Raw genomic sequence first — 72,089 nt, 5'->3', positions numbered from 1 at the left:
TCCGTCTCTGGTCCAAGATAATGTTCTGTCTCTGGTCCACGATAATGTTCCGTTTCTGGTCCACGATAAAGTTCTGTTTCGGTTTCACGGTAATGTTCCGTTTCTGGTCCACGATAATGTTGTGTTTCTGGTCCACGATAATGTTCCGTTTCTGGTCCACGATAATGTTCTTTTTAGGTTTCACGGTAATGTTCTGTCTCTGGTCCACGATAATGTTCTGTCTCTGGTCCACGATAATGTTCCGTCTCTGGTCCACGATAATGTTCCGTCTCTGGTCCACGATAATGTTGTGTCTCTGGTCCACGATAATGTTCCGTTTCTGGTCCACGATAATGTTCTGTTTCTGTTTCACGGTAATGTTCCGTTTCTGGTCCACGGTAATTTTCTGTTTCATTGTAATGTTCTGTCTCTGGTCCACGGTAACGTTCGGTTTCAAGGTAAAGTTCGGTCTCTGGTCCACAGTAATGTTCTGTCTCTGGTCCACGGTAATGTTCTGTCTCTGGTCCACGGTAATGTTCTGTCTCTGGTCCACGGTAATGTTCCGTTTCTGGTCCATGATAATGTTCTGTTTCGGTTTCACGGTAATGTTCTGTCTCTGGTCCACGGTAATGTTCTGTGTCTGGTCCAAGATAATGTTCGGTTTCACGATAATGTTCGATCTCTGGTCCACGATAATGTTCGGTTTCAGGGTAATGTTCCGTTTCTGGTCCACGATAATGTTCTGTTTCGGTTTCATGGTAATGTTCTGTCTCTGGTCCACGGTAGTGTTCTGTGTCCGGTCCACGATAATATTCGGTTTCACGGTAATGTTCCGTCTCTGGTCCACGATAATGTTCCGTCTTTGGTCCACGATAATGTTCTGTCTCTGGTCCATGATAATGTTCCGTTTCTGGTCCACGATAATGTTCTGTTTCGGTTTCACGGTAATGTTCTGTTTCCGTTTCACGGTAATGTTCCGTCTCTGGTCCACGGTAATGTTGTGTTTCTTTTTCACGGTAATGTTCTGTCTCTGATTCACGGTAATGTTCTGTCTCTGGTCCACGCTAATGTTCTGTTTCTGTTTCACGGTAATGTTCCGTTTCTGGTCCACGATAATGTTGTGTTTCTGTTTCACGGTAATGTTTTGTCTGTGGTCCACGCTAATGTTCTGTTTCTGGTCCACGGTAATGTTCCGTTTCTGGTCCACGGTAGCGTTCGGTTTCAAGGTAAAGTTCGGTCTCTGGTCCACAGTAATGTTCTGTCTCTGGTCCACGGTAATGTTCTGTCTCTGGTCCACGGTAATGTTCTGTCTCTGGTCCACGGTAATGTTCTGTCTCTGGTCCACGGTAATGTTCCGTTTCTGGTCCACGATAATGTTCTGTTTCGGTTTCACGGTAATGTTCTGTCTCTGGTCCACGGTAATGTTCCGTTTCGGGTCCACGATAATGTTCTTTTTCGGTTTCACGGTAATGTTCCATTTCTAGTCCACGATAATGTTCTGTTTCTGTTTCACGGTAATGTTCCGTTTCTGGTCCATGATAATGTTCTGTTTCACGGTAATGTTCTGTCTCTGGTCCACGGTAATGTTCGGTTTCAAGGTAGAGTTCGGTCTCTGGTCCACAGTAATGTTCTGTCTCTGGTCCACGGTAATGTTCTGTCTCTGGTCCACGGTAATGTTCTGTCTCTGGTCCACGGTAATGTTCTATCTCTGGTCCACGGTAATGTTCTGTTTCTGGTCCACGGTAATGTTCGATCTCTAGTCCACGATAATGTTCGGTTTCACGGTAATGTTCCGTCTCTGGTCCACGATAATGTTCTGTTTCGGTTTCACGGTAATGTTCCGTCTCTGGTCCACGATAATGTTCGGTTTCACGGTAATGTTCCGTCTCTGGTCCACGATAATGTTCTGTTTCGGTTTCACGGTAATGTTCCGTCTCTGGTCCACGGTAATGTTCCGTCTCTGGTCCACGAAAATGTTGTGTTTCTGTTTCACGGTAATGTTCCCTTTCTGGTCCATGATAATGTTCTTTTTCACGGTAATGTTCTGTCTCTGGTCCATGGTAATGTTCGGTCTCTGGTCCACGGTAATGTTCGGTTTCAAGGTAAAGTTCGGTCTCTGGTCCACAGTAATGTTCTTTCTCTGGTCCACGGTAATGTTCTGTCTCTGGTCCACGGTAATGTTCTGTCTCTGGTCAACGGTAATGTTCCATCTCTGGTCCACGGTAATGTTCTGTCTCTGGTCCACGGTAATGTTCGATCTCTGGTCCACGATAATGTTCTGTTTCGGTTTCACGGTAATGTTCCGTTTCTAGTCCACGATAATGTTCTGTTTCTGTTTCACGGTAATGTTCCGTTTCTGGTCCATGATAATGTTCTGTTTCACGGTAATGTTCTGTCCCTGGTCCATGGTAATGTTCTGTCTCTGGTCCACGGTAATGTTCGGTTTCAAGGTAAAGTTCGGTCTCTGGTCCACAGTAATGTTCTGTCTCTGGTCCAAGGTAATGTTCTGTCTCTGGTCCACGGTAATGTTCTGTCTCTGGTCCACGGTAATGTTCTATCTCTGGTCCATGGTAATGTTCTGTCTCTGGTCCACGGTATGGTTCGATCTCTGGTCCATGATAATGTTCGGTTTCACGGTAATGTTTTGTTTCTGGTCCACGATAATGTTCCGTTTCTGGTCCACGATAATGTTCTGTTTAGGTTTCACGGTAATGTTCTGTCTCTGGTCCACGATAATGTTCCGTCTCTGGTCGACGATAATGTTCCGTCTCTGGTCCACGATAATGTTCTGTCTCTGGTCCACGATAATGTTCCGTTTCTGGTCCACGATAATGTTCTGTTTCGGTATCACGGTAATGTTCCGTTTCTGGTCCACGATTATGTTGTGCTTCTGGTCCACGATAATGTTCCGTTTCTGGTCCACGATAATGTTCTGTTTAGGTTTCACGGTAATGTTCTGTCTCTGGTCCACGGTAATGTTCTGTCTCTGGTCCACGGTAATGTTCTGTCTCTGGTCCACGGTAATGTTCCGTTTCTGGTCCACGATAATGTTCTGTTTCGGTTACACGTTAATGTTCTGTCTCTGGTCCACGGTAATGTTCCGTTTCTGGTCCACGATAATGTTCTTTTTCGGTTTCACGGTAATGTTCCATTTCTAGTCCACGGTAATGTTCTGTCTCTGGTCCACGGTAATGTTCGATCTCTGGTCCACGATAATGTTCTGTTTCGGTTTCACGGTAATGTTCCGTTTCTAGTCCACGATAATATTCTGTTTCTGTTTCACGGTAATGTTCCGTTTCTGGTCCATGATAATGTTCTGTTTCACGGTAATGTTCCGTTTCTGGTCCATTATAATGTTCTGTTTCACGGTAATGTTCTGTCCCTGGTCCATGGTAATGTTCTGTCTCTGGTCCACGGTAATGTTCTGTCTCTGGTCCACGGTAATGTTCTGTCTCTGGTCCACGGTAATGTTCTGTCTCTGGTCCACGGTAATGTTCGATCTCTGGTCCACGATAATGTTCTGTTTCGGTTTCACAGTAATGATCCGTTTCTGGTCCACGATAATGTTCCGTTTCTGGTCCACGATAATGTTCTGTTTAGGTTTCACGGTAATATTCTGTCTCTGGTCCACGATAATGTTCCGTCTCTGGTCCACGATAATGTTCCGTGTCTGGTCCACGATAATGTTCTGTCTCTGGTCCACGATAATGTTCCGTTTCTGGTCCACGATAATGTTCTGTTTCTGTTTCACGGTAATGTTCCGTTTCTGGTTCACGGTAATGTTCTGTTTCATGGTAATGTTCTGTCTCTGGTCCATGGTAATGTCCAGTCTCTGGTCCACGGTAACGTTCGGTTTCAAGGTAAAGTTCGGTCTCTGGTCCACAGTAATGTTCTGTCTCTGGTCCACGGTAATGTTCTGTCTCTGGTCCACGGTAATGTTCTGTCTCTGGTCCACGGTAATGTTCCGTTTCTGGTCCACGATAATGTTCTGTTTCGGTTTCACGGTAATGTTCTGTCTCTGGTCCACGGTAATGTTCTGTGTCTGGTCCACGATAATGTGCGGTTTCACGATAATGTTCGATCTCTGGTCCACGATAATGTTCGGTTTCACGGTAATGTTCTGTTTCCGTTTCACGGTAATGTTCTGTCTCTGGTCCACGGTAATGTTGTGTTTCTTTTTCCAGATAATGTTCTGTCTCTGGTCCACGGTAATGTTCTGTCTCTGGTCCACGCTAATGTTCTGTTTCTGTTTCACGGTAATGTTCCGTTTCTGGTCCACGATAATGTTGTGTTTCTGTTTCACGGTAATGTTCTGTCTCTGGTCCACGCTAATGTTCTGTTTCTGGTCCACGGTAATGTTCCGTTTCTGGTCCACGGTAGCGTTCGGTTTCATGGTAAAGTTCGGTCTCTGGTCCACAGTAATGTTCTGTCTCTGGTCCACGGTAATGTTCTGTCTCTGGTCCACGGTAATGTTCTGTCTCTGGTCCACGGTAATGTTCTGTCTCTGGTCCACGGTAATGTTCCGTTTCTTGTCCACGATAATGTTCTGTTTCGGTTTTACGGTAATGTTCTGTCTCTGGTCCACGGTAATGTTCCGTTTCTGGTCCACGATAATGTTCTTTTTCGGTTTCACGGTAATGTTCCATTTCTAGTCCACGATAATGTTCTGTTTCAGTTTCACGGTAATGTTCCGTTTCTGGTCCATGATAATGTTCTGTTTCACGGTAATGTTCTGTCCCTGGTCCATGGTAATGTTCTGTCTCTGGTCCACGGTAATGTTCGGTTTCAAGGTAAAGTTCGGTCTCTGGTCCACAGTAATGTTCTGTCTCTGGTCCACGGTAATGTTCTGTCTCTGGTCCACGGTAATGTTCTGTCTCTGGTCCACGGTAATGTTCTATCTCTGGTCCACGGTAATGTTCTGTCTCTGGTCCACGGTAATGTTCGATCTCTGGTCCACGATAATGTTCGGTTTCACGGTAATGTTCCGTCTCTGGTCCACGATAATGTTCTGTTTCGGTTTCACGGTAATGTTCCGTCTCTGGTCCACGATAATGTTCGGTTTCACGGTAATGTTCCTTCTCTGGTCCACGATAATGTTCTGTTTCGGTTTCACGGTAATGTTCCGTCTCTGATCCACGGTAATGTTCCGTCTCTGGTCCACGAAAATGATGTGTTTCTGTTTCACGGTAATGTTCCGTTTCTGGTCCACGATAATGTTCTGTTTAGGTTTCACGGTAATGTTCTGTCTCTGGTCCACGATAATGTTCCGTCTCTGGTCCACGATAATGTTCCGTCTCTGGTCCACGATAATGTTCTGTCTCTGGTCCACGATAATGTTTTGTTTCTGGTCCACGATAATGTTCTGTTTCGGTTTCACGGTAATGTTCCGTTTCTGGTCCACGATTATATTGTGCTTCTGGTCCACGATAATGTTCCGTTTCTGGTCCACGATAATGTTCTGTTTAGGTTTCACGGTAATGTTCTGTCTCTGGTCCACGATAATGTTCCGTCTCAGGTCCACGATAATGTTCCGTCTCTGGTCCACGATAATTTTCTGTCTCTGGTCCACGATAATGTTCCGTTTCTGGTCCACGATAATGTTCTTTTTCTGTTTCACGGTAATGTTCCGTTTCTGGTCCACAGTAATGTTCTGTTTCATGGTAATGTTGTGTCTCTGGTCCATGGTAATGTACAGTCTCTGGTCCACGGTAACGTTCGGTTTCATGGTAAAGTTCGGTCTCTGGTCCACAGTAATGTTCTGTCTCTGGTCCACGGTAATGTTCTGTCTCTGGTCCACGGTAATGTTCTGTCTCTGGTCCACGGTAATGTTCCGTTTCTGGTCCACTATAATGTTCTGTTTCGGTTTCACGGTAATGTTCTGTCTCTGGTCCACGGTAATGTTCTGTGTCTGGTCCACGATAATGTCCGGTTTCACGATAATGTTCGATCTCTGGTCCACGATAATGTTCGGTTTCACGGTAATGTTCCGTTTCTGGTCCACGATAATGTTCTGTTTCGGTTTCATGGTAATGTTCTGTCTCTGGTCCACGGTAATGTTCTGTGTCCGGTCCACGATAATGTTCGGTTTCTGTTTCACGGTAATGTTCCGTTTCTGGTCCACGATAATGTTCTGTTTCGGTTTCACGGTAATGTTCCGTCTCTGGTCCACGGTAATGTTCCTTCTCTGGTCCACGATAATGTTGTGTTTCTTTTTCACGGTAATGTTCCGTTTTTGGTCCATGATAATGTTCTGTTTCATGGTAATGTTCTGTCTCTGGTCCACGGTAATGTTCTGTCTCTGGTCCACGGTAATGTTCCGTTTCTGGTCCATGATAATGTTCTGTTTCGGTTTCACGGTAATGTTCTGTCTCTGGTCCACGGTAATGTTCTGTGTCTGGTCCAAGATAATGTTCGGTTTCACGATAATGTTCGATCTCTGGTCCACGATAATGTTCGGTTTCAGGGTAATGTTCCGTTTCTGGTCCACGATAATGTTCTGTTTCGGTTTCATGGTAATGTTCTGTCTCTGGTCCACGGTAGTGTTCTGTGTCCGGTCCACGATAATATTCGGTTTCACGGTAATGTTCCGTCTCTGGTCCACGATAATGTTCCGTCTTTGGTCCACGATAATGTTCTGTCTCTGGTCCATGATAATGTTCCGTTTCTGGTCCACGATAATGTTCTGTTTCGGTTTCACGGTAATGTTCTGTTTCCGTTTCACGGTAATGTTCCGTCTCTGGTCCACGGTAATGTTGTGTTTCTTTTTCACGGTAATGTTCTGTCTCTGATTCACGGTAATGTTCTGTCTCTGGCCCACGCTAATGTTCTGTTTCTGTTTCACGGTAATGTTCCGTTTCTGGTCCACGATAATGTTGTGTTTCTGTTTCACGGTAATGTTTTGTCTGTGGTCCACGCTAATGTTCTGTTTCTGGTCCACGGTAATGTTCCGTTTCTGGTCCACGGTAGCGTTCGGTTTCAAGGTAAAGTTCGGTCTCTGGTCCACAGTAATGTTCTGTCTCTGGTCCACGGTAATGTTCTGTCTCTGGTCCACGGTAATGTTCTGTCTCTGGTCCACGGTAATGTTCTGTCTCTGGTCCACGGTAATGTTCCGTTTCTGGTCCACGATAATGTTCTGTTTCGGTTTCACGGTAATGTTCTGTCTCTGGTCCACGGTAATGTTCCGTTTCTGGTCCACGATAATGTTCTTTTTCGGTTTCACGGTAATGTTCCATTTCTAGTCCACGATAATGTTCTGTTTCTGTTTCACGGTAATGTTCCGTTTCTGGTCCATGATAATGTTCTGTTTCACGGTAATGTTCTGTCTCTGGTCCACGGTAATGTTCGGTTTCAAGGTAGAGTTCGGTCTCTGGTCCACAGTAATGTTCTGTCTCTGGTCCACGGTAATGTTCTGTCTCTGGTCCACGGTAATGTTCTGTCTCTGGTCCACGGTAATGTTCTATCTCTGGTCCACGGTAATGTTCTGTTTCTGGTCCACGGTAATGTTCGATCTCTAGTCCACGATAATGTTCGGTTTCACGGTAATGTTCCGTCTCTGGTCCACGATAATGTTCTGTTTCGGTTTCACGGTAATGTTCCGTCTCTGGTCCACGATAATGTTCGGTTTCACGGTAATGTTCCGTCTCTGGTCCACGATAATGTTCTGTTTCGGTTTCACGGTAATGTTCCGTCTCTGGTCCACGGTAATGTTCCGTCTCTGGTCCACGAAAATGTTGTGTTTCTGTTTCACGGTAATGTTCCCTTTCTGGTCCATGATAATGTTCTTTTTCACGGTAATGTTCTGTCTCTGGTCCATGGTAATGTTCGGTCTCTGGTCCACGGTAATGTTCGGTTTCAAGGTAAAGTTCGGTCTCTGGTCCACAGTAATGTTCTTTCTCTGGTCCACGGTAATGTTCTGTCTCTGGTCCACGGTAATGTTCTGTCTCTGGTCAGCGGTAATGTTCCATCTCTGGTCCACGGTAATGTTCTGTCTCTGGTCCACGGTAATGTTCGATCTCTGGTCCACGATAATGTTCTGTTTCGGTTTCACGGTAATGTTCCGTTTCTAGTCCACGATAATGTTCTGTTTCTGTTTCACGGTAATGTTCCGTTTCTGGTCCATGATAATGTTCTGTTTCACGGTAATGTTCTGTCCCTGGTCCATGGTAATGTTCTGTCTCTGGTCCACGGTAATGTTCGGTTTCAAGGTAAAGTTCGGTCTCTGGTCCACAGTAATGTTCTGTCTCTGGTCCACGGTAATGTTCTGTCTCTGGTCCACGGTAATGTTCTGTCTCTGGTCCACGGTAATGTTCTATCTCTGGTCCATGGTAATGTTCTGTCTCTGGTCCACGGTATGGTTCGATCTCTGGTCCATGATAATGTTCGGTTTCACGGTAATGTTTTGTTTCTGGTCCACGATAATGTTACGTTTCTGGTCCACGATAATGTTCTGTTTAGGTTTCACGGTAATGTTCTGTCTCTGGTCCACGATAATGTTCCGTCTCTGGTCGACGATAATGTTCCGTCTCTGGTCCACGATAATGTTCTGTCTCTGGTCCACGATAATGTTCCGTTTCTGGTCCACGATAATGTTCTGTTTCGGTATCACGGTAATGTTCCGTTTCTGGTCCACGATTATGTTGTGCTTCTGGTCCACGATAATGTTCCGTTTCTGGTCCACGATAATGTTCTGTTTAGGTTTCACGGTAATGTTCTGTCTCTGGTCCACGGTAATGTTCTGTCTCTGGTCCACGGTAATGTTCTGTCTCTGGTCCACGGTAATGTTCCGTTTCTGGTCCACGATAATGTTCTGTTTCGGTTACACGGTAATGTTCTGTCTCTGGTCCACGGTAATGTTCTGTCTCTGGTCCACGATAATGTTCTTTTTCGGTTTCACGGTAATGTTCCATTTCTAGTCCACGGTAATGTTCTGTCTCTGGTCCAAGGTAATGTTCGATCTCTGGTCCACGATAATGTTCTGTTTCGGTTTCACGGTAATGTTCCGTTTCTAGTCCACGATAATATTCTGTTTCTGTTTCACGGTAATGTTCCGTTTCTGGTCCATGATAATGTTCTGTTTCACGGTAATGTTCCGTTTCTGGTCCATTATAATGTTCTGTTTCACGGTAATGTTCTGTCCCTGGTCCATGGTAATGTTCTGTCTCTGGTCCACGGTAATGTTCTGTCTCTGGTCCACGGTAATGTTCTGTCTCTGGTCCACGGTAATGTTCTGTCTCTGGTCCACGGTAATGTTCGATCTCTGGTCCACGATAATGTTCTGTTTCGGTTTCACAGTAATGATCCGTTTCTAGTCCACGATAATGTTCTGTTTCTGTTTCACGGTAATGTTCCGTTTCTGGTCCATGATAATGTTCTGTTTCACGGTAATGTTCTGTCCCTGGTCCATGGTAATGTTCTGTCTCTGGTCCACGGTAATGTTCGGTTTCAAGGTAAAGTTCGGTCTCTGGTCCACAGTAATGTTCTGTCTCTGGTCCACGGTAATGTTCTGTCTCTGGTCCACGGTAATGTTCTGTCTCTGGTCCACGGTAATGTTCTATCTCTGGTCCATGGTAATGTTCTGTCTCTGGTCCACGGTAATGTTCGATCTCTGGTCCACGATAATGTTCGGTTTCACGGTAATGTTTTGTTTCTGGTTCACGATAATGTTCCGTTTCTGGTCCACGATAATGTTCTGTTTAGGTTTCACGGTAATGTTCTGTCTCTGGTCCACGATAATGTTCCGTCTCTGGTCCACGATAATGTTCCGTCTCTGGTCCACGATAATGTTCTGTCTCTGGTCCACGATAATGTTCCGTTTCTGGTCCACGATAATGTTCTGTTTCGGTTTCACGGTAATGTTCCCTTTCTGGTCCACGATAATGTTGTGTTTCTGGTCCACGATAATGTTCCGTTTCTGGTCCACGATAATGTTCTGTTTAGGTTTCACGGTAATATTCTGTCTCTGGTCCACGATAATGTTCCGTCTCTGGTCCACGATAATGTTCCGTGTCTGGTCCACGATAATGTTCTGTCTCTGGTCCACGATAATGTTCCGTTTCTGGTCCACGATAATGTTCTGTTTCTGTTTCACGGTAATGTTCCGTTTCTGGTTCACGGTAATGTTCTGTTTCATGGTAATGTTCTGTCTCTGGTCCATGGTAATGTCCAGTCTCTGGTCCACGGTAACGTTCGGTTTCAAGGTAAAGTTCGGTCTCTGGTCCACAGTAATGTTCTGTCTCTGGTCCACGGTAATGTTCTGTCTCTGGTCCACGGTAATGTTCTGTCTCTGGTCCACGGTAATGTTCCGTTTCTGGTCCACGATAATGTTCTGTTTCGGTTTCACGGTAATGTTCTGTCTCTGGTCCACGGTAATGTTCTGTGTCTGGTCCACGATAATGTGCGGTTTCACGATAATGTTCGATCTCTGGTCCACGATAATGTTCGGTTTCACGGTAATGTTCTGTTTCCGTTTCACGGTAATGTTCTGTCTCTGGTCCACGGTAATGTTGTGTTTCTTTTTCCAGATAATGTTCTGTCTCTGGTCCACGGTAATGTTCTGTCTCTGGTCCACGCTAATGTTCTGTTTCTGTTTCACGGTAATGTTCCGTTTCTGGTCCACGATAATGTTGTGTTTCTGTTTCACGGTAATGTTCTGTCTCTGGTCCACGCTAATGTTCTGTTTCTGGTCCACGGTAATGTTCCGTTTCTGGTCCACGGTAGCGTTCGGTTTCATGGTAAAGTTCGGTCTCTGGTCCACAGTAATGTTCTGTCTCTGGTCCACGGTAATGTTCTGTCTCTGGTCCACGGTAATGTTCTGTCTCTGGTCCACGGTAATGTTCTGTCTCTGGTCCACGGTAATGTTCCGTTTCTTGTCCACGATAATGTTCTGTTTCGGTTTCACGGTAATGTTCTGTCTCTGGTCCACGGTAATGTTCCGTATCTGGTCCACGATAATGTTCTTTTTCGGTTTCACGGTAATGTTCCATTTCTAGTCCACGATAATGTTCTGTTTCAGTTTCACGGTAATGTTCCGTTTCTGGTCCATGATAATGTTCTGTTTCACGGTAATGTTCTGTCCCTGGTCCATGGTAATGTTCTGTCTCTGGTCCACGGTAATGTTCGGTTTCAAGGTAAAGTTCGGTCTCTGGTCCACAGTAATGTTCTGTCTCTGGTCCACGGTAATGTTCTGTCTCTGGTCCACGGTAATGTTCTGTCTCTGGTCCACGGTAATGTTCTATCTCTGGTCCACGGTAATGTTCTGTCTCTGGTCCACGGTAATGTTCGATCTCTGGTCCACGATAATGTTCGGTTTCACGGTAATGTTCCGTCTCTGGTCCACGATAATGTTCTGTTTCGGTTTCACGGTAATGTTCCGTCTCTGGTCCACGATAATGTTCGGTTTCACGGTAATGTTCCGTCTCTGGTCCACGATAATGTTCTGTTTCGGTTTCACGGTAATGTTCCGTCTCTGATCCACGGTAATGTTCCGTCTCTGGTCCACGAAAATGATGTGTTTCTGTTTCACGGTAATGTTCCGTTTCTGGTCCACGATAATGTTCTGTTTAGGTTTCACGGTAATGTTCTGTCTCTGGTCCACGATAATGTTCCGTCTCTGGTCCACGATAATGTTCCGTCTCTGGTCCACGATAATGTTCTGTCTCTGGTCCACGATAATGTTTTGTTTCTGGTCCACGATAATGTTCTGTTTCGGTTTCACGGTAATGTTCCGTTTCTGGTCCACGATTATGTTGTGCTTCTGGTCCACGATAATGTTCCGTTTCTGGTCCACGATAATGTTCTGTTTAGGTTTCACGGTAATGTTCTGTCTCTGGTCCACGATAATGTTCCGTCTCAGGTCCACGATAATGTTCGGTTTCATGGTAATGTTCCGTCTCTGGTCCACGGTAATGTTCTGTTTCGGTTTCACGGTAATGTTCCGTTTCTGGTCCACGGTAATGTTCTGTCTCTGGTCCACGGTAATGTTCTTTCTCTGGTCCACGGTAATGTTCTGTCTCTGGTCCACGGTAATGTTCGATCTCTGGTCCACGATAATGTTCGGTTTCACGGTAATGTTCCGTCTCTGGTCCATTATAATGTTCTGTTTCGGTTTCACGGTAATGTTCCGTTTCTGGTCCACGGTAATGTTCGTTTTCAAGGTAAAGTTCGGTCTCTGGTCGACAGCAATGTTCTGTCTCTGGTCCACGGTAATGTTCTGTCTCTGGTCCATGATAATGTTCTGTTTCACGGTAATGTTCTGTCCCTGGTCCATGGTAATGTTCTGTCTCTGGTCCACAGTAATGTTCTGTCTCTGGTCCACGGTAAAGTTCTCTCTCTGGTCCATGATAATGTTCTGTTTCACGGTAATGTTCTGTCCCTGGTCCATGGTAATGTTCTGTCTCTGGTCCACAGTAATGTTCTGTCTCTGGTCCACGGTAATGTTCTGTCTCTGGTCCACGATAATGTTCCGTTTCTGGTCCACGATAATGTTCTGTTTCTGTTTCACGGTAATGTTCCGTTTCTGGTCCACGGTAATTTTCTGTTTCATTGTAATGTTCTGTCTCTGGTCCACGGTAACGTTCGGTTTCAAGGTAAAGTTCGGTCTCTGGTCCACAGTAATGTTCTGTCTCTGGTCCACGGTAATGTTCTGTCTCTGGTCCACGGTAATGTTCTGTCTCTGGTCCACGGTAATGTTCCGGTTCTGGTCCATGATAATGTTCTGTTTCGGTTTCACGGTAATGTTCTGTCTCTGGTCCACGGTAATGTTCTGTGTCTGGTCCACGATAATGTTCGGTTTCACGATAATGTTCGATCTCTTGTCCACGATAATGTTCGGTTTCACGGTAATGTTCCGTTTCTGGTCCACGATAATGTTCTGTTTCGGTTTCATGGTAATGTTCTGTCTCTGGTCCACGGTAATGTTCTGTGTCCGGTCCACGATAATGTTCGGTTTCACGGTAATGTTCCGTCTCTGGTCCACGATAATGTTCCGTCTTTGGTCCACGATGATGTTCTGTCTCTGGTCCATGATAATGTTCCGTTTCTGGTCCACGATAATGTTCTGTTTCGGTTTCACGGTAATGTTCTGTTTCCGTTTCACGGTAATGTTCTGTCTCTGGTCCACGGTAATGTTGTGTTTCTTTTTCACGGTAATGTTCTGTCTCTGATTCACGGTAATGTTCTGTCTCTGGTCCACGCTAATGTTCTGTTTCTGTTTCACGGTAATGTTCCGTTTCTGGTCCACGATAATGTTGTGTTTCTGTTTCACGGTAATGTTCTGTCTCTGGTCCACGCTAATGTTCTGTTTCTGGTCCACGGTAATGTTCCGTTTCTGGTCCACGGTAGCGTTCGATTTCAAGGTAAAGTTCGGTCTCTGGTCCACAGTAATGTTCTGTCTCTGGTCCACGGTAATGTTCTGTCTCTGGTCCACGGTAATGTTCTGTCTCTGGTCCACGGTAATGTTCTGTCTCTGGTCCACGGTAATGTTCCGTTTCTGGTCCACGATAATGTTCTGTTTCGGTTTCACGGTAATGTTCTGTCTCTGGTCCACGGTAATGTTCCGTTTCTGGTCCACGATAATGTTCTTTTTCGGTTTCACGGTAATGTTCCATTTCTAGTCCACGATAATGTTCTGTTTCAGTTTCACGGTAATGTTCCGTTTCTGGTCAATGATAATGTTCTGTTTCACGGTAATGTTCTGTCCCTGGTCCATGGTAATGTTCTGTCTCTGGTCCACGGTAATGTTCGGTTTCAAGGTAAAGTTCGGTCTCTGGTCCACAGTAATGTTCTGTCTCTGGTCCATGGTAATGTTCTATCTCTGGTCCACGGTAATGTTCTGTCTCTGGTCCACGGTAATGTTCTATCTCTGGTCCACGGTAATGTTCTGTCTCTGGTCCACGGTAATGTTCGATCTCTGGTCCACGATAATGTTCGGTTTCACGGTAATGTTCCGTCTCTGGTCCACGATAATGTTCTGTTTCGGTTTCACGGTAATGTTCCGTCTCTGGTCCACGATAATGTTCGGTTTCACGGTAATGTTCCGTCTCTGGTCCACGATAATGTTCTGTTTCGGTTTCACGGTAATGTTCCGTCTCTGATCCACGGTAATGTTCCGTCTCTGGTCCACGAAAATGTTGTGTTTCTGTTTCACGGTAATGTTCCGTTTCTGGTCCATGATAAAGTTCTTTTTCACGGTAATGTTCTGTCTCTGGTCCATGGTAATGTTCGGTCTCTGGTCCACGGTAATGTTCGGTTTCAAGGTAAAGTTCGGTCTCTGGTCCACAGTAATGTTCTGTCTCTGGTCCACGGTAATGTTCTGTCTCTGGTCCACGGTAATGTTCTGTCTCTGGTCCACGGTAATGTTCTGTCTCTGGTCCACGGTAATGTTCTGTCTCTGGTCCACGGTAATGTTCGATCTCTGGTACACGATAATGTTCTGTTTCGGTTTCACGGTAATGTTCCGTTTCTAGTCCACGATAATGTTCTGTTTCTGTTTCACGGTAATGTTCCGTTTCTGGTCCATGATAATGTTCTGTTTCACGGTAATGTTCTGTCCCTGGTCCATGGTAATGTTCTGTCTCTGGTCCACGGTAATGTTCGGTTTCAAGGTAAAGTTCGGTCTCTGGTCCACAGTAATGTTCTGTCTCTGGTCCACGGTAATGTTCTGTCTCTGGTCCACGGTGATGTTCTGTCTCTGGTCCACGGTAATGTTCTATCTCTGGTCCATGGTAATGTTCTGTCTCTGGTCCACGGTATGGTTCGATCCCTGGTCCACGATAATGTTCGGTTTCACGGTAATGTTTTGTTTCTGGTCCACGATAATGTTCCGTTTCTGGTCCACGATAATGTTCTGTTTAGGTTTCACGGTAATGTTCTGTCTCTGGTCCACGATAATGTTCCGTCTCTGGTCCACGATAATGTTCCGTCTCTGGTCAACGATAATGTTCTGTCTCTGGTCCACGATAATGTTCCGTTTCTGGTCCACGATAATGTTCTGTTTCGGTTTCACGGTAATGTTCCGTTTCTGGTCCACGATTATGTTGTCCTTCTGGTCCACGATAATGTTCCGTTTCTGGTCCACGATAATGTTCTGTTTAGGTTTCACGGTAATGTTCTGTCTCTGGTCCACGATAATGTTCCGTCTCTGGTCCACGATAATGTTCCGTCTCTGGTCCACGATAATGTTCTGTCTCTGGTCCACGATAATGTTCCGTTTCTGGTCCACGATAATGTTCTGTTTCTGTTTCACGGTAATGTTCCGTTTCTGGTCCACAGTAATGTTCTGTTTCATGGTAATGTTCTGTCTCTGGTCCATGGTAATGTCCAGTCTCTTGTCCACGGTAACGTTCGGTTTCATGGTAAAGTTCGGTCTCTGGTCCACAGTAATGTTCTGTCTCTGGTCCACGGTAATGTTCTGTCTCTGGTCCACGGTAATGTTCTGTCTCTGGTCCACGGTAATGTTCCGGTTCTGGTCCATGATAATGTTCTGTTTCGGTTTCACGGTAATGTTCTGTCTCTGGTCCACGGTAATGTTCTGTGTCTGGTCCACGATAATGTTCGGTTTCACGATAATGTTCGATCTCTTGTCCACGATAATGTTCGGTTTCACGGTAATGTTCCGTTTCTGGTCCACGATAATGTTCTGTTTCAGTTTCATGGTAATGTTCTGTCTCTGGTCCACGGTAATGTTCTGTGTCCGGTCCACGATAATGTTCGGTTTCACGGTAATGTTCCGTCTCTGGTCCACGATAATGTTCCGTCTTTGGTCCACGATGATGTTCTGTCTCTGGTCCATGATAATGTTCCGTTTCTGGTCCACGATAATGTTCTGTTTCGGTTTCACGGTAATGTTCTGTTTCCGTTTCACGGTAATGTTCTGTCTCTGGTCCACGGTAATGTTGTGTTTCTTTTTCACGGTAATGTTCTGTCTCTGATTCACGGTAATGTTCTGTCTCTGGTCCACGCTAATGTTCTGTTTCTGTTTCACGGTAATGTTCCGTTTCTGGTCCACGATAATGTTGTGTTTCTGTTTCACGGTAATGTTCTGTCTCTGGTCCACGCTAATGTTCTGTTTCTGGTCCACGGTAATGTTCCGTTTCTGGTCCACGGTAGCGTTCGATTTCAAGGTAAAGTTCGGTCTCTGGTCCACAGTAATGTTCTGTCTCTGGTCCACGGTAATGTTCTGTCTCTGGTCCACGGTAATGTTCTGTCTCTGGTCCACGGTAATGTTCTGTCTCTGGTCCACGGTAATGTTCCGTTTCTGGTCCACGATAATGTTCTGTTTCGGTTTCACGGTAATGTTCTGTCTCTGGTCCACGGTAATGTTCCGTTTCTGGTCCACGATAATGTTCTTTTTCGGTTTCACGGTAATGTTCCATTTCTAGTCCACGATAATGTTCTGTTTCAGTTTCACGGTAATGTTCCGTTTCTGGTCAATGATAATGTTCTGTTTCACGGTAATGTTCTGTCCCTGGTCCATGGTAATGTTCTGTCTCTGGTCCACGGTAATGTTCGGTTTCAAGGTAAAGTTCGGTCTCTGGTCCACAGTAATGTTCTGTCTCTGGTCCATGGTAATGTTCTATCTCTGGTCCACGGTAATGTTCTGTCTCTGGTCCACGGTAATGTTCTATCTCTGGTCCACGGTAATGTTCTGTCTCTGGTCCACGGTAATGTTCGATCTCTGGTCCACGATAATGTTCGGTTTCACGGTAATGTTCCGTCTCTGGTCCACGATAATGTTCTGTTTCGGTTTCACGGTAATGTTCCGTCTCTGGTCCACGATAATGTTCGGTTTCACGGTAATGTTCCGTCTCTGGTCCACGATAATGTTCTGTTTCGGTTTCACGGTAATGTTCCGTCTCTGATCCACGGTAATGTTCCGTCTCTGGTCCACGAAAATGTTGTGTTTCTGTTTCACGGTAATGTTCCGTTTCTGGTCCATGATAAAGTTCTTTTTCACGGTAATGTTCTGTCTCTGGTCCATGGTAATGTTCGGTCTCTGGTCCACGGTAATGTTCGGTTTCAAGGTAAAGTTCGGTCTCTGGTCCACAGTAATGTTCTGTCTCTGGTCCACGGTAATGTTCTGTCTCTGGTCCACGGTAATGTTCTGTCTCTGGTCCACGGTAATGTTCTGTCTCTGGTCCACGGTAATGTTCTGTCTCTGGTCCACGGTAATGTTCGATCTCTGGTACACGATAATGTTCTGTTTCGGTTTCACGGTAATGTTCCGTTTCTAGTCCACGATAATGTTCTGTTTCTGTTTCACGGTAATGTTCCGTTTCTGGTCCATGATAATGTTCTGTTTCACGGTAATGTTCTGTCCCTGGTCCATGGTAATGTTCTGTCTCTGGTCCACGGTAATGTTCGGTTTCAAGGTAAAGTTCGGTCTCTGGTCCACAGTAATGTTCTGTCTCTGGTCCACGGTAATGTTCTGTCTCTGGTCCACGGTGATGTTCTGTCTCTGGTCCACGGTAATGTTCTATCTCTGGTCCATGGTAATGTTCTGTCTCTGGTCCACGGTATGGTTCGATCCCTGGTCCACGATAATGTTCGGTTTCACGGTAATGTTTTGTTTCTGGTCCACGATAATGTTCCGTTTCTGGTCCACGATAATGTTCTGTTTAGGTTTCACGGTAATGTTCTGTCTCTGGTCCACGATAATGTTCCGTCTCTGGTCCACGATAATGTTCCGTCTCTGGTCAACGATAATGTTCTGTCTCTGGTCCACGATAATGTTCCGTTTCTGGTCCACGATAATGTTCTCTTTCGGTTTCACGGTAATGTTCCGTTTCTGGTCCACGATTATGTTGTCCTTCTGGTCCACGATAATGTTCCGTTTCTGGTCCACGATAATGTTCTGTTTAGGTTTCACGGTAATGTTCTGTCTCTGGTCCACGATAATGTTCCGTCTCTGGTCCACGATAATGTTCCGTCTCTGGTCCACGATAATGTTCTGTCTCTGGTCCACGATAATGTTCCGTTTCTGGTCCACGATAATGTTCTGTTTCTGTTTCACGGTAATGTTCCGTTTCTGGTCCACAGTAATGTTCTGTTTCATGGTAATGTTCTGTCTCTGGTCCATGGTAATGTCCAGTCTCTTGTCCACGGTAACGTTCGGTTTCATGGTAAAGTTCGGTCTCTGGTCCACAGTAATGTTCTGTCTCTGGTCCACGGTAATGTTCTGTCTCTGGTCCACGGTAATGTTCTGTCTCTGGTCCACGGTAATGTTCCGTTTCTGGTCCACTATAATGTTCTGTTTCGGTTTCACGGTAATGTTCTGTCTCTGGTCCACGGTAATGTTCTGTGTCTGGTCCACGATAATGTCCGGTTTCACGATAATGTTCGATCTCTGGTCCACGATAATGTTCGGTTTCACGGTAATGTTCCGTTTCTGGTCCACGATAATGTTCTGTTTCGGTTTCATGGTAATGTTCTGTCTCTGTATCCACGGTAACATTCGGTTTCTGGTCCACGGTAATGTTCGATCTCTGGTCCACGATAGTGTTCGGTTTCACGGTAATGTTCCGTCTCTGGTCCACGATAATGTTCTGTTTCGGGTTCACGGTAATGTTCCGTTTCTAGTCCACGATAATGTTCTGTTTCTGTTTCACGGTAATGTTCCGTTTCTGGTCCATGATAATGTTCTGTTTCACGGTAATTTTCTGTCCCTGGTCCATGGTAATGTTCTGTCTCTGGTCCACAGTAATGTTCTGTCTCTGGTCCACGGTAATGTTCTGTCTCTGGTCCACGGTAATGTTCTGTCTCTGGTCCACGGTAATGTTCTATCTCTGGTCCAGGGTAATGTTCTGTCTCTGGTCCACGGTAATGTTCGATCTCTGGTCCACGATAATGTTCGGTTTCACGGTAATGTTTTGTTTCTGTTCCACGATAATGTTCCGTTTCTGGTCCACGATAATGTTCTGTTTAGGTTTCACGGTAATGTTCTGTCTCTGGTCCATGATAATGTTCCGTCTCTGGTCCACGATAATGTTCCGTCTCTGGTCCACGATAATGTTCTGTCTTTGGTCCACGATAATGTTCCGTTTCTGGTCCATGATAATGTTCTTTTTCACGGTAATGTTCTGTCTCTGGTCCATGGTAATGTTCTGTCTCTGGTCCACGGTAATGTTGGGTTTTAAGGTAAAGTTCGGTCTCTGGTCCACAGTAATGTTCTGTCTCTGGTCCACGGTAATGTTCTGTCTCTTGTCCACGGTAATGTTCTGTCTCTGGTCCACGATAATGTTCTGTTTCATGGTAATGTTCTGTCTCTGGTCCACGGTAACGTTCGGTTCCAAGGTAAAGTTCGGTCTCTGGTCCACAGTAATGTTCTGTCTCTGGTCCACTGTAATGTTCTGTCTCTGGTCCACGGTAATGTTCTGTCTCTGGTCCACGGTAATGTTCTGTCTCTGGTCCACGGTAATGTTCGATCTCTGGTCCACGATAATGTTCGGTTTCACGGTAATGTTCCGTCTCTGGTCCACGATAATGTTCTGTTTCGGTTTCACGGTAATGTTCCGTTTCTGGTCCACGGTAATGTTCGGTTTCAAGGTAAAGTTCGGTCTCTGGTCCACGGTAATGTTCTGTCTCTGGTCCACGGTAATGTTCTGTCTCTGGTCCACGGTAATGTTCGATCTCTGGTCCACGATAATGTTCGGTTTCACGGTAATGTTCCGTCTCTGGTCCACGGTAATGTTCTGTTTCGGTTTCACGGTAATGTTCCGTTTCTGGTCCACGGTAATGTTCTGTCTCTGGTCCACGGTAAAGTTCTTTCTCTGGTCCACGGTAATGTTCTGTCTCTGGTCCACGGTAATGTTTGATCTCTGGTCCACGATAATGTTCGGTTTCACGGTAATGTTCCGTCTCTGGTCCATGATAATGTTCTGTTTCGGTTTCACGGTAATGTTCCGTTTCTGGTCCACGGTAATGTTCGTTTTCAAGGTAAAGTTCGTTCTCTGGTCGACAGTAATGTTCTGTCTCTGGTCCACGGTAATGTTCTGTCTCTGGTCCACGGTAATGTTCTGTCTCTGGTCCACGGTAATGTTCTGTCTCTGGTCCACGGTAATGTTCGATCTCTGGTCCACGATAATGTTCGGTTTCACGGTAATTTTCCGTCTCTGGTCCACGATAATGTTCTGTTTCTGTTTCACGGTAATGTTCCGTTTCTGGTCCACGGTAATGTTCTGTCTCTGGTCCACGGTAATGTTCTTTCTCTGGTCCACGGTAATGTTCTGTCTCTGGTGCACGGTAATGTTCGATCTCTGGTCCACGATAATGTTCGGTTTCACGGTAATGTTCCGTCTCTGGTCCACGATAATGTTCTGTTTTGGTTTCACGGTAATGTTCCGTTTCTGGTCCACGATAATGTTCTGTTTCGGTTTCACGGTAATGTTCCGTCTCTGGTCCACGGTAATGTTCCGTCTCTGGTCCACGATAATGTTGTGTTTCTGTTTCACGGTATTGTTCTGTCTCTGGTCCACGGTAATGTTCCGTTTCTTGTCCACGATAATTTTGTGTTTCTGTTTCACGGTAATGTTCCGTTTCTGGTCCACGATAATGTTCGGTTTCAAGGTAAAGTTCGGTCTCTGGTCTACGGTAATGTTCTCTCTCTGGTCCACGGTAATGTTCTCTCTCTGGTCCACGGTAATGTTCTGTCTCTGGTCCACGGTAATGTTCTGTCTCTGGTCCACGGTAATGTTCTGTCTCTGGTCCACGGTAATGTTCGATCTCTGGTCCACGATAATGTTCGGTTTCACGGTAATGTTCCGTTTCTGGTCCACGATAATGTTCGGTTTCACGGTAATGTTCTGTCTCTGGTCCATGGTAATGTTCTGTGTCTGGTCCACGATAATGTTCGGTTTCACGGTAATGTTCCGTCTCTGGTCCACAATAATGGAGCGTCTTTTGTCCACGATAATGTTATGTTTCTGTTTCACGGTAATGTTCCGTTTCTGGTCCACGATAATTTTGTGTTTCTGTTTCATGGTAATGTTCCGTTTCTGGTCCACGATAATGTTCTGTTTCGGTTTCACGGTAATGTTCTGTCTCTGGTCCATGATAATGTTCCGTTTCTGGTCCACGATAATGTTCTGTTTCAGTTTCACGGTAATGTTCCGTTTCTGGTCCACGATAATGTTCTGTTTCTGTTTCACGGTAATGTTCCGTTTCTGGTCCATGATAATGTTCTGTTTCACGGTAATGTTCTGTCTCTGGTCCATGGTAATGTTCTGTCTCTGGTCCACGGTAATGTATGGTTTCAAGGTAAAGTTCGGTCTCTGGTCCACAGTAATGTTCTGTCTCTGGTCCGCGGTAATGTTCTGTCTCTGGTCCACGGTAATGTTCGATCTCTGGTCCACGATAATGTTCGGTTTCACGGTAATGTTCCGTCTCTGGTCCACGATAATGTTCTGTTTCTGTTTCACGGTAATGTTCGATCTCTGGTCCACGATAATGTTCGGTTTTACGGTAATGTTTTGTTTCTGGTCCACAATAATGTTCCGTTTCTGGTTCACGATAATGTTCTGTTTAGGTTTCACGGTAATGTTCTGTCTCTGGTCCACGATAATGTTCCGTCTCTGGTACACGATAATGTTCCGTCTCTGGTCCACGATAATGTTCTGTCTCTGGTCCACGATAATGTTCCGTTTCTGGTCCACGATAATGTTCTGTTAAGGTTTCACAGTAATGTTCCGTCTCTGGTCCAAGGTAATGTTCCGTCTCTGTTCCACGATAATGTTGTGTCTCTGGTCCACGGTAATGTTCGATCTCTGGTCCACGATAATGTTCGGTTTCACGGTAATGTTCCGTCTCTGGTCCACGATAATGTTCTTTTTCTGTATCACGGTAATGTTCCGTTTCTGGTCCACGATAATTTTGTGTTTCTGTTTCACGGTAATGTTCCGTTTCTGGTCCACGATTATGTTCGGTTTCAAGGTAAAGTTCGGTCTCTGGTCCACGGTAATGTTCGGTTTCAAGGTAAAGTTCGGTCTCTGGTCCACAGTAATGTTCTGTCTCTGGTCCGCGGTAATGTTCTGTCTCTGGTCCACGGTAATGTTCGATCTCTGGTCCACGATAATGTTTGGTTTCACGGTAATGTTCCGTCTCTGGTCCACGATAATGTTCTGTTTCGGTTTCACGGTAATGTTCCGTTTCTGGACCACGATAATGTTCTGTTTCGGTTTCACGGTGATGAACCATCTCTGGTCCACGGTAATGTTCCGTCTCTGGTCCACGATAATGTTGTGTTTCTGTTTCACGGTAATGTTCTGTCTCTGGTCCACGGTAATGTTCGATCTCTGGTCCACGATAATGTTCGGTTTCACGGTAATGTTCCGTCTCTGGTCCACGATAATGTTCTGTTTCTGTATCACGGTAATGTTCCGTTTCTGGTCCACGATAATTTTTTTTTCTGTTTCACGGTAATGTTCCGTTTCTTGTCCACGATAATGTTCGGTTTCACGGTAATGTTCTGTCTCTGGTCCACGGTAATGTTCTGTGTCTGGTCCACGATAATGTTCGGTTTCACGGTAATGTTCCGTCTCTGGTCCACGATAATGTTCCGTCTTTGGTCCACGATAATTTTTTTTTCTGTTTCACGGTAATGTTCCGTTTCTGGTCCACGATAATGTTCGGTTTCACGGTAATGTTCTGTCTCTGGTCCACGGTAATGTTCTGTGTCTGGTCCACGATAATGTCCGGTTTCACGATAATGTTCGATCTCTGGTCCACGATAATGTTCGGTTTCACGGTATTGTTCCGTTTCTGGTCCACGATAATGTTCTGTTTCGGTTTCATGGTAATGTTCTGTCTCTGTATCCACGGTAACATTCGGTTTCTGGTCCACGGTAATGTTCGATCTCTGGTCCACGATAGTGTTCGGTTTCACGGTAATGTTCCGTCTCTGGTCCACGATAATGTTCTGTTTCGGGTTCACGGTAATGTTCCGTTTCTAGTCCACGATAATGTTCTGTTTCTGTTTCACGATAATGTTCTTTCCCTGGTCCATGGTAATGTTCTGTCTCTGGTCCACGGTAATGTTCTGTCTCTGGTCCACGGTAATGTTCTGTCTCTGGTCCACGGTAATGTTCTGTCTCTGGTCCACGGTAATGTTCTATCTCTGGTCCAGGGTAATGTTCTGTCTCTGGTCCACGGTAATGTTCGATCTCTGGTCCACGATAATGTTCGGTTTCACGGTAATGTTTTGTTTCTGTTCCACGATAATGTTCCGTCTCTGGTCCACGATAATGTTCCGTCTCTGGTCCACGATAATGTTCTGTCTTTGGTCCACGATAATGTTCCGTTTCTGGTCCATGATAATGTTCTTTTTCACGGTAATGTTCTGTCTCTGGTCCATGGTAATGTTCTGTCTCTGGTCCACGGTAATGTTGGGTTTTAAGGTAAAGTTCGGTCTCTGGTCCACAGTAATGTTCTGTCTCTGGTCCACGGTAATGTTCTGTCTCTTGTCCACGGTAATGTTCTGTCTCTGGTCCACGATAATGTTCTGTTTCATGGTAATGTTCTGTCTCTGGTCCACGGTAACGTTCGGTTTCAAGGTAAAGTTCGGTCTCTGGTCCACAGTAATGTTCTGTCTCTGGTCCACTGTAATGTTCTGTCTCTGGTCCACGGTAATGTTCTGTCTCTGGTCCACGGTAATGTTGGGTTTTAAGGTAAAGTTCGGTCTCTGGTCCACAGTAATGTTCTGTCTCTGGTCCACGGTAATGTTCTGTCTCTTGTCCACGGTAATGTTCTGTCTCTGGTCCACGATAATGTTCTGTTTCATGGTAATGTTCTGTCTCTGGTCCACGGTAACGTTCGGTTTCAAGGTAAAGTTCGGTCTCTGGTCCACAGTAATGTTCTGTCTCTGGTCCACTGTAATGTTCTGTCTCTGGTCCACGGTAATGTTCTGTCTCTGGTCCACGGTAATGTTCTGTCTCTGGTCCACGGTAATGTTCGATCTCTGGTCCACGATAATGTTCGGTTTCACGGTAATGTTCCGTCTCTGGTCCACGATAATGTTCTGTTTCGGTTTCACGGTAATGTTCCGTTTCTGGTCCACGGTAATGTTCAGTTTCAAGGTAAAGTTCGGTTTCAAGGTAAAGTTCGGTCTCTGGTCCACGGTAATGTTCTGTCTCTGGTCCACGGTAATGTTCTGTCTCTGGTCCACGGTAATGTTCGATCTCTGGTCCACGATAATGTTCGGTTTCACGGTAATGTTCCGTCTCTGGTCCACGGTAATGTTCTGTTTCGGTTTCACGGTAATGTTCCGTTTCTGGTCCACGGTAATGTTCTGTCTCTGGTCCACGGTAATGTTCTTTCTCTGGTCCACGGTAATGTTCTGTCTCTGGTCCACGGTAATGTTTGATCTCTGGTCCACGATAATGTTCGGTTTCACGGTAATGTTCCGTCTCTGGTCCATGATAATGTTCTGTTTCGGTTTCACGGTAATGTTCCGTTTCTGGTCCACGATTATGTTCGGTTTCAAGGTAAAGTTCGGTCTCTGGTCCACGGTAATGTTCGGTTTCAAGGTAAAGTTCGGTCTCTGGTCCACAGTAATGTTCTGTCTCTGGTCCGCGGTAATGTTCTGTCTCTGGTCCACGGTAATGTTCGATCTCTGGTCCACGATAATGTTTGGTTTCACGGTAATGTTCCGTCTCTGGTCCACGATAATGTTCTGTTTCGGTTTCACGGTAATGTTCCGTTTCTGGACCACGATAATGTTCTGTTTCGGTTTCACGGTGATGAACCATCTCTGGTCCACGGTAATGTTCCGTCTCTGGTCCACGATAATGTTGTGTTTCTGTTTCACGGTAATGTTCTGTCTCTGGTCCACGGTAATGTTCGATCTCTGGTCCACGATAATGTTCGGTTTCACGGTAATGTTCCGTCTCTGGTCCACGATAATGTTCTGTTTCTGTATCACGGTAATGTTCCGTTTCTGGTCCACGATAATTTTTTTTTCTGTTTCACGGTAATGTTCCGTTTCTTGTCCACGATAATGTTCGGTTTCACGGTAATGTTCTGTCTCTGGTCCACGGTAATGTTCTGTGTCTGGTCCACGATAATGTTCGGTTTCACGGTAATGTTCCGTCTCTGGTCCACGATAATGTTCCGTCTTTGGTCCACGATAATTTTTTTTTCTGTTTCACGGTAATGTTCCGTTTCTGGTCCACGATAATGTTCGGTTTCACGGTAATGTTCTGTCTCTGGTCCACGGTAATGTTCTGTGTCTGGTCCACGATAATGTCCGGTTTCACGATAATGTTCGATCTCTGGTCCACGATAATGTTCGGTTTCACGGTATTGTTCCGTTTCTGGTCCACGATAATGTTCTGTTTCGGTTTCATGGTAATGTTCTGTCTCTGTATCCACGGTAACATTCGGTTTCTGGTCCACGGTAATGTTCGATCTCTGGTCCACGATAGTGTTCGGTTTCACGGTAATGTTCCGTCTCTGGTCCACGATAATGTTCTGTTTCGGGTTCACGGTAATGTTCCGTTTCTAGTCCACGATAATGTTCTGTTTCTGTTTCACGATAATGTTCTTTCCCTGGTCCATGGTAATGTTCTGTCTCTGGTCCACGGTAATGTTCTGTCTCTGGTCCACGGTAATGTTCTGTCTCTGGTCCACGGTAATGTTCTGTCTCTGGTCCACGGTAATGTTCTATCTCTGGTCCAGGGTAATGTTCTGTCTCTGGTCCACGGTAATGTTCGATCTCTGGTCCACGATAATGTTCGGTTTCACGGTAATGTTTTGTTTCTGTTCCACGATAATGTTCCGTCTCTGGTCCACGATAATGTTCCGTCTCTGGTCCACGATAATGTTCTGTCTTTGGTCCACGATAATGTTCCGTTTCTGGTCCATGATAATGTTCTTTTTCACGGTAATGTTCTGTCTCTGGTCCATGGTAATGTTCTGTCTCTGGTCCACGGTAATGTTGGGTTTTAAGGTAAAGTTCGGTCTCTGGTCCACAGTAATGTTCTGTCTCTGGTCCACGGTAATGTTCTGTCTCTTGTCCACGGTAATGTTCTGTCTCTGGTCCACGATAATGTTCTGTTTCATGGTAATGTTCTGTCTCTGGTCCACGGTAACGTTCGGTTTCAAGGTAAAGTTCGGTCTCTGGTCCACAGTAATGTTCTGTCTCTGGTCCACTGTAATGTTCTGTCTCTGGTCCACGGTAATGTTCTGTCTCTGGTCCACGGTAATGTTGGGTTTTAAGGTAAAGTTCGGTCTCTGGTCCACAGTAATGTTCTGTCTCTGGTCCACGGTAATGTTCTGTCTCTTGTCCACGGTAATGTTCTGTCTCTGGTCCACGATAATGTTCTGTTTCATGGTAATGTTCTGTCTCTGGTCCACGGTAACGTTCGGTTTCAAGGTAAAGTTCGGTCTCTGGTCCACAGTAATGTTCTGTCTCTGGTCCACTGTAATGTTCTGTCTCTGGTCCACGGTAATGTTCTGTCTCTGGTCCACGGTAATGTTCTGTCTCTGGTCCACGGTAATGTTCGATCTCTGGTCCACGATAATGTTCGGTTTCACGGTAATGTTCCGTCTCTGGTCCACGATAATGTTCTGTTTCGGTTTCACGGTAATGTTCCGTTTCTGGTCCACGGTAATGTTCAGTTTCAAGGTAAAGTTCGGTTTCAAGGTAAAGTTCGGTCTCTGGTCCACGGTAATGTTCTGTCTCTGGTCCACGGTAATGTTCTGTCTCTGGTCCACGGTAATGTTCGATCTCTGGTCCACGATAATGTTCGGTTTCACGGTAATGTTCCGTCTCTGGTCCACGGTAATGTTCTGTTTCGGTTTCACGGTAATGTTCCGTTTCTGGTCCACGGTAATGTTCTGTCTCTGGTCCACGGTAATGTTCTTTCTCTGGTCCACGGTAATGTTCTGTCTCTGGTCCACGGTAATGTTTGATCTCTGGTCCACGATAATGTTCGGTTTCACGGTAATGTTCCGTCTCTGGTCCATGATAATGTTCTGTTTCGGTTTCACGGTAATGTTCCGTTTCTGGTCCACGGTAATGTTCGTTTTCAAGGTAAAGTTCGTTCTCTGGTCGACAGTAATGTTCTGTCTCTGGTCCACGGTAATGTTCTGTCTCTGGTCCACGGTAATGTTCTGTCTCTGGTCCATGGTAATGTTCTGTCTCTGGTCCACGGTAATGTTCGATCTCTGGTCCACGATAATGTTCGGTTTCACGGTAATTTTCCGTCTCTGGTCCACGATAATGTTCTGTTTCTGTTTCACGGTAATGTTCCGTTTCTGGTCCACGGTAATGTTCTGTCTCTGGTCCACGGTAATGTTCTTTCTCTGGTCCACGGTAATGTTCTGTCTCTGGTGCACGGTAATGTTCGATCTCTGGTCCACGATAATGTTCGGTTTCACGGTAATGTTCCGTCTCTGGTCCACGATAATGTTCTGTTTTGGTTTCACGGTAATGTTCCGTTTCTGGTCCACGATAATGTTCTGTTTCGGTTTCACGGTAATGTTCCGTCTCTGGTCCACGGAAATGTTCCGTCTCTGGTCCACGATAATGTTGTGTTTCTGTTTCACGGTAATGTTCTGTCTCTGGTCCACGGTAATGTTCCGTTTCTTGTCCACGATAATTTTTTGTTTCTGTTTCACGGTAATGTTCCGTTTCTGGTCCACGATAATGTTCGGTTTCAAGGTAAAGTTCGGTCTCTGGTCTACGGTAATGTTCTCTCTCTGGTCCACGGTAATGTTCTGTCTCTGGTCCACGGTAATGTTCTGTCTCTGGTCCACGGTAATGTTCTGTCTCTGGTCCATGGTAATGTTCGATCTCTGGTCCACGATAATGTTCGGTTTCACGGTAATGTTCCGTTTCTGGTCCACGATAATGTTCGGTTTCACGGTAATGTTCTGTCTCTGGTCCACGGTAATGTTCTGTGTCTGGTCCACGATAATGTTCGGTTTCACGGTAATGTTCCGTCTCTGGTCCACAATAATGGAGCGTCTTTTGTCCACGATAATGTTATGTTTCTGTTTCACGGTAATGTTCCGTTTCTGGTCCACGATAATTTTGTGTTTCTGTTTCATGGTAATGTTCCGTTTCTGGTCCACGATAATGTTCTGTTTCGGTTTCACGGTAATGTTCTGTCTCTGGTCCATGATAATGTTCCGTTTCTGGTCCACGATAATGTTCTGTTTCAGTTTCACGGTAATGTTCCGTTTCTGGTCCACGATAATGTTCTGTTTCTGTTTCACGGTAATGATCCGTTTCTGGTCCATGATAATGTTCTGTTTCACGGTAATGTTCTGTCTCTGGTCCATGGTAATGTTCTGTCTCTGGTCCACGGTAATGTATGGTTTCAAGGTAAAGTTCGGTCTCTGGTCCACAGTAATGTTCTGACTCTGGTCCGCGGTAATGTTCTGTCTCTGGTCCACGGTAATGTTCGATCTCTGGTCCACGATAATGTTCGGTTTCACGGTAATGTTCCGTCTCTGGTCCACGATAATGTTCTGTTTCTGTTTCACGGTAATGTTCGATCTCTGGTCCACGATAATGTTCGGTTTCACGGTAATGTTTTGTTTCTGGTCCACGATAATGTTCCGTTTCTGGTCCATGATAATGTTCTGTTTAGGTTTCACGGTAATGTTCTGTCTCTGGTCCACGATAATGTTCCGTCTCTGGTACACGATAATGTTCCGTCTCTGGTCCACGATAATGTTCTGTCTCTGGTCCACGATAATGTTCCGTTTCTGGTCCACGATAATGTTCTGTTTCGGTTTCACGGTAATGTTCTGTTTCTGGTCCACGATAATGTTCTGTTTCGGTTTCACGGTAATGTTCCGTCTCTGGTCCAAGGTAATGTTCCGTCTCTGTTCCACGATAATGTTGTGTTTCTGTTTCACGGTAATGTTTTGTCTCTGGTCCACGGTAATGTTCGATCTCTGGTCCACGATAATGTTCGGTTTCACGGTAATGTTCCGTCTCTGGTCCACGATAATGTTCTTTTTCTGTATCACGGTAATGTTCCGTTTCTGGTCCACGATAATTTTGTGTTTCTGTTTCACGATAATGTTCCGTCTCTGGTCAACGGTAATGTTCTGTCTCTGGTCCACGGTAATGTTCCGTTTCTTGTCCACGATAATTTTGTGTTTCTGTTTCACGGTAATGTTCCGTTTCTGGTCCACGATAATGTTCGGTTTCAAGGTAAAGTTCGGTCTCTGGTCTACGGTAATGTTCTCTCTCTGGTCCACGGTAATGTTCTCTCTCTGGTCCACGGTAATGTTCTGTCTCTGGTCCACAGTAATGTTCTGTCTCTGGTCCACGGTAATGTTCTGTCTCTGGTCCACGGTAATGTTCGATCTCTGGTCCACGATAATGTTCGGTTTCACGGTAATGTTCCGTTTCTGGTCCACGATAATGTTCAGTTTCACGGTAATGTTCTGTCTCTGGTCCATGGTAATGTTCTGTGTCTGGTCCACGATAATGTTCGGTTTCACGGTAATGTTCCGTCTCTGGTCCACAATAATGGAGCGTCTTTTGTCCACGATAATGTTATGTTTCTGTTTCACGGTAATGTTCCGTTTCTGGTCCACGATAATTTTGTGTTTCTGTTTCATGGTAATGTTCCGTTTCTGGTCCACGATAATGTTCTGTTTCGGTTTCACGGTAATGTTCTGTCTCTGGTCCATGATAATGTTCCGTTTCTGGTCCACGATAATGTTCTGTTTCAGTTTCACGGTAATGTTCCGTTTCTGGTCCACGATAATGTTCTGTTTCTGTTTCACGGTAATGTTCCGTTTCTGGTCCATGATAATGTTCTGTTTCACGGTAATGTTCTGTCTCTGGTCCATGGTAATGTTCTGTCTCTGGTCCACGGTAATTTATGGTTTCAAGGTAAAGTTCGGTCTCTGGTCCACAGTAATGTTCTGTCTCTGGTCCGCGGTAATGTTCTGTCTCTGGTCCACGGTAAAGTTCGATCTCTGGTCCACGATAATGTTCGGTTTCACGGTAATGTTCCGTCTCTGGTCCACGATAATGTTCTGTTTCTGTTTCACGGTAATGTTCGATCTCTGGTCCACGATAATGTTCGGTTTTACGGTAATGTTTTGTTTCTGGTCCACGATAATGTTCCGTTTCTGGTCCACGATAATGTTCTGCTTAGGTTTCACGGTAATGTTCTGTCTCTGGTCCACGATAATGTTCCGTCTCTGGTACACGATAATGTTCCGTCTCTGGTCCACGATAATGTTCTGTCTCTGGTCCACGATAATGTTCCGTTTCTGGTCCACGATAATGTTCTGTTAAGGTTTCACGGTAATGTTCTGTTTCTGGTCCACGATAATGTTCTGTTTCGGTTTCACAGTAATGTTCCGTCTCTGGTCCAAGGTAATGTTCCGTCTCTGTTCCACGATAATGTTGTGTTTCTGTTTCACGGTAATGTTCTGTCTCTGGTCCACGGTAATGTTCGATCTCTGGTCCACGATAATGTTCGGTTTCACGGTAATGTTCCGTCTCTGGTCCACGATAATGTTCTTTTTCTGTATCACGGTAATGTTCCGTTTCTGGTCCACGATAATTTTGTGTTTCTGTTTCACGGTAATGTTCCGTTTCTGGTCCACGATTATGTTCGGTTTCAAGGTAAAGTTCGGTCTCTGGTCCACGGTAATGTTCGGTTTCAAGGTAAAGTTCGGTCTCTGGTCCACAGTAATGTTCTGTCTCTGGTCCGCGGTAATGTTCTGTCTCTGGTCCACGGTAATGTTCGATCTCTGGTCCACGATAATGTTTGGTTTCACGGTAATGTTCCGTCTCTGGTCCACGATAATGTTCTGTTTCGGTTTCACGGTAATGTTCCGTTTCTGGACCACGATAATGTTCTGTTTCGGTTTCACGGTGATGAACCATCTCTGGTCCACGGTAATGTTCCGTCTCTGGTCCACGATAATGTTGTGTTTCTGTTTCACGGTAATGTTCTGTCTCTGGTCCACGGTAATGTTCGATCTCTGGTCCACGATAATGTTCGGTTTCACGGTAATGTTCCGTCTCTGGTCCACGATAATGTTCTGTTTCTGTATCACGGTAATGTTCCGTTTCTGGTCCACGATAATTTTTTTTTCTGTTTCACGGTAATGTTCCGTTTCTGGTCCACGATAATGTTCGGTTTCACGGTAATGTTCTGTCTCTGGTCCACGGTAATGTTCTGTGTCTGGTCCACGATAATGTTCGGTTTCACGGTAATGTTCCGTCTCTGGTCCACGATAATGTTCCGTCTTTGGTCCACGATAATTTTTTTTTCTGTTTCACGGTAATGTTCCGTTTCTGGTCCACGATAATGTTCGGTTTCACGGTAATGTTCTGTCTCTGGTCCACGGTAATGTTCTGTGTCTGGTCCACGATAATGTCCGGTTTCACGATAATGTTCGATCTCTGGTCCACGATAATGTTCGGTTTCACGGTAATGTTCCGTTTCTGGTCCACGATAATGTTCTGTTTCGGTTTCATGGTAATGTTCTGTCTCTGTATCCACGGTAACATTCGGTTTCTGGTCCACGGTAATGTTCGATCTCTGGTCCACGATAGTGTTCGGTTTCACGGTAATGTTCCGTCTCTGGTCCACGATAATGTTCTGTTTCGGGTTCACGGTAATGTTCCGTTTCTAGTCCACGATAATGTTCCGTCTCTGGTACACGATAATGTTCCGTCTCTGGTCCACGATAATGTTCTGTCTCTGGTCCACGATAATGTTCCGTTTCTGGTCCACGATAATGTTCTGTTTCGGTTTCACGGTAATGTTCTGTTTCTGGTCCACGATAATGTTCTGTTTCGGTTTCACGGTAATGTTCCGTCTCTGGTCCAAGGTAATGTTCCGTCTCTGTTCCACGATAATGTTGTGTTTCTGTTTCACGGTAATGTTTTGTCTCTGGTCCACGGTAATGTTCGATCTCTGGTCCACGATAATGTTCGGTTTCACGGTAATGTTCCGTCTCTGGTCCACGATAATGTTCTTTTTCTGTATCACGGTAATGTTCCGTTTCTGGTCCACGATAATTTTGTGTTTCTGTTTCACGATAATGTTCCGTCTCTGGTCAACGGTAATGTTCTGTCTCTGGTCCACGGTAATGTTCCGTTTCTTGTCCACGATAATTTTGTGTTTCTGTTTCACGGTAATGTTCCGTTTCTGGTCCACGATAATGTTCGGTTTCAAGGTAAAGTTCGGTCTCTGGTCTACGGTAATGTTCTCTCTCTGGTCCACGGTAATGTTCTCTCTCTGGTCCACGGTAATGTTCTGTCTCTGGTCCACAGTAATGTTCTGTCTCTGGTCCACGGTAATGTTCTGTCTCTGGTCCACGGTAATGTTCGATCTCTGGTCCACGATAATGTTCGGTTTCACGGTAATGTTCCGTTTCTGGTCCACGATAATGTTCAGTTTCACGGTAATGTTCTGTCTCTGGTCCATGGTAATGTTCTGTGTCTGGTCCACGATAATGTTCGGTTTCACGGTAATGTTCCGTCTCTGGTCCACAATAATGGAGCGTCTTTTGTCCACGATAATGTTATGTTTCTGTTTCACGGTAATGTTCCGTTTCTGGTCCACGATAATTTTGTGTTTCTGTTTCATGGTAATGTTCCGTTTCTGGTCCACGATAATGTTCTGTTTCGGTTTCACGGTAATGTTCTGTCTCTGGTCCATGATAATGTTCCGTTTCTGGTCCACGATAATGTTCTGTTTCAGTTTCACGGTAATGTTCCGTTTCTGGTCCACGATAATGTTCTGTTTCTGTTTCACGGTAATGTTCCGTTTCTGGTCCATGATAATGTTCTGTTTCACGGTAATGTTCTGTCTCTGGTCCATGGTAATGTTCTGTCTCTGGTCCACGGTAATTTATGGTTTCAAGGTAAAGTTCGGTCTCTGGTCCACAGTAATGTTCTGTCTCTGGTCCGCGGTAATGTTCTGTCTCTGGTCCACGGTAAAGTTCGATCTCTGGTCCACGATAATGTTCGGTTTCACGGTAATGTTCCGTCTCTGGTCCACGATAATGTTCTGTTTCTGTTTCACGGTAATGTTCGATCTCTGGTCCACGATAATGTTCGGTTTTACGGTAATGTTTTGTTTCTGGTCCACGATAATGTTCCGTTTCTGGTCCACGATAATGTTCTGCTTAGGTTTCACGGTAATGTTCTGTCTCTGGTCCACGATAATGTTCCGTCTCTGGTACACGATAATGTTCCGTCTCTGGTCCACGATAATGTTCTGTCTCTGGTCCACGATAATGTTCCGTTTCTGGTCCACGATAATGTTCTGTTAAGGTTTCAAGGTAATGTTCTGTTTCTGGTCCACGATAATGTTCTGTTTCGGTTTCACAGTAATGTTCCGTCTCTGGTCCAAGGTAATGTTCCGTCTCTGTTCCACGATAATGTTGTGTTTCTGTTTCACGGTAATGTTCTGTCTCTGGTCCACGGTAATGTTCGATCTCTGGTCCACGATAATGTTCGGTTTCACGGTAATGTTCCGTCTCTGGTCCACGATAATGTTCTTTTTCTGTATCACGGTAATGTTCCGTTTCTGGTCCACGATAATTTTGTGTTTCTGTTTCACGGTAATGTTCCGTTTCTGGTCCACGATTATGTTCGGTTTCAAGGTAAAGTTCGGTCTCTGGTCCACGGTAATGTTCGGTTTCAAGGTAAAGTTCGGTCTCTGGTCCACAGTAATGTTCTGTCTCTGGTCCGCGGTAATGTTCTGTCTCTGGTCCACGGTAATGTTCGATCTCTGGTCCACGATAATGTTTGGTTTCACGGTAATGTTCCGTCTCTGGTCCACGATAATGTTCTGTTTCGGTTTCACGGTAATGTTCCGTTTCTGGACCACGATAATGTTCTGTTTCGGTTTCACGGTGATGAACCATCTCTGGTCCACGGTAATGTTCCGTCTCTGGTCCACGATAATGTTGTGTTTCTGTTTCACGGTAATGTTCTGTCTCTGGTCCACGGTAATGTTCGATCTCTGGTCCACGATAATGTTCGGTTTCACGGTAATGTTCCGTCTCTGGTCCACGATAATGTTCTGTTTCTGTATCACGGTAATGTTCCGTTTCTGGTCCACGATAATTTTTTTTTCTGTTTCACGGTAATGTTCCGTTTCTGGTCCACGATAATGTTCGGTTTCACGGTAATGTTCTGTCTCTGGTCCACGGTAATGTTCTGTGTCTGGTCCACGATAATGTTCGGTTTCACGGTAATGTTCCGTCTCTGGTCCACGATAATGTTCCGTCTTTGGTCCACGATAATTTTTTTTTCTGTTTCACGGTAATGTTCCGTTTCTGGTCCACGATAATGTTCGGTTTCACGGTAATGTTCTGTCTCTGGTCCACGGTAATGTTCTGTGTCTGGTCCACGATAATGTCCGGTTTCACGATAATGTTCGATCTCTGGTCCACGATAATGTTCGGTTTCACGGTAATGTTCCGTTTCTGGTCCACGATAATGTTCTGTTTCGGTTTCATGGTAATGTTCTGTCTCTGTATCCACGGTAACATTCGGTTTCTGGTCCACGGTAATGTTCGATCTCTGGTCCACGATAGTGTTCGGTTTCACGGTAATGTTCCGTCTCTGGTCCACGATAATGTTCTGTTTCGGGTTCACGGTAATGTTCCGTTTCTAGTCCACGATAATGTTCTGTTTCTGTTTCACGGTAATGTTCCGTTTCTGGTCCATGATAATGTCCTGTTTCACGGTAATGTTCTGTCCCTGGTCCATGGTAATGTTCTGTCTCTGGTCCACGGTAATGTTCTGTCTCTGGTCCACGGTAATGTTCTGTCTCTGGTCCACGGTAATGTTCTGTCTCTGGTCCACGGTAATGTTCTATCTCTGGTCCAGGGTAATGTTCTGTCTCTGGTCCACGGTAATGTTCGATCTCTGGTCCACGATAATGTTCGGTTTCACGGTAATGTTTTGTTTCTGTTCCACGATAATGTTCCGTTTCTGGTCCACGATAATGTTCTGTTTAGGTTTCACGGTAATGTTCTGTCTCTGGTCCATGATAATGTTCCGTCTCTGGTCCACGATAATGTTCCGTCTCTGGTCCACGATAATGTTCTGTCTTTGGTCCACGATAATGTTCCGTTTCTGGTCCATGATAATGTTCTTTTTCACGGTAATGTTCTGTCTCTGGTCCATGGTAATGTTCTGTCTCTGGTCCACGGTAATGTTGGGTTTTAAGGTAAAGTTCGGTCTCTGGTCCACAGTAATGTTCTGTCTCTGGTCCACGGTAATGTTCTGTCTCTTGTCCACGGTAATGTTCTGTCTCTGGTCCACGATAATGTTCTGTTTCATGGTAATGTTCTGTCTCTGGTCCACGGTAATGTTCTGTCTCTGGTCCACGGTAATGTTCTGTCTCTGGTCCACGGTAATGTTCTGTCTCTGGTCCACGGTAATGTTCGATCTCTGGTCCACGATAATATTCGGTTTCACGGTAATTTTCCGTCTCTGGTCCACGATAATGTTCTGTTTCTGTTTCACGGTAATGTTCCGTTTCTGGTCCACGGTAATGTTCTGTCTCTGGTCCACGGTAATGTTCTTTCTCTGGTCCACGGTAATGTTCTGTCTCTGGTGCACGGTAATGTTCGATCTCTGGTCCACGATAATGTTCGGTTTCACGGTAATGTTCCGTCTCTGGTCCACGATAATGTTCTGTTTTGGTTTCACGGTAATGTTCCGTTTCTGGTCCACGATAATGTTCTGTTTCGGTTTCACGGTAATGTTCCGTCTCTGGTCCACGGAAATGTTCCGTCTCTGGTCCACGATAATGTTGTGTTTCTGTTTCACGGTAATGTTCTGTCTCTGGTCCACGGTAATGTTCCGTTTCTTGTCCACGATAATTTTTTGTTTCTGTTTCACGGTAATGTTCCGTTTCTGGTCCACGATAATGTTCTGTTTCAGTTTCACGGTAATGTTCTGTTTCCGTTTCGCGGTAATGTTCGGTCTCTGGTCCACAGTAATGTTCTGTCTCTGGTCCACGATAAAGTTCGATCTCTGGTCCACGATAATGTTCGGTTTCACGGTTATGTTCCATCTCTGGTCCACGATAATGTTGTGTTTCTGTTTCATGGTAATGTTCCGTTTCTGGTCCACGATAATGTTGTGTTTCTGGTCCACGATAATGTTCGGTTTCACGATAATGTTCCGTTTCTGGTCCACGATAATGTTCCGTTTCTGGTCCACGATAATGTTCTGTTTTGGTTTCAAGGTAATGTTCTGTCTCTGGTCCACGGTAATATTCCGTTTCTGGTCCACGATAATGTTCTGTTTCTGGTCCACGATAATGTTCCGTTTCTGGTCCACGATAATGTTAGGTTTCACGATAATGTTCCATTTCTGGTCAACGATAATGCTCTGTTTAGGTTTCACGGTAATGTTCTGTCTCTGGTCCACGATAATGTTCTGTCTCTGGTCCACGATAATGTTCCGTTTCTGGTCCACGATAATGTTCTGTTTCGGTTTCACGGTAATGTTCTGTCTCTGGTCCACGATAATGTTCCGTTTCTGGTCCATGATAATGTTCTGTTTTGGTTTCAAGGTAATTTTCTGTCTCTGGTCCACGGTAATGTTCCGTTTCTGGTCCACGATAATGTTCTGTTTCGGTTTCACGGTAATGTTCCGTTTCTGGTCCACGATAATGTTCTGTTTCTGTTTCACAGTAATGTTCCGTTTCTGGTCCATGATAATGTTCTGTTTCACGGTAATGTTCTGTCTCTGGTCCATGGTAATGTTCTGTCTCTGGTCCTCGGTAATGTTCGGTTTCAAGGTAAAGTTCGGTCTCTGGTCCACAGTAATGTTCTGTCTCTGGTCCACGGTAATGTTTTGTCTCTGATCCACGATAATGTTCTGTCTCTGATCCACGATAATGTTCTGTCTCTGGTCCACGATAATGTTCCGTTTCTGGTCCACGATAATGTTCTGTTTTGGTTTCAAGGTAATGTTCTGTCTCTGGTCCACGGTAATATTCCGTTTCTGGTCCACGATAATGTTTTGTTTCGGTTTCACGGTAATGTTCCGTTTCTGGTCCACGATAATGTTGTGTTTCTGTTTCACGGTAATGTTCCGTTTCTGGTCCATGGTAATGTTCTGTTTCATGGTAATGTTCTGTCTCTGGTCCATGGTAATGTTCTGTCTCTGGTCCACGGTAATGTTCCGTTTCTGGTCCACGATAATGTTCTGTTTCGGTTTCACGGTAATGTTCCGTTTCTGGTCCACGATAATGTTCTGTTTCTGTTTCACGGTAATGTTCCGTTTCTGGTCCATGATAATGTTCTGTTTCACGGTAATGTTCTGTCTCTGGTCCATGGTAATGTTCTGTCTCTGGTCCACGATAAAGTTCGATCTCTGGTCCACAGTAATGTTCTGTCTCTTGTCCACGGTAATGTTCTGTCTCTGGTCCACGGTAATGTTCTGTCTCTGGTCCACGGTAATGTTCTGTCTCTGGTCCACGGTAATGTTCGATCTCTGGTCCAAGATAATGTTCGGTTTCACGGTAATGTTGCGTCTCTGGTCCACGATAATGTTCTGTTTCGGTTTCACGGTAATGTTCTGTTTCGGTTTCACGGTAATGTTCCGTTTCTGGTCCACGATAATGTTCTGTTTCTGTTTCACAGTAATGTTCCGTTTCTGGTCCATGATAATGTTCTGTTTCACGGTAATGTTCTGTCTCTGGTCCATGGTAATGTTCTGTCTCTGGTCCTCGGTAATGTTCGGTTTCAAGGTAAAGTTCGGTCTCTGGTCCACAGTAATGTTCCGTCTCTGGTCCACGGTAATGTTCTGTCTCTGATCCACGATAATGTTCTGTCTCTGATCCACGATAATGTTCTGTCTCTGGTCCACGATAATGTTCCGTTTCTGGTCCACGATAATGTTCTGTTTCGGTTTCACGGTAATGTTCCGTTTCTGGTCCACGATAATGTTCTGTTTCTGTTTGATGGTAATGTTCCGTCTCTGGTCCACGATAATGTTCCGTCTTTGGTCCACGATAATGTTCTGTTTCTGTTTCACGGTAATGTTCCGTTTCTGGTACACGATAATTTTGTGTTTCTGTTTCACGGTAATGTTCCGTTTCTGGTACACGATAATGTTATGTTTCTGTTTCACGGTAATGTTCCGTTTCTGGTCCACGATAATGTTCTGTTTAGGTTTCACGGTAATGTTCTGTCTCTGGTCCACGATAATGTTCCGTTTCTGGTCCATGATAATGTTCTGTTTTGGTGTCAAGGTAATGTTCTGTCTCTGGTCCACGGTAATGTTCCGTTTCTGGTCCACGATAATGTTCTGTTTCGGTTTCACGGTAATGTTCCGTTTCTGGTCCACGATAATGTTCTGTTTCTGTTAATGTTCTGTCTCTGATCCACGATAATGTTCTGTCTCTGATCCACGATAATGTTCTGTCTCTGGTCCACGATAATGTTCGGTTTCACGGTAATGTTCCGTCTCTGGTCCACGATAATGTTCGGTTTCACGGTAATGTTCCATTTCTGGTCCACGGTAATGTTCTGTCTCTGGTCCACGATAATGTTCGATCTCTGGTCCACGATAATGTTTGGTTTCACGGTAATGTTCTGTCTCTGGTCCACGATAATGTTCGATCTCTGGTCCACGATAATGTTCGGTTTCACGGTAATGTTCCGTCTCTGGTCCACGATAATGTTCCGTTTCTGTTTCACGGTAATGTTCCGTTTCATGTCCACGATAATGTTCTGTTTCGGTTTCATGGTAATGTTCTGTCTCTGGTCCACGGTAATGTTCTGTCTCTGGTCCACGGTAATGTTCGGTTTCACGGTAATGTTCCGTCTCTGGTCCACGATAATGTTGTGTTTCTGTTTCACGGTAATGTTCCGTTTCTGGTCCACGATAATGTTGTGTTTCTGGTCCACGATAATGTTAGGTTTCACGATAATGTTCCGTTTCTGGTCAACGATAATGCTCTGTTTAGGTTTCACGGTAATGTTCTGTCTCTGGTCCACGATAATGTTCTGTCTCTGGTCCACGATAATGTTCCGTTTCTGGTCCACGATAATGTTCTGTTTCGGTTTCACGGTAATGTTCTGTCTCTGGTCCACGATAATGTTCCGTTTCTGGTCCATGATAATGTTCTGTTTTGGTTTCAAGGTAATGTTCTGTCTCTGGTCCACGGTAATGTTCCGTTTCTGGTCCACGATAATGTTCTGTTTCGGTTTCACGGTAATGTTCCGTTTCTGGTCCACGATAATGTTCTGTTTCTGTTTCACAGTAATGTTCCGTTTCTGGTCCATGATAATGTTCTGTTTCACAGTAATGTTCTGTCTCTGGTCAATGGTAATGTTCTGTCTCTGGTCCACGGTAATGTTCGGTTTCAAGGTAAAGTTCTGTCTCTGGTCCACAGTAATGTTCTGTCTCTGGTCCATGGTAATGTTCTGTCTCTGATCCACGATAATGTTCTGTCTCTGATCCACGATAATGTTCTGTCTCTGATCCACGATAATGTTCCGTTTCTGGTCCACGATAATGTTCTGTTTCGGTTTTAAGGTAATGTTCTGTCTCTGGTCCACGATAATGTTCCGTTTCTGGTCCATGATAATGTTCTGTTTTGGTTTCAAGGTAATGTTCTGTCTCTGGTCCACGGTAATGTTCCATTTCTGGTCCACGATAATGTTCGATCTCTGGTCAACGGTAATGTTCGGTTTCACGGTAATGTTCCGTCTCTGGTCCACGATAATGTTGTGTTTCTGTTTCACGGTAATGTTCCGTTTCTGGTCCACGATAATGTTCCGTTTCTGGTCCACGATAATGTTAGGTTTCACGATAATGTTCCGTTTCTGGTCAACGATAATGATCTGTTTAGGTTTCACGGTAATGTTCTGTCTCTGGTCCACGATAATGTTCTGTCTCTGGTCCACGATAATGTTCCGTTTCTGGTCCACGATAATGTTCTGTTTCGGTTTCACGGTAATGTTCTGTCTCTGGTCCACGATAATGTTCCGTTTCTGGTCCATGATAATGTTCTGTTTTGGTTTCAAGGTAATTTTCTGTCTCTGGTCCACGGTAATGTTCCGTTTCTGGTCCACGATAATGTTCTGTTTCGGTTTCACGGTAATGTTCCGTTTCTGGTCCACGATAATGTTCTGTTTCTGTTTCACAGTAATGTTCCGTTTCTGGTCCATGATAATGTTCTGTTTCACGGTAATGTTCTGTCTCTGGTCCATGGTAATGTTCTGTCTCTGGTCCTCGGTAATGTTCGGTTTCAAGGTAAAGTTCTGTCTCTGGTCCACGATAATGTTCCGTTTCTGGTCCATGATAATGTTCTGTTTTGGTTTCAAGGTAATTTTCTGTCTCTGGTCCACGGTAATGTTCCGTTTCTGGTCCACGATAATGTTCTGTTTCGGTTTCACGGTAATGTTCCGTTTCTGGTCCACGATAATGTTCTGTTTCTGTTTCACAGTAATGTTCCGTTTCTGGTCCATGATAATGTTCTGTTTCACGGTAATGTTCTGTCTCTGGTCCATGGTAATGTTCTGTCTCTGGTCCTCGGTAATGTTCGGTTTCAAGGTAAAGTTCGGTCTCTGGTCCACAGTAATGTTCTGTCTCTGGTCCACGGTAATGTTCTGTCTCTGATCCACGATAATGTTCTGTCTCTGATCCACGATAATGTTCTGTCTCTGGTCCACGATAATGTTCCGTTTCTGGTCCACGATAATGTTCCGTTTCTGGTCCACGATAATGTTCTGTTTTGGTTTCAAGGTAATGTTCTGTCTCTGGTCCACGGTAATATTCCGTTTCTGGTCCACGATAATGTTCTGTTTCGGTTTCACGGTAATGTTCCGTTTCTGGTCCACGATAATGTTGTGTTTCTGTTTCACGGTAATGTTCCGTTTCTGGTCCATGGTAATGTTCTGTTTCACGGTAATGTTCTGTCTCTGGTCCATGGTAATGTTCTGTCTCTGGTCCACGGTAATGTTCCGTTTCTGGTCCACGATAATGTTCTGTTTCGGTTTCACGGTAATGTTCCGTTTCTGGTCCACGATAATGTTCTGTTTCTGTTTCACGGTAATGTTCCGTTTCTGGTCCATGATAATGTTCTGTTTCACGGTAATGTTCTGTCTCTGGTCCATGGTAATGTTCTGTCTCTGGTCCACGATAAAGTTCGATCTCTGGTCCACAGTAATGTTCTGTCTCTTGTCCACGGTAATGTTCTGTCTCTGGTCCACGGTAATGTTCTGTCTCTGGTCCACGGTAATGTTCTGTCTCTGGTCCACGGTAATGTTCGATCTCTGGTCCAAGATAATGTTCGGTTTCACGGTAATGTTGCGTCTCTGGTCCACGATAATGTTCTGTTTCGGTTTCACGGTAATGTTCTGTTTCTGTATCACGGTAATGTTCCGTTTCTGGTCCACAATAATTTTGTGTTTCTGTTTCACGGTAATGTTCCGTTTCTGGTCCACGATAATGTTCGGTTTCACGGTAATGTTCTGTCTCTGGTCCACGGTATTGTGCTGTGTCTGGTCCACGATAACGTTCGGTTTCACGGTAATGTTCCGTCTCTGGTCCACGATAATGTTCCGTCTTTGGTCCACGATAATATTCTGTTTCTGTTTCACGGTAATGTTCCGTTTCTGGTCCACCATAATTTTGTGTTTCTGTTTCACGGTAATGTTCCGTTTCTGGTCCACGATAATGTTCTGTTTCGGTTTCACGGTAATGTTCTGTCTCTGGTCCATGATAATGTTCCGTTTCTGGTCCACGATAATGTTCTGTTTCAGTTTCACGGTAATGTTCTGTTTCCGTTTCAGGGTAATGTTCTGTCTCTGGTCCACGGTAATGTTTTGTTTCTGTTTCACGGTAATGTTCCGTCTCTGGTCCACGATAATGTTCGGTTACACGATAATGTTCCGTCTCTGGTCCACGATAATGTTCCGTCTTTGGTCCACGATAATATTCTGTTTCTGTTTCACGGTAATGTTCCGTTTCTGGTCCACGATAATTTTGTGTTTCTGTTTCACGGTAATGTTCCGTTTCTGGTCCACGATAATGTTCTGTTTCGGTTTCACGGTAATGTTCTGTCTCTGGTCCATGATAATGTTCCGTTTCTGGTCCACGATAATGTTCTGTTTAAGTTTCACGGTAATGTTCTGTTTCCGTTTCACGGTAATGTTCTGTCTCTGGTCCACGGTAATGTTTTGTTTCTGTTTCACGGTAATGTTCCGTCTCTGGTCCACGATAATGTTCGGTTTCACGATAATGTTCCGTTTCTGGTCCACGATAATGTTCGGTTTCACGGTAATGTTCCGTCTCTGGTCCACGATAATGTTCCGTCTTTGGTCCACGATAATGTTCTGTCTCTGGTCCATGATAATGTTCCGTTTCTGGTCCACGATAATGTTCTGTTTCGGTTTCACGGTAATGTTCTGTTTCCGTTTCACGGTAATGTTCTGTCTCTGGTCCACGGTAATGTTGTGTTTCTGTTTCACGGTAATGTTCCGTTTCTGGTCCACGATAATTTTGTGTTTCTGTTTCACGATAATGTTCTGTTTCAAGGTAAAGTTCGGTCTCTGGTCCACAGTAATGTTCTGTCTCTGGTCCACGGTAATGTTCTGTCTCTGGTCCATGGTAATGTTCTGTCTCTGGTCCACGGTAATGTTCTGTCTCTGGTCCACGGTAATATTGTGTCTCTGGTCCACGGTAATGTTCGATCTCTGGTTCACGATAATGTTCGGTTTCACGGTAATGTTCCATCTCTAGTCCACGATAATGTTCTGTTTCTGTATCACGGTAATGTTCCGTTTCTGGTCCACGATAATTTTGTGTTTCTGTTTCACGGTAATGTTCCGTTTCTGGTCCACGATGATGTTCGGTTTAACGGTAATGTTCTGTCTCTGGTCCACGGTAATGTTCCGTCTTTGGTCCACGATAATGTTCTGTTTCTGTTTGACGGTAATGTTCCGTTTCTGGTCCACGATAATTTTGTGTTTCTGTTTCACGGTAATGTTCCGTTTCTGGTCCACGATAATGTTCTGTTTCGGTTTCACGGTAATGTTCTGTCTCTGGTCCATGATAATGTTCCGTTTCTGGTCCACGATAATGTTCTGTTTCAGTTTCACGGTAATGTTCTGTTTCCGTTTCGCGGTAATGTTCGGTCTCTGGTCCACAGTAATGTTCTGTCTCTGGTCCACGATAAAGTTCGATCTCTGGTCCACGATAATGTTCGGTTTCACGGTTATGTTCCGTTTCTGGTCCACGATAATGTTCCGTTTCTGGTCCACGATAATGTTCTGTTTTGGTTTCAAGGTAATGTTCTGTCTCTGGTCCACGGTAATATTCCGTTTCTGGTCCACGATAATGTTCTGTTTCTGGTCCACGATAATGTTCCGTTTCTGGTCCACGATAATGTTAGGTTTCACGATAATGTTCCATTTCTGGTCAACGATAATGCTCTGTTTAGGTTTCACGGTAATGTTCTGTCTCTGGTCCACAATAATGTTCTGTCTCTGGTCCACGATAATGTTCCGTTTCTGGTCCACGATAATGTTCTGTTTCGGTTTCACGGTAATGTTCTGTCTCTGGTCCACGATAATGTTCCGTTTCTGGTCCATGATAATGTTCTGTTTTGGTTTCAAGGTAATTTTCTGTCTCTGGTCCACGGTAATGTTCCGTTTCTGGTCCACGATAATGTTCTGTTTCGGTTTCACGGTAATGTTCCGTTTCTGGTCCACGATAATGTTCTGTTTCTGTTTCACAGTAATGTTCCGTTTCTGGTCCATGATAATGTTCTGTTTCACGGTAATGTTCTGTCTCTGGTCCATGGTAATGTTCTGTCTCTGGTCCTCGGTAATGTTCGGTTTCAAGGTAAAGTTCGGTCTCTGGTCCACAGTAATGTTCTGTCTCTGGTCCACGGTAATGTTTTGTCTCTGATCCACGATAATGTTCTGTCTCTGATCCACGATAATGTTCTGTCTCTGGTCCACGATAATGTTCCGTTTCTGGTCCACGATAATGTTCTGTTTTGGTTTCAAGGTAATGTTCTGTCTCTGGTCCACGGTAATATTCCGTTTCTGGTCCACGATAATGTTTTGTTTCGGTTTCACGGTAATGTTCCGTTTCTGGTCCACGATAATGTTGTGTTTCTGTTTCACGGTAATGTTCCGTTTCTGGTCCATGGTAATGTTCTGTTTCACGGTAATGTTCTGTCTCTGGTCCATGGTAATGTTCTGTCTCTGGTCCACGGTAATGTTCCGTTTCTGGTCCACGATAATGTTCTGTTTCGGTTTCACGGTAATGTTCCGTTTCTGGTCCACGATAATGTTCTGTTTCTGTTTCACGGTAATGTTCCGTTTCTGGTCCATGATAATGTTCTGTTTCACGGTAATGTTCTGTCTCTGGTCCATGGTAATGTTCTGTCTCTGGTCCACGATAAAGTTCGATCTCTGGTCCACAGTAATGTTCTGTCTCTTGTCCACGGTAATGTTCTGTCTCTGGTCCACGGTAATGTTCTGTCTCTGGTCCACGGTAATGTTCTGTCTCTGGTCCACGGTAATGTTCGATCTCTGGTCCAAGATAATGTTCGGTTTCACGGTAATGTTGCGTCTCTGGTCCACGATAATGTTCTGTTTCGGTTTCACGGTAATGTTCTGTTTCTGTATCACGGTAATGTTCCGTTTCTGGTCCACGATAATTTTGTGTTTCTGTTTCACGGTAATGTTCCGTTTCTGGTCCACGATAATGTTCGGTTTCACGGTAATGTTCTGTCTCTGGTCCACGGTATTGTGCTGTGTCTGGTCCACGATAACGTTCGGTTTCACGGTAATGTTCCGTCTCTGGTCCACGATAATGTTCCGTCTTTGGTCCACGATAATATTCTGTTTCTGTTTCACGGTAATGTTCCGTTTCTGGTCCACGATAATTTTGTGTTTCTGTTTCACGGTAATGTTCCGTTTCTGGTCCACGATAATGTTCTGTTTCGGTTTCACGGTAATATTCTGTCTCTGGTCCATGATAATGTTCCGTTTCTGGTCCACGATAATGTTCTGTTTCAGTTTCACGGTAATGTTCTGTTTCCGTTTCACGGTAATGTTCTGTCTCTGGTCCACGGTAATGTTTTGTTTCTGTTTCACGGTAATGTTCCGTCTCTGGTCCACGATAATGTTCGGTTACACGATAATGTTCCGTCTCTGGTCCACGATAATGTTCCGTCTTTGGTCCACGATAATATTCTGTTTCTGTTTCACGGTAATGTTCCGTTTCTGGTCCACGATAATTTTGTGTTTCTGTTTCACGGTAATGTTCCGTTTCTGGTCCACGATAATGTTCTGTTTCGGTTTCACGGTAATGTTCTGTCTCTGGTCCATGATAATGTTCCGTTTCTGGTCCACGATAATGTTCTGTTTAAGTTTCACGGTAATGTTCTGTTTCCGTTTCACGGTAATGTTCTGTCTCTGGTCCACGGTAATGTTTTGTTTCTGTTTCACGGTAATGTTCCGTCTCTGGTCCACGATAATGTTCGGTTTCACGATAATGTTCCGTTTCTGGTCCACGATAATGTTCGGTTTCACGGTAATGTTCCGTCTCTGGTCCACGATAATGTTCCGTCTTTGGTCCACGATAATGTTCTGTCTCTGGTCCATGATAATGTTCCGTTTCTGGTCCACGATTATGTTCTGTTTCGGTTTCACGGTAATGTTCTGTTTCCGTTTCACGGTAATGTTCTGTCTCTGGTCCACGGTAATGTTGTGTTTCTGTTTCACGGTAATGTTCCGTTTCTGGTCCACGATAATTTTGTGTTTCTGTTTCACGGTAATGTTCCGTTTCTGGTCCACGATAATGTTCTGTTTCAAGGTAAAGTTCGGTCTCTGGTCCACAGTAATGTTCTGTCTCTGGTCCACGGTAATGTTCTGTCTCTGGTCCATGGTAATGTTCTGTCTCTGGTCCACGGTAATGTTCTGTCTCTGGTCCACGGTAATATTGTGTCTCTGGTCCACGGTAATGTTCTGTCTCTGGTCCACGGTAATATTGTGTCTCTGGTCCACGGTAATGTTCGATCTCTGGTCCACGATAATGTTCGGTTTCACGGTAATGTTCCGTCTCTGGTCCACGATAATGTTCTGTTTCTGTATCACGGTAATGTTCCGTTTCTGGTCCAGGATATTTTTGTGTTTCTGTTTCACGGTAATGTTCCGTTTTTTGTCCACGATGATGTTCGGTTTCACGGTAATGTTCTGTCTCTGGTCCACGGTAATGTTCCGTCTTTGGTCCACGATAATGTTCTGTTTCTGTTTGACGGTAATGTTCCGTTTCTGGTCCACGATAATTTTGTGTTTCTGTTTCACGGTAATGTTCCGTTTCTGGTCCACGATAATGTTCTGTTTCGGTTTCACGGTAATGTTCTGGCTCTGGTCCATGATAATGTTCCGTTTCTGGTCCACGATAATGTTCTGTTTCAGTTTCACGGTAATGTTCTGTTTCCGTTTCGCGGTAATGTTCGGTCTCTGGTCCACAGTAATGTTCTGTCTCTGGTCCACGATAAAGTTCGATCTCTGGTCCACGATAATGTTCGGTTTCACGGTAATGTTCCATCTCTGGTCCACGATAATGTTGTGTTTCTGTTTCACGGTAATGTTCCGTTTCTGGTCCACGATAATGTTGTGTTTCTGGTCCACGATAATGTTCGGTTTCACGATAATGTTCCGTTTCTGGTCCACGATAATGTTCCGTTTCTGGTCCACGATAATGTTCTGTTTTGGTTTTAAGGTAATGTTCTGTCTCTGGTCCACGGTAATATTCCGTTTCTGGTCCACGATAATGTTCTGTTTCGGTTTCACGGTAATGTTCCGTTTCTGGTCCACGATAATGTTGTGTTTCTGTTTCACGGTAATGTTCCGTCTCTGGTCCACGATAATGTTCGGTTTCACGATAATGTTCCGTTTCTGGTCCACGATAATGTTCGGTTTCACGGTAATGTTCCGTCTCTGGTCCACGATAATGTTCCGTCTTTGGTCCACGATAATGTTCTGTCTCTGGTCCATGATAATGTTCCGTTTCTGGTCCACGATAATGTTCTGTTTCGGTTTCACGGTAATGTTCTGTTTCCGTTTCACGGTAATGTTCTGTCTCTGGTCCACGGTAATGTTGTGTTTCTGTTTCACGGTAATGTTCCGTTTCTGGTCCACGATAATTTTGTGTTTCTGTTTCACGGTAATGTTCCGTTTCTGGTCCACGATAATGTTCTGTTTCAAGGTAAAGTTCGGTCTCTGGTCCACAGTAATGTTCTGTCTCTGGTCCACGGTAATGTTCTGTCTCTGGTCCATGGTAATGTTCTGTCTCTGGTCCACGGTAATGTTCTGTCTCTGGTCCACGGTAATATTGTGTCTCTGGTCCACGGTAATGTTCGATCTCTGGTTCACGATAATGTTCGGTTTCACGGTAATGTTCCATCTCTAGTCCACGATAATGTTCTGTTTCTGTATCACGGTAATGTTCCGTTTCTGGTCCATGATAATTTTGTGTTTCTGTTTCACGGTAATGTTCCGTTTCTGGTCCACGATGATGTTCGGTTTCACGGTAATGTTCTGTCTCTGGTCCACGGTAATGTTCCGTCTTTGGTCCACGATAATGTTCTGTTTCTGTTTGACGGTAATGTTCCGTTTCTGGTCCACGATAATTTTGTGTTTCTGTTTCACGGTAATGTTCCGTTTCTGGTCCACGATAATGTTCTGTTTCGGTTTCACGGTAATGTTCTGTCTCTGGTCCATGATAATGTTCCGTTTCTGGTCCACGATAATGTTCTGTTTCAGTTTCACGGTAATGTTCTGTTTCCGTTTCGCGGTAATGTTCGGTCTCTGGTCCACAGTAATGTTCTGTCTCTGGTCCACGATAAAGTTCGATCTCTGGTCCACGATAATGTTCGGTTTCACGGTTATGTTCCATCTCTGTTCCACGATAATGTTGTGTTTCTGTTTCATGGTAATGTTCCGTTTCTGGTCCACGATAATGTTGTGTTTCTGGTCCACGATAATGTTCGGTTTCACGATAATGTTCCGTTTCTGGTCCACGATAATGTTCCGTTTCTGGTCCACGATAATGTTCTGTTTTGGTTTCAAGGTAATGTTCTGTCTCTGGTCCACGGTAATATTCCGTTTCTGGTCCACGATAATGTTCTGTTTCTGGTCCACGATAATGTTCCGTTTCTGGTCCACGATAATGTTAGGTTTCACGATAATGTTCCATTTCTGGTCAACGATAATGCTCTGTTTAGGTTTCACGGTAATGTTCTGTCTCTGGTCCACGATAATGTTCTGTCTCTGGTCCACGATAATGTTCCGTTTCTGGTCCACGATAATGTTCTGTTTCGGTTTCACGGTAATGTTCTGTCTCTGGTCCACGATAATGTTCCGTTTCTGGTCCATGATAATGTTCTGTTTTGGTTTCAAGGTAATTTTCTGTCTCTGGTCCACGGTAATGTTCCGTTTCTGGTCCACGATAATGTTCTGTTTCGGTTTCACGGTAATGTTCCGTTTCTGGTCCACGATAATGTTCTGTTTCTGTTTCACAGTAATGTTCCGTTTCTGGTCCATGATAATGTTCTGTTTCACGGTAATGTTCTGTCTCTGGTCCATGGTAATGTTCTGTCTCTGGTCCTCGGTAATGTTCGGTTTCAAGGTAAAGTTCGGTCTCTGGTCCACAGTAATGTTCTGTCTCTGGTCCACGGTAATGTTTTGTCTCTGATCCACGATAATGTTCTGTCTCTGATCCACGATAATGTTCTGTCTCTGGTCCACGATAATGTTCCGTTTCTGGTCCACGATAATGTTCCGTTTCTGGTCCACGATAATGTTCTGTTTTGGTTTCAAGGTAATGTTCTGTTTCTGGTCCACGGTAATATTCCGTTTCTGGTCCACGATAATGTTTTGTTTCGGTTTCACGGTAATGTTCCGTTTCTGGTCCACGATAATGTTGTGTTTCTGTTTCACGGTAATGTTCCGTTTCTGGTCCATGGTAATGTTCTGTTTCACGGTAATGTTCTGTCTCTGGTCCATGGTAATGTTCTGTCTCTGGTCCACGGTAATGTTCCGTTTCTGGTCCACGATAATGTTCTGTTTCGGTTTCACGGTAATGTTCCGTTTCTGGTCCACGATAATGTTCTGTTTCTGTTTCACGGTAATGTTCCGTTTCTGGTCCATGATAATGTTCTGTTTCACGGTAATGTTCTGTCTCTGGTCCATGGTAATGTTCTGTCTCTGGTCCACGATAAAGTTCGATCTCTGGTCCACAGTAATGTTCTGTCTCTTGTCCACGGTAATGTTCTGTCTCTGGTCCACGGTAATGTTCTGTCTCTGGTCCACGGTAATGTTCTGTCTCTGGTCCACGGTAATGTTCGATCTCTGGTCCAAGATAATGTTCGGTTTCACTGTAATGTTGCGTCTCTGGTCCACGATAATGTTCTGTTTCGGTTTCACGGTAATGTTCTGTTTCTGTATCACGGTAATGTTCCGTTTCTGGTCCACGATAATTTTGTGTTTCTGTTTCACGGTAATGTTCCGTTTCTGGTCCACGATAATGTTCGGTTTCACGGTAATGTTCTGTCTCTGGTCCACGGTATTGTGCTGTGTCTGGTCCACGATAACGTTCGGTTTCACGGTAATGTTCCGTCTCTGGTCCACGATAATGTTCCGTCTTTGGTCCACGATAATATTCTGTTTCTGTTTCACGGTAATGTTCCGTTTCTGGTCCACGATAATTTTGTGTTTCTGTTTCACGGTAATGTTCCGTTTCTGGTCCACGATAATGTTCCGTCTTTGGTCCACGATAATGTTCTGTCTCTGGTCCATGATAATGTTCCGTTTCTGGTCCACGATAATGTTCTGTTTCGGTTTCACGGTAATGTTCTGTTTCCGTTTCACGGTAATGTTCTGTCTCTGGTCCACGGTAATGTTGTGTTTCTGTTTCACGGTAATGTTCCGTTTCTGGTCCACGATAATTTTGTGTTTCTGTTTCACGGTAATGTTCCGTTTCTGGTCCACGATAATGTTCTGTTTCAAGGTAAAGTTCGGTCTCTGGTCCACAGTAATGTTCTGTCTCTGGTCCACGGTAATGTTCTGTCTCTGGTCCACGGTAATATTGTGTCTCTGGTCCACGGTAATGTTCGATCTCTGGTTCACGATAATGTTCGGTTTCACGGTAATGTTCCATCTCTAGTCCACGATAATGTTCTGTTTCTGTATCACGGTAATGTTCCGTTTCTGGTCCACGATAATTTTGTGTTTCTGTTTCACGGTAATGTTCCGTTTCTGGTCCACGATGATGTTCGGTTTCACGGTAATGTTCTGTCTCTGGTCCACGGTAATGTTCCGTCTTTGGTCCACGATAATGTTCTGTTTCTGTTTGACGGTAATGTTCCGTTTCTGGTCCACGATAATTTTGTGTTTCTGTTTCACGGTAATGTTCCGTTTCTGGTCCACGATAATGTTCTGTTTCGGTTTCACGGTAATGTTCTGTCTCTGGTCCATGATAATGTTCCGTTTCTGGTCCACGATAATGTTCTGTTTCAGTTTCACGGTAATGTTCTGTTTCCGTTTCGCGGTAATGTTCGGTCTCTGGTCCACAGTAATGTTCTGTCTCTGGTCCACGATAAAGTTCGATCTCTGGTCCACGATAATGTTCGGTTTCACGGTTATGTTCCATCTCTGGTCCACGATAATGTTGTGTTTCTGTTTCATGGTAATGTTCCGTTTCTGGTCCACGATAATGTTGTGTTTCTGGTCCACGATAATGTTCGGTTTCACGATAATGTTCCGTTTCTGGTCCACGATAATGTTCCGTTTCTGGTCCACGATAATGTTTTGTTTCGGTTTCACGGTAATGTTCCGTTTCTGGTCCACGATAATGTTGTGTTTCTGTTTCACGGTAATGTTCCGTTTCTGGTCCATGGTAATGTTCTGTTTCACGGTAATGTTCTGTCTCTGGTCCATGGTAATGTTCTGTCTCTGGTCCACGGTAATGTTCCGTTTCTGGTCCACGATAATGTTCTGTTTCTGTTTCACGGTAATGTTCCGTTTCTGGTCCATGATAATGTTCTGTTTCACGGTAATGTTCTGTCTCTGGTCCATGGTAATGTTCTGTCTCTGGTCCACGATAAAGTTTGATCTCTGGTCCACAGTAATGTTCTGTCTCTTGTCCACGGTAATGTTCTGTCTCTGGTCCACGGTAATGTTCTGTCTCTGGTCCACGGTAATGTTCTGTCTCTGGTCCACGGTAATGTTCGATCTCTGGTCCAAGATAATGTTCGGTTTCACGGTAATGTTGCGTCTCTGGTCCACGATAATGTTCTGTTTCGGTTTCACGGTAATGTTCTGTTTCTGTATCACGGTAATGTTCCGTTTCTGGTCCACGATAATTTTGTGTTTCTGTTTCACGGTAATGTTCCGTTTCTGGTCCACGATAATGTTCGGTTTCACGGTAATGTTCTGTCTCTGGTCCACGGTATTGTGCTGTGTCTGGTCCACGATAACGTTCGGTTTCACGGTAATGTTCCGTCTCTGGTCCACGATAATGTTCCGTCTTTGGTCCACGATAATATTCTGTTTCTGTTTCACGGTAATGTTCCGTTTCTGGTCCACGATAATTTTGTGTTTCTGTTTCACGGTAATGTTCCGTTTCTGGTCCACGATAATGTTCTGTTTCGGTTTCACGGTAATATTCTGTCTCTGGTCCATGATAATGTTCCGTTTCTGGTCCACGATAATGTTCTGTTTCAGTTTCACGGTAATGTTCTGTTTCCGTTTCACGGTAATGTTCTGTCTCTGGTCCACGGTAATGTTTTGTTTCTGTTTCACGGTAATGTTCCGTCTCTGGTCCACGATAATGTTCGGTTACACGATAATGTTCCGTCTCTGGTCCACGATAATGTTCCGTCTTTGGTCCATGATAATATTCTGTTTCTGTTTCACGGTAATGTTCCGTTTCTGGTCCACGATAATTTTGTGTTTCTGTTTCACGGTAATGTTCCGTTTCTGGTCCACGATAATGTTCTGTTTCGGTTTCACGGTAATGTTCTGTCTCTGGTCCATGATAATGTTCCGTTTCTGGTCCACGATAATGTTCTGTTTAAGATTCACGGTAATGTTCTGTTTCCGTTTCACGGTAATGTTCTGTCTCTGGTCCACGGTAATGTTTTGTTTCTGTTTCACGGTAATGTTCCGTCTCTGGTCCACGATAATGTTCCGTTTCACGATAATGTTCCGTTTCTGGTCCACGATAATGTTCGGTTTCACGGTAATGTTCCGTCTCTGGTCCACGATAATGTTCTGTCTCTGGTCCATGATAATGTTCCGTTTCTGGTCCACGATAATGTTCTTTTTCGGTTTCACGGTAATGTTCTGTTTCCGTTTCACGGTAATGTTCTGTCTCTGGTCCACGGTAATATTGTGTTTCTGTTTCACGGTAATGTTCCGTTTCTGGTCCACGATAATTTTGTGTTTCTGTTTCACGGTAATGTTCCGTTTCTGGTCCACGATAATGTTCTGTTTCAAGGTAAAGTTCGGTCTCTGGTCCACAGTAATGTTCTGTCTCTGGTCCACGGTAATGTTCTGTCTCTGGTCCATGGTAATGTTCTGTCTCTGGTCCACGGTAATGTTCTGTCTCTGGTCCACGGTAATATTGTGTCTCTGGTCCACGGTAATGTTCGATCTCTGGTTCACGATAATGTTCGGTTTCACGGTAATGTTCCATCTCTAGTCCACGATAATGTTCTGTTTCTGTATCACGGTAATGTTCCGTTTCTGGTCCACGATAATTTTGTGTTTCTGTTTCACGGTAATGTTCCGTTTCTGGTCCACGATGATGTTCGGTTTCACGGTAATGTTCTGTCTCTGGTCCACGGTAATTTTCCGTCTTTGGTCCACGATAATGTTCTGTTTCTGTTTGACGGTAATGTTCCGTTTCTGGTCCACGATAATTTTGTGTTTCTGTTTCACGGTAATGTTCCGTTTCTGGTCCACGATAATGTTCTGTTTCGGTTTCACGGTAATGTTCTGTCTCTGGTCCATGATAATGTTCCGTTTCTGGTCCACGATAATGTTCTGTTTCAGTTTCACGGTAATGTTCTGTTTCCGTTTCGCGGTAATGTTCGGTCTCTGGTCCACAGTAATGTTCTGTCTCTGGTCCACGATAAAGTTCGATCTCTGGTCCACGATAATGTTCGGTTTCACGGTTATGTTCCATCTCTGGTCCACGATAATGTTGTGTTTCTGTTTCATGGTAATGTTCCGTTTCTGGTCCACGATAATGTTGTGTTTCTGGTCCACGATAATGTTCGGTTTCACGATAATGTTCCGTTTCTGGTCCACGATAATGTTCCGTTTCTGGTCCACGATAATGTTTTGTTTCGGTTTCACGGTAATGTTCCGTTTCTGGTCCACGATAATGTTGTGTTTCTGTTTCACGGTAATGTTCCGTTTCTGGTCCATGGTAATGTTCTGTTTCACGGTAATGTTCTGTCTCTGGTCCATGGTAATGTTCTGTCTCTGGTCCACGGTAATGTTCCGTTTCTGGTCCACGATAATGTTCTGTTTCTGTTTCACGGTAATGTTCCGTTTCTGGTCCACGATAATGTTCTGTTTCTGTTTCACGGTAATGTTCCGTTTCTGGTCCATGATAATGTTCTGTTTCACGGTAATGTTCTGTCTCTGGTCCATGGTAATGTTCTGTCTCTGGTCCACGATAAAGTTCGATCTCTGGTCCACAGTAATGTTCTGTCTCTTGTCCACGGTAATGTTCTGTCTCTGGTCCACGGTAATGTTCTGTCTCTGGTCCACGGTAATGTTCTGTCTCTGGTCCACGGTAATGTTCGATCTCTGGTCCAAGATAATGTTCGGTTTCACGGTAATGTTGCGTCTCTGGTCCACGATAATGTTCTGTTTCGGTTTCACGGTAATGTTCTGTTTCTGTATCACGGTAATGTTCCGTTTCTGGTCCACGATAATTTTGTGTTTCTGTTTCACGGTAATGTTCCGTTTCTGGTCCACGATAATGTTCGGTTTCACGGTAATGTTCTGTCTCTGGTCCACGGTATTGTGCTGTGTCTGGTCCACGATAACGTTCGGTTTCACGGTAATGTTCCGTCTCTGGTCCACGATAATGTTCCGTCTTTGGTCCACGATAATATTCTGTTTCTGTTTCACGGTAATGTTCCGTTTCTGGTCCACGATAATTTTGTGTTTCTGTTTCACGGTAATGTTCCGTTTCTGGTCCACGATAATGTTCTGTTTCGGTTTCACGGTAATATTCTGTCTCTGGTCCATGATAATGTTCCGTTTCTGGTCCACGATAATGTTCTGTTTCAGTTTCACGGTAATGTTCTGTTTCCGTTTCACGGTAATGTTCTGTCTCTGGTCCACGGTAATGTTTTGTTTCTGTTTCACGGTAATGTTCCGTCTCTGGTCCACGATAATGTTCGGTTACACGATAATGTTCCGTCTCTGGTCCACGATAATGTTCCGTCTTTGGTCCACGATAATATTCTGTTTCTGTTTCACGGTAATGTTCCGTTTCTGGTCCACGATAATTTTGTGTTTCTGTTTCACGGTAATGTTCCGTTTCTGGTCCACGATAATGTTCTGTTTCGGTTTCACGGTAATGTTCTGTCTCTGGTCCATGATAATGTTCCGTTTCTGGTCCACGATAATGTTCTGTTTAAGTTTCACGGTAATGTTCTGTTTCCGTTTCACGGTAATGTTCTGTCTCTGGTCCACGGTAATGTTTTGTTTCTGTTTCACGGTAATGTTCCGTCTCTGGTCCACGATAATGTTCGGTTTCACGATAATGTTCCGTTTCTGGTCCACGATAATGTTCGGTTTCACGGTAATGTTCCGTCTCTGGTCCACGATAATGTTCCGTCTTTGGTCCACGATAATGTTCTGTCTCTGGTCCATGATAATGTTCCGTTTCTGGTCCACGATAATGTTCTGTTTCGGTTTCACGGTAATGTTCTGTTTCCGTTTCACGGTAATGTTCTGTCTCTGGTCCACGGTAATGTTGTGTTTCTGTTTCACGGTAATGTTCCGTTTCTGGTCCACGATAATTTTGTGTTTCTGTTTCACGGTAATGTTCCGTTTCTGGTCCACGATAATGTTCTGTTTCAAGGTAAAGTTCGGTCTCTGGTCCACAGTAATGTTCTGTCTCTGGTCCACGGTAATGTTCTGTCTCTGGTCCATGGTAATGTTCTGTCTCTGGTCCACGGTAATGTTCTGTCTCTGGTCCACGGTAATATTGTGTCTCTGGTCCACGGTAATGTTCGATCTCTGGTCCACGATAATGTTCGGTTTCACGGTAATGTTCCGTCTCTGGTCCACGATAATGTTCTGTTTCTGTATCACGGTAATGTTCCGTTTCTGGTCCACGATAATTTTGTGTTTCTGTTTCACGGTAATGTTCCGTTTCTGGTCCACGATGATGTTCGGTTTCACGGTAATGTTCTGTCTCTGGTCCACGGTAATGTTCCGTCTTTGGTCCACGATAATGTTCTGTTTCTGTTTGACGGTAATGTTCCGTTTCTGGTCCACGATAATTTTGTGTTTCTGTTTCACGGTAATGTTCCGTTTCTGGTCCACGATAATGTTCTGTTTCGGTTTCACGGTAATGTTCTGTCTCTGGTCCATGATAATGTTCCGTTTCTGGTCCACGATAATGTTCTGTTTAAGTTTCACGGTAATGTTCTGTTTCCGTTTCACGGTAATGTTCTGTCTCTGGTCCACGGTAATGTTTTGTTTCTGTTTCACGGTAATGTTCCGTCTCTGGTCCACGATAATGTTCGGTTTCACGATAATGTTCCGTTTCTGGTCCACGATAATGTTCGGTTTCACGGTAATGTTCCGTCTCTGGTCCACGATAATGTTCCGTCTTTGGTCCACGATAATGTTCTGTCTCTGGTCCATGATAATGTTCCGTTTCTGGTCCACGATAATGTTCTGTTTCGGTTTCACGGTAATGTTCTGTTTCCGTTTCACGGTAATGTTCTGTCTCTGGTCCACGGTAATGTTGTGTTTCTGTTTCACGGTAATGTTCCGTTTCTGGTCCACGATAATTTTGTGTTTCTGTTTCACGGTAATGTTCCGTTTCTGGTCCACGATAATGTTCTGTTTCAAGGTAAAGTTCGGTCTCTGGTCCACAGTAATGTTCTGTCTCTGGTCCACGGTAATGTTCGATCTCTGGTCCATGGTAATGTTCTGTCTCTGGTCCACGGTAATGTTCTGTCTCTGGTCCACGGTAATATTGTGTCTCTGGTCCACGGTAATGTTCGATCTCTGGTCCACGATAATGTTCGGTTTCACGGTAATGTTCCGTCTCTGGTCCACGATAATGTTCTGTTTCTGTATCACGGTAATGTTCCGTTTCTGGTCCAGGATAATTTTGTGTTTCTGTTTCACGGTAATGTTCCGTTTCTTGTCCACGATGATGTTCGGTTTCACGGTAATGTTCTGTCTCTGGTCAACGGTAATGTTCCGTCTTTGGTCCACGATAATGTTCTGTTTCTGTTTGACGGTAATGTTCCGTTTCTGGTCCACGATAATTTTGTGTTTCTGTTTCACGGTAATGTTCCGTTTCTGGTCCACGATAATGTTCTGTTTCGGTTTCACGGTAATGTTCTGTCTCTGGTCCATGATAATGTTCCGTTTCTGGTCCACGATAATGTTCTGTTTCAGTTTCACGGTAATGTTCTGTTTCCGTTTCGCGGTAATGTTCGGTCTCTGGTCCACAGTAATGTTCTGTCTCTGGTCCACGATAAAGTTCGATCTCTGGTCCACGATAATGTTCGGTTTCACGGTAATGTTCCATCTCTGGTCCACGATAATGTTGTGTTTCTGTTTCACGGTAATGTTCCGTTTCTGGTCCACGATAATGTTGTGTTTCTGGTCCACGATAATGTTCGGTTTCACGATAATGTTCCGTTTCTGGTCCACGATAATGTTCCGTTTCTGGTCCACGATAATGTTCTGTTTTGGTTTTAAGGTAATGTTCTGTCTCTGGTCCACGGTAATATTCCGTTTCTGGTCCACGATAATGTTCTGTTTCGGTTTCACGGTAATGTTCCGTTTCTGGTCCACGATAATGTTCGGTTTCACGGTAATGTTCCGTCTCTGGTCCACGATAATGTTCCGTCTTTGGTCCACGATAATGTTCTGTCTCTGGTCCATGATAATGTTCCGTTTCTGGTCCACGATAATGTTCTGTTTCGGTTTCACGGTAATGTTCTGTTTCCGTTTCACGGTAATGTTCTGTCTCTGGTCCACGGTAATGTTGTGTTTCTGTTTCACGGTAATGTTCCGTTTCTGGTCCACGATAATTTTGTGTTTCTGTTTCACGGTAATGTTCCGTTTCTGGTCCACGATAATGTTCTGTTTCAAGGTAAAGTTCGGTCTCTGGTCCACAGTAATGTTCTGTCTCTGGTCCACGGTAATGTTCTGTCTCTGGTCCATGGTAATGTTCTGTCTCTGGTCCACGGTAATGTTCTGTCTCTGGTCCACGGTAATATTGTGTCTCTGGTCCACGGTAATGTTCGATCTCTGGTTCACGATAATGTTCGGTTTCACGGTAATGTTCCATCTCTAGTCCACGATAATGTTCTGTTTCTGTATCACGGTAATGTTCCGTTTCTGGTCCATGATAATTTTGTGTTTCTGTTTCACGGTAATGTTCCGTTTCTGGTCCACGATGATGTTCGGTTTCACGGTAATGTTCTGTCTCTGGTCCACGGTAATGTTCCGTCTTTGGTCCACGATAATGTTCTGTTTCTGTTTGACGGTAATGTTCCGTTTCTGGTCCACGATAATTTTGTGTTTCTGTTTCACGGTAATGTTCCGTTTCTGGTCCACGATAATGTTCTGTTTCGGTTTCACGGTAATGTTCTGTCTCTGGTCCATGATAATGTTCCGTTTCTGGTCCACGATAATGTTCTGTTTCAGTTTCACGGTAATGTTCTGTTTCCGTTTCGCGGTAATGTTCGGTCTCTGGTCCACAGTAATGTTCTGTCTCTGGTCCACGATAAAGTTCGATCTCTGGTCCACGATAATGTTCGGTTTCACGGTTATGTTCCATCTCTGGTCCACGATAATGTTGTGTTTCTGTTTCATGGTAATGTTCCGTTTCTGGTCCACGATAATGTTGTGTTTCTGGTCCACGATAATGTTCGGTTTCACGATAATGTTCCGTTTCTGGTCCACGATAATGTTCCGTTTCTGGTCCACGATAATGTTCTGTTTTGGTTTCAAGGTAATGTTCTGTCTCTGGTCCACGGTAATATTCCGTTTCTGGTCCACGATAATGTTCTGTTTCTGGTCCACGATAATGTTCCGTTTCTGGTCCACGATAATGTTAGGTTTCACGATAATGTTCCATTTCTGGTCAACGATAATGCTCTGTTTAGGTTTCACGGTAATGTTCTGTCTCTGGTCCACGATAATGTTCTGTCTCTGGTCCACGATAATGTTCCGTTTCTGGTCCACGATAATGTTCTGTTTCGGTTTCACGGTAATGTTCTGTCTCTGGTCCACGATAATGTTCCGTTTCTGGTCCATGATAATGTTCTGTTTTGGTTTCAAGGTAATTTTCTGTCTCTGGTCCACGGTAATGTTCCGTTTCTGGTCCACGATAATGTTCTGTTTCGGTTTCACGGTAATGTTCCGTTTCTGGTCCACGATAATGTTCTGTTTCTGTTTCACAGTAATGTTCCGTTTCTGGTCCATGATAATGTTCTGTTTCACGGTAATGTTCTGTCTCTGGTCCATGGTAATGTTCTGTCTCTGGTCCTCGGTAATGTTCGGTTTCAAGGTAAAGTTCGGTCTCTGGTCCACAGTAATGTTCTGTCTCTGGTCCACGGTAATGTTTTGTCTCTGATCCACGATAATGTTCTGTCTCTGATCCACGATAATGTTCTGTCTCTGGTCCACGATAATGTTCCGTTTCTGGTCCACGATAATGTTCCGTTTCTGGTCCACGATAATGTTCTGTTTTGGTTTCAAGGTAATGTTCTGTTTCTGGTCCACGGTAATATTCCGTTTCTGGTCCACGATAATGTTTTGTTTCGGTTTCACGGTAATGTTCCGTTTCTGGTCCACGATAATGTTGTGTTTCTGTTTCACGGTAATGTTCCGTTTCTGGTCCATGGTAATGTTCTGTTTCACGGTAATGTTCTGTCTCTGGTCCATGGTAATGTTCTGTCTCTGGTCCACGGTAATGTTCCGTTTCTGGTCCACGATAATGTTCTGTTTCTGTTTCACGGTAATGTTCCGTTTCTGGTCCATGATAATGTTCTGTTTCACGGTAATGTTCTGTCTCTGGTCCATGGTAATGTTCTGTCTCTGGTCCACGATAAAGTTCGATCTCTGGTCCACAGTAATGTTCTGTCTCTTGTCCACGGTAATGTTCTGTCTCTGGTCCACGGTAATGTTCTGTCTCTGGTCCACGGTAATGTTCTGTCTCTGGTCCACGGTAATGTTCGATCTCTGGTCCAAGATAATGTTCGGTTTCACGGTAATGTTGCGTCTCTGGTCCACGATAATGTTCTGTTTCGGTTTCACGGTAATGTTCTGTTTCTGTATCACGGTAATGTTCCGTTTCTGGTCCACGATAATTTTGTGTTTCTGTTTCACGGTAATGTTCCGTTTCTGGTCCACGATAATGTTCGGTTTCACGGTAATGTTCTGTCTCTGGTCCACGGTATTGTGCTGTGTCTGGTCCACGATAACGTTCGGTTTCACGGTAATGTTCCGTCTCTGGTCCACGATAATGTTCCGTCTTTGGTCCACGATAATATTCTGTTTCTGTTTCACGGTAATGTTCCGTTTCTGGTCCACGATAATTTTGTGTTTCTGTTTCACGGTAATGTTCCGTTTCTGGTCCACGATAATGTTCCGTCTTTGGTCCACGATAATGTTCTGTCTCTGGTCCATGATAATGTTCCGTTTCTGGTCCACGATAATGTTCTGTTTCGGTTTCACGGTAATGTTCTGTTTCCGTTTCACGGTAATGTTCTGTCTCTGGTCCACGGTAATGTTGTGTTTCTGTTTCACGGTAATGTTCCGTTTCTGGTCCACGATAATTTTGTGTTTCTGTTTCACGGTAATGTTCCGTTTCTGGTCCACGATAATGTTCTGTTTCAAGGTAAAGTTCGGTCTCTGGTCCACAGTAATGTTCTGTCTCTGGTCCACGGTAATGTTCTGTCTCTGGTCCATGGTAATGTTCTGTCTCTGGTCCACGGTAATGTTCTGTCTCTGGTCCACGGTAATATTGTGTCTCTGGTCCACGGTAATGTTCGATCTCTGGTTCACGATAATGTTCGGTTTCACGGTAATGTTCCATCTCTAGTCCACGATAATGTTCTGTTTCTGTATCACGGTAATGTTCCGTTTCTGGTCCACGATAATTTTGTGTTTCTGTTTCACGGTAATGTTCCGTTTCTGGTCCACGATGATGTTCGGTTTCACGGTAATGTTCTGTCTCTGGTCCACGGTAATGTTCCGTCTTTGGTCCACGATAATGTTCTGTTTCTGTTTGACGGTAATGTTCCGTTTCTGGTCCACGATAATTTTGTGTTTCTGTTTCACGGTAATGTTCCGTTTCTGGTCCACGATAATGTTCTGTTTCGGTTTCACGGTAATGTTCTGTCTCTGGTCCATGATAATGTTCCGTTTCTGGTCCACGATAATGTTCTGTTTCAGTTTCACGGTAATGTTCTGTTTCCGTTTCGCGGTAATGTTCGGTCTCTGGTCCACAGTAATGTTCTGTCTCTGGTCCACGATAAAGTTCGATCTCTGGTCCACGATAATGTTCGGTTTCACGGTTATGTTCCATCTCTGGTCCACGATAATGTTGTGTTTCTGTTTCATGGTAATGTTCCGTTTCTGGTCCACGATAATGTTGTGTTTCTGGTCCACGATAATGTTCGGTTTCACGATAATGTTCCGTTTCTGGTCCACGATAATGTTCCGTTTCTGGTCCACGATAATGTTTTGTTTCGGTTTCACGGTAATGTTCCGTTTCTGGTCCACGATAATGTTGTGTTTCTGTTTCACGGTAATGTTCCGTTTCTGGTCCATGGTAATGTTCTGTTTCACGGTAATGTTCTGTCTCTGGTCCATGGTAATGTTCTGTCTCTGGTCCACGGTAATGTTCCGTTTCTGGTCCACGATAATGTTCTGTTTCGGTTTCACGGTAATGTTCCGTTTCTGGTCCACGATAATGTTCTGTTTCTGTTTCACGGTAATGTTCCGTTTCTGGTCCATGATAATGTTCTGTTTCACGGTAATGTTCTGTCTCTGGTCCATGGTAATGTTCTGTCTCTGGTCCACGATAAAGTTCGATCTCTGGTCCACAGTAATGTTCTGTCTCTTGTCCACGGTAATGTTCTGTCTCTGGTCCACGGTAATGTTCTGTCTCTGGTCCACGGTAATGTTCTGTCTCTGGTCCACGGTAATGTTCGATCTCTGGTCCAAGATAATGTTCGGTTTCACGGTAATGTTGCGTCTCTGGTCCACGATAATGTTCTGTTTCGGTTTCACGGTAATGTTCTGTTTCTGTATCACGGTAATGTTCCGTTTCTGGTCCACGATAATTTTGTGTTTCTGTTTCACGGTAATGTTCCGTTTCTGGTCCACGATAATGTTCGGTTTCACGGTAATGTTCTGTCTCTGGTCCACGGTATTGTGCTGTGTCTGGTCCACGATAACGTTCGGTTTCACGGTAATGTTCCGTCTCTGGTCCACGATAATGTTCCGTCTTTGGTCCACGATAATATTCTGTTTCTGTTTCACGGTAATGTTCCGTTTCTGGTCCACGATAATTTTGTGTTTCTGTTTCACGGTAATGTTCCGTTTCTGGTCCACGATAATGTTCCGTCTTTGGTCCACGATAATGTTCTGTCTCTGGTCCATGATAATGTTCCGTTTCTGGTCCACGATAATGTTCTGTTTCGGTTTCACGGTAATGTTCTGTTTCCGTTTCACGGTAATGTTCTGTCTCTGGTCCACGGTAATGTTGTGTTTCTGTTTCACGGTAATGTTCCGTTTCTGGTCCACGATAATTTTGTGTTTCTGTTTCACGGTAATGTTCCGTTTCTGGTCCACGATAATGTTCTGTTTCAAGGTAAAGTTCGGTCTCTGGTCCACAGTAATGTTCTGTCTCTGGTCCACGGTAATGTTCTGTCTCTGGTCCATGGTAATGTTCTGTCTCTGGTCCACGGTAATGTTCTGTCTCTGGTCCACGGTAATATTGTGTCTCTGGTCCACGGTAATGTTCGATCTCTGGTTCACGATAATGTTCGGTTTCACGGTAATGTTCCATCTCTAGTCCACGATAATGTTCTGTTTCTGTATCACGGTAATGTTCCGTTTCTGGTCCACGATAATTTTGTGTTTCTGTTTCACGGTAATGTTCCGTTTCTGGTCCACGATGATGTTCGGTTTCACGGTAATGTTCTGTCTCTGGTCCACGGTAATGTTCCGTCTTTGGTCCACGATAATGTTCTGTTTCTGTTTGACGGTAATGTTCCGTTTCTGGTCCACGATAATTTTGTGTTTCTGTTTCACGGTAATGTTCCGTTTCTGGTCCACGATAATGTTCTGTTTCGGTTTCACGGTAATGTTCTGTCTCTGGTCCATGATAATGTTCCGTTTCTGGTCCACGATAATGTTCTGTTTCAGTTTCACGGTAATGTTCTGTTTCCGTTTCGCGGTAATGTTCGGTCTCTGGTCCACAGTAATGTTCTGTCTCTGGTCCACGATAAAGTTCGATCTCTGGTCCACGATAATGTTCGGTTTCACGGTTATGTTCCATCTCTGGTCCACGATAATGTTGTGTTTCTGTTTCATGGTAATGTTCCGTTTCTGGTCCACGATAATGTTGTGTTTCTGGTCCACGATAATGTTCGGTTTCACGATAATGTTCCGTTTCTGGTCCACGATAATGTTCCGTTTCTGGTCCACGATAATGTTTTGTTTCGGTTTCACGGTAATGTTCCGTTTCTGGTCCACGATAATGTTGTGTTTCTGTTTCACGGTAATGTTCCGTTTCTGGTCCATGGTAATGTTCTGTTTCACGGTAATGTTCTGTCTCTGGTCCATGGTAATGTTCTGTCTCTGGTCCACGGTAATGTTCCGTTTCTGGTCCACGATAATGTTCTGTTTCGGTTTCACGGTAATGTTCCGTTTCTGGTCCACGATAATGTTCTGTTTCTGTTTCACGGTAATGTTCCGTTTCTGGTCCATGATAATGTTCTGTTTCACGGTAATGTTCTGTCTCTGGTCCATGGTAATGTTCTGTCTCTGGTCCACGATAAAGTTCGATCTCTGGTCCACAGTAATGTTCTGTCTCTTGTCCACGGTAATGTTCTGTCTCTGGTCCACGGTAATGTTCTGTCTCTGGTCCACGGTAATGTTCGATCTCTGGTCCAAGATAATGTTCGGTTTCACGGTAATGTTGCGTCTCTGGTCCACGATAATGTTCTGTTTCGGTTTCACGGTAATGTTCTGTTTCTGTATCACGGTAATGTTCCGTTTCTGGCCCACGATAATTTTGTGTTTCTGTTTCACGGTAATGTTCCGTTTCTGGTCCACGATAATGTTCGGTTTCACGGTAATGTTCTGTCTCTGGTCCACGGTATTGTGCTGTGTCTGGTCCACGATAACGTTCGGTTTCACGGTAATGTTCCGTCTCTGGTCCACGATAATGTTCCGTCTTTGGTCCACGATAATATTCTGTTTCTGTTTCACGGTAATGTTCCGTTTCTGGTCCACGATAATTTTGTGTTTCTGTTTCACGGTAATGTTCCGTTTCTGGTCCACGATAATGTTCCGTCTTTGGTCCACGATAATGTTCTGTCTCTGGTCCATGATAATGTTCCGTTTCTGGTCCACGATAATGTTCTGTTTCGGTTTCACGGTAATGTTCTGTTTCCGTTTCACGGTAATGTTCTGTCTCTGGTCCACGGTAATGTTGTGTTTCTGTTTCACGGTAATGTTCCGTTTCTGGTCCACGATAATTTTGTGTTTCTGTTTCACGGTAATGTTCCGTTTCTGGTCCACGATAATGTTCTGTTTCAAGGTAAAGTTCGGTCTCTGGTCCACAGTAATGTTCTGTCTCTGGTCCACGGTAATGTTCTGTCTCTGGTCCATGGTAATGTTCTGTCTCTGGTCCACGGTAATGTTCTGTCTCTGGTCCACGGTAATATTGTGTCTCTGGTCCACGGTAATGTTCGATCTCTGGTTCACGATAATGTTCGGTTTCACGGTAATGTTCCATCTCTAGTCCACGATAATGTTCTGTTTCTGTATCACGGTAATGTTCCGTTTCTGGTCCACGATAATTTTGTGTTTCTGTTTCACGGTAATGTTCCGTTTCTGGTCCACGATAATGTTCTGTTTCTGTTTCACGGTAATGTTCCGTTTCTGGTCCATGATAATGTTCTGTTTCACGGTAATGTTCTGTCTCTGGTCCATGGTAATGTTCTGTCTCTGGTCCACGATAAAGTTCGATCTCTGGTCCACAGTAATGTTCTGTCTCTTGTCCACGGTAATGTTCTGTCTCTGGTCCACGGTAATGTTCTGTCTCTGGTCCACGGTAATGTTCTGTCTCTGGTCCACGGTAATGTTCGATCTCTGGTCCAAGATAATGTTCGGTTTCACGGTAATGTTCCATCTCTAGTCCACGATAATGTTCTGTTTCTGTATCACGGTAATGTTCCGTTTCTGGTCCACGATAATGTTCTGTTTCGGTTTCACGGTAATGTTCCGTTTCTGGTCCACGATGATGTTCGGTTTCACGGTAATGTTCTGTCTCTGGTCCACGGTAATGTTCCGTCTTTGGTCCACGATAATGTTCTGTTTCTGTTTGACGGTAATGTTCCGTTTCTGGTCCACGATAATTTTGTGTTTCTGTTTCACGGTAATGTTCCGTTTCTGGTCCACGATAATGTTCTGTTTCGGTTTCACGGTAATGTTCTGTCTCTGGTCCATGATAATGTTCCGTTTCTGGTCCACGATAATGTTCTGTTTCAGTTTCACGGTAATGTTCTGTTTCCGTTTCGCGGTAATGTTCGGTCTCTGGTCCACGGTAATGTTCTGTCTCTGGTCCACGGTAATGTTCGATCTCTGGTCCAAGATAATGTTCGGTTTCACGGTAATGTTGCGTCTCTGGTCCACGATAATGTTCTGTTTCGGTTTCACGGTAATGTTCTGTTTCTGTATCACGGTAATGTTCCGTTTCTGGCCCACGATAATTTTGTGTTTCTGTTTCACGGTAATGTTCCGTTTCTGGTCCACGATAATGTTCGGTTTCACGGTAATGTTCTGTCTCTGGTCCACGGTATTGTGCTGTGTCTGGTCCACGATAACGTTCGGTTTCACGGTAATGTTCCGTCTCTGGTCCACGATAATGTTCCGTCTTTGGTCCACGATAATATTCTGTTTCTGTTTCACGGTAATGTTCCGTTTCTGGTCCACGATAATTTTGTGTTTCTGTTTCACGGTAATGTTCCGTTTCTGGTCCACGATAATGTTCCGTCTTTGGTCCACGATAATGTTCTGTCTCTGGTCCATGATAATGTTCCGTTTTTGGTCCACGATAATGTTCTGTTTCGGTTTCACGGTAATGTTCTGTTTCCGTTTCACGGTAATGTTCTGTCTCTGGTCCACGGTAATGTTGTGTTTCTGTTTCACGGTAATGTTCCGTTTCTGGTCCACGATAATTTTGTGTTTCTGTTTCACGGTAATGTTCCGTTTCTGGTCCACGATAATGTTCTGTTTCAAGGTAAAGTTCGGTCTCTGGTCCACAGTAATGTTCTGTCTCTGGTCCACGGTAATGTTCTGTCTCTGGTCCATGGTAATGTTCTGTCTCTGGTCCACGGTAATGTTCTGTCTCTGGTCCACGGTAATATTGTGTCTCTGGTCCACGGTAATGTTCGATCTCTGGTTCACGATAATGTTCGGTTTCACGGTAATGTTCCATCTCTAGTCCACGATAATGTTCTGTTTCTGTATCACGGTAATGTTCCGTTTCTGGTCCACGATAATTTTGTGTTTCTGTTTCACGGTAATGTTCCGTTTCTGGTCCACGATAATGTTCTGTTTCTGTTTCACGGTAATGTTCCGTTTCTGGTCCATGATAATGTTCTGTTTCACGGTAATGTTCTGTCTCTGGTCCATGGTAATGTTCTGTCTCTGGTCCACGATAAAGTTCGATCTCTGGTCCACAGTAATGTTCTGTCTCTTGTCCACGGTAATGTTCTGTCTCTGGTCCACGGTAATGTTCTGTCTCTGGTCCACGGTAATGTTCTGTCTCTGGTCCACGGTAATGTTCGATCTCTGGTCCAAGATAATGTTCAGTTTCACGGTAATGTTCCATCTCTAGTCCACGATAATGTTCTGTTTCTGTATCACGGTAATGTTCCGTTTCTGGTCCACGATAATGTTCTGTTTCGGTTTCACGGTAATGTTCCGTTTCTGGTCCACGATGATGTTCGGTTTCACGGTAATGTTCTGTCTCTGGTCCACGGTAATGTTCCGTCTTTGGTCCACGATAATGTTCTGTTTCTGTTTGACGGTAATGTTCCGTTTCTGGTCCACGATAATTTTGTGTTTCTGTTTCACGGTAATGTTCCGTTTCTGGTCCACGATAATGTTCTGTTTCGGTTTCACGGTAATGTTCTGTCTCTGGTCCATGATAATGTTCCGTTTCTGGTCCACGATAATGTTCTGTTTCAGTTTCACGGTAATGTTCTGTTTCCGTTTCGCGGTAATGTTCGGTCTCTGGTCCACAGTAATGTTCTGTCTCTTGTCCACGATAAAGTTCGATCTCTGGTCCACGATAATGTTCGGTTTCACGGTTATGTTCCATCTCTGGTCCACGATAATGTTGTGTTTCTGTTTCATGGTAATGTTCCGTTTCTGGTCCACGATAATGTTGTGTTTCTGGTCCACGATAATGTTCGGTTTCACGATAATGTTCCGTTTCTGGTCCACGATAATGTTCCGTTTCTGGTCCACGATAATGTTCTGTTTTGGTTTCAAGGTAATGTTCTGTCTGTGGTCCACGGTAATATTCCGTTTCTGGTCCACGATAATGTTCTGTTTCTGGTCCACGATAATGTTCCGTTTCTGGTCCACGATAATGTTAGGTTTCACGATAATGTTCCATTTCTGGTCAACGATAATGCTCTGTTTAGGTTTCACGGTAATGTTCTGTCTCTGGTCCACGATAATGTTCTGTCTCTGGTCCACGATAATGTTCCGTTTCTGGTCCACGATAATGTTCTGTTTCGGTTTCACGGTAATGTTCTGTCTCTGGTCCACGATAATGTTCCGTTTCTGGTCCATGATAATGTTCTGTTTTGGTTTCAAGGTAATTTTCTGTCTCTGGTCCACGGTAATGTTCCGTTTCTGGTCCACGATAATGTTCTGTTTCGGTTTCACGGTAATGTTCCGTTTCTGGTCCACGATAATGTTCTGTTTCTGTTTCACAGTAATGTTCCGTTTCTGGTCCATGATAATGTTCTGTTTCACGGTAATGTTCTGTCTCTGGTCCATGGTAATGTTCTGTCTCTGGTCCTCGGTAATGTTCGGTTTCAAGGTAAAGTTCGGTCTCTGGTCCACAGTAATGTTCTGTCTCTGGTCCATGGTAATGTTTTGTCTCTGATCCACGATAATGTTCTGTCTCTGATCCACGATAATGTTCTGTCTCTGGTCCACGATAATGTTCCGTTTCTGGTCCACGATAATGTTCCGTTTCTGGTCCACGATAATGTTCTGTTTTGGTTTCAAGGTAATGTTCTGTCTCTGGTCCACGGTAATATTCCGTTTCTGGTCCACGATAATGTTTTGTTTCGGTTTCACGGTAATGTTCCGTTTCTGGTCCACGATAATGTTGTGTTTCTGTTTCACGGTAATGTTCCGTTTCTGGTCCATGGTAATGTTCTGTTTCACGGTAATGTTCTGTCTCTGGTCCATGGTAATGTTCTGTCTCTGGTCCACGGTAATGTTCCGTTTCTGGTCCACGATAATGTTCTGTTTCGGTTTCACGGTAATGTTCCGTTTCTGGTCCACGATAATGTTCTGTTTCTGTTTCACGGTAATGTTCCGTTTCTGGTCCATGATAATGTTCTGTTTCACGGTAATGTTCTGTCTCTGGTCCATGGTAATGTTCTGTCTCTGGTCCACGATAAAGTTCGATCTCTGGTCCACAGTAATGTTCTGTCTCTTGTCCACGGTAATGTTCTGTCTCTGGTCCACGGTAATGTTCTGTCTCTGGTCCACGGTAATGTTCTGTCTCTGGTCCACGGTAATGTTCGATCTCTGGTCCAAGATAATGTTCGGTTTCACGGTAATGTTGCGTCTCTGGTCCACGATAATGTTCTGTTTCGGTTTCACGGTAATGTTCTGTTTCTGTATCACGGTAATGTTCCGTTTCTGGCCCACGATAATTTTGTGTTTCTGTTTCACGGTAATGTTCCGTTTCTGGTCCACGATAATGTTCGGTTTCACGGTAATGTTCTGTCTCTGGTCCACGGTATTGTGCTGTGTCTGGTCCACGATAACGTTCGGTTTCACGGTAATGTTCCGTCTCTGGTCCACGATAATGTTCCGTCTTTGGTCCACGATAATATTCTGTTTCTGTTTCACGGTAATGTTCCGTTTCTGGTCCACGATAATTTTGTGTTTCTGTTTCACGGTAATGTTCCGTTTCTGGTCCACGATAATGTTCCGTCTTTGGTCCACGATAATGTTCTGTCTCTGGTCCATGATAATGTTCCGTTTCTGGTCCACGATAATGTTCTGTTTCGGTTTCACGGTAATGTTCTGTTTCCGTTTCATGGTAATGTTCTGTCTCTGGTCCACGGTAATGTTGTGTTTCTGTTTCACGGTAATGTTCCGTTTCTGGTCCACGATAATTTTGTGTTTCTGTTTCACGGTAATGTTCCGTTTCTGGTCCACGATAATGTTCTGTTTCAAGGTAAAGTTCGGTCTCTGGTCCACAGTAATGTTCTGTCTCTGGTCCACGGTAATGTTCTGTCTCTGGTCCATGGTAATGTTCTGTCTCTGGTCCACGGTAATGTTCTGTCTCTGGTCCACGGTAATATTGTGTCTCTGGTCCACGGTAATGTTCGATCTCTGGTTCACGATAATGTTCGGTTTCACGGTAATGTTCCATCTCTAGTCCACGATAATGTTCTGTTTCTGTATCACGGTAATGTTCCGTTTCTGGTCCACGATAATTTTGTGTTTCTGTTTCACGGTAATGTTCCGTTTCTGGTCCACGATAATGTTCTGTTTCTGTTTCACGGTAATGTTCCGTTTCTGGTCCATGATAATGTTCTGTTTCACGGTAATGTTCTGTCTCTGGTCCATGGTAATGTTCTGTCTCTGGTCCACGATAAAGTTCGATCTCTGGTCCACAGTAATGTTCTGTCTCTTGTCCACGGTAATGTTCTGTCTCTGGTCCACGGTAATGTTCTGTCTCTGGTCCACGGTAATGTTCTGTCTCTGGTCCACGGTAATGTTCGATCTCTGGTCCAAGATAATGTTCGGTTTCACGGTAATGTTCCATCTCTAGTCCACGATAATGTTCTGTTTCTGTATCACGGTAATGTTCCGTTTCTGGTCCACGATAATGTTCTGTTTCGGTTTCACGGTAATGTTCCGTTTCTGGTCCACGATGATGTTCGGTTTCACGGTAATGTTCTGTCTCTGGTCCACGGTAATGTTCCGTCTTTGGTCCACGATAATGTTCTGTTTCTGTTTGACGGTAATGTTCCGTTTCTGGTCCACGATAATTTTGTGTTTCTGTTTCACGGTAATGTTCCGTTTCTGGTCCACGATAATGTTCTGTTTCGGTTTCACGGTAATGTTCTGTCTCTGGTCCATGATAATGTTCCGTTTCTGGTCCACGATAATGTTCTGTTTCAGTTTCACGGTAATGTTCTGTTTCCGTTTCGCGGTAATGTTCGGTCTCTGGTCCACAGTAATGTTCTGTCTCTGGTCCACGATAAAGTTCGATCTCTGGTCCACGATAATGTTCGGTTTCACGGTTATGTTCCATCTCTGGTCCACGATAATGTTGTGTTTCTGTTTCATGGTAATGTTCCGTTTCTGGTCCACGATAATGTTGTGTTTCTGGTCCACGATAATGTTCGGTTTCACGATAATGTTCCGTTTCTGGTCCACGATAATGTTCCGTTTCTGGTCCACGATAATGTTCTGTTTTGGTTTCAAGGTAATGTTCTGTCTCTGGTCCACGGTAATATTCCGTTTCTGGTCCACAATAATGTTCTGTTTCTGGTCCACGATAATGTTCCGTTTCTGGTCCACGATAATTTTGTGTTTCTGTTTCACGGTAATGTTCCGTTTCTGGTCCACGATAATGTTCCGTCTTTGGTCCACGATAATGTTCTGTCTCTGGTCCATGATAATGTTCCGTTTCTGGTCCACGATAATGTTCTGTTTCGGTTTCACGGTAATGTTCTGTTTCCGTTTCACGGTAATGTTCTGTCTCTGGTCCACGGTAATGTTGTGTTTCTGTTTCACGGTAATGTTCCGTTTCTGGTCCACGATAATTTTGTGTTTCTGTTTCACGGTAATGTTCCGTTTCTGGTCCACGATAATGTTCTGTTTCAAGGTAAAGTTCGGTCTCTGGTCCACAGTAATGTTCTGTCTCTGGTCCACGGTAATGTTCTGTCTCTGGTCCATGGTAATGTTCTGTCTCTGGTCCACGGTAATGTTCTGTCTCTGGTCCACGGTAATATTGTGTCTCTGGTCCACGGTAATGTTCGATCTCTGGTTCACGATAATGTTCGGTTTCACGGTAATGTTCCATCTCTAGTCCACGATAATGTTCTGTTTCTGTATCACGGTAATGTTCCGTTTCTGGTCCACGATAATTTTGTGTTTCTGTTTCACGGTAATGTTCCGTTTCTGGTCCACGATAATGTTCTGTTTCTGTTTCACGGTAATGTTCCGTTTCTGGTCCATGATAATGTTCTGTTTCACGGTAATGTTCTGTCTCTGGTCCATGGTAATGTTCTGTCTCTGGTCCACGATAAAGTTCGATCTCTGGTCCACAGTAATGTTCTGTCTCTTGTCCACGGTAATGTTCTGTCTCTGGTCCACGGTAATGTTCTGTCTCTGGTCCACGGTAATGTTCTGTCTCTGGTCCACGGTAATGTTCGATCTCTGGTCCAAGATAATGTTCGGTTTCACGGTAATGTTCCATCTCTAGTCCACGATAATGTTCTGTTTCTGTATCACGGTAATGTTCCGTTTCTGGTCCACGATAATGTTCTGTTTCGGTTTCACGGTAATGTTCCGTTTCTGGTCCACGATGATGTTCGGTTTCACGGTAATGTTCTGTCTCTGGTCCACGGTAATGTTCCGTCTTTGGTCCACGATAATGTTCTGTTTCTGTTTGACGGTAATGTTCCGTTTCTGGTCCACGATAATTTTGTGTTTCTGTTTCACGGTAATGTTCCGTTTCTGGTCCACGATAATGTTCTGTTTCGGTTTCACGGTAATGTTCTGTCTCTGGTCCATGATAATGTTCCGTTTCTGGTCCACGATAATGTTCTGTTTCAGTTTCACGGTAATGTTCTGTTTCCGTTTCGCGGTAATGTTCGGTCTCTGGTCCACAGTAATGTTCTGTCTCTGGTCCACGATAAAGTTCGATCTCTGGTCCACGATAATGTTCGGTTTCACGGTTACGTTCCATCTCTGGTCCACGATAATGTTGTGTTTCTGTTTCATGGTAATGTTCCGTTTCTGGTCCACGATAATGTTGTGTTTCTGGTCCACGATAATGTTCGGTTTCACGATAATGTTCCGTTTCTGGTCCACGATAATGTTCCGTTTCTGGTCCACGATAATGTTCTGTTTTGGTTTCAAGGTAATGTTCTGTCTCTGGTCCACGGTAATGTTTCATTTCTGGTCCACGATAATGTTCTGTTTCTGGTCCACGATAATGTTCCGTTTCTGGTCCACGATAATGTTAGGTTTCACGATAATGTTCCATTTCTGGTCAACGATAATGTTCTGTTTCGGTTTCACGGTAATGTTCTGTCTCTGGTCCACGATAATGTTCCGTTTCTGGTCCATGATAATGTTCTGTTTTGGTTTCAAGGTAA

This window comes from Leuresthes tenuis, unplaced genomic scaffold, assembly GCF_036924035.1.
Source record: "Leuresthes tenuis unplaced genomic scaffold, fLeuTen1.0.hap1 SCAF_23, whole genome shotgun sequence".
NCBI lineage: Eukaryota > Metazoa > Chordata > Actinopteri > Atheriniformes > Atherinopsidae > Leuresthes > Leuresthes tenuis.
Note: the sequence above shows the minus strand (reverse complement) of the source record.